The 71,908-nt window shown below is 45.1% G+C and overlaps 1 protein-coding gene and 1 long non-coding RNA gene across 3 annotated transcripts in view; both read left to right on the forward strand.

The window, feature by feature from the left end:
• The first annotated feature begins 1,327 nt into the window (after positions 1-1,327).
• ADRA2B (adrenoceptor alpha 2B) lies at positions 1,328-27,726 on the forward strand. Of its 2 annotated transcripts, XM_079987534.1 has the most exons (3): positions 1,328-3,936; positions 24,796-24,978; positions 26,262-27,726. In XM_079987534.1, exon 1 carries the CDS (start codon positions 2,041-2,043, stop codon positions 3,370-3,372), a length of 1,332 nt encoding a protein of 443 aa, XP_079843660.1. In that variant the 5' UTR covers positions 1,328-2,040; the 3' UTR covers positions 3,373-3,936; positions 24,796-24,978; positions 26,262-27,726. The 2 variants fall into 2 exon arrangements, with proteins under 2 accessions (XP_079843660.1, XP_079843661.1); XM_079987535.1 differs by lacking the exon at positions 24,796-24,978.
• A 23,594-nt stretch (positions 27,727-51,320) lies between these two features.
• Positions 51,321-71,908, forward strand: part of LOC307222426 — a 24,473-nt gene continuing 3,885 nt past the window's right edge. The window contains exons 1-2 of the long non-coding RNA XR_013841754.1: positions 51,321-54,129; positions 70,496-70,590. This is a non-coding gene — a long non-coding RNA (uncharacterized lncRNA). The remainder of the gene's footprint in view (positions 54,130-70,495; positions 70,591-71,908) is intronic.

Genomic DNA, 71,908 nt, shown 5'->3' on the forward strand with positions numbered 1-71,908 from the left:
TCCCCCCCCCCCACCCAAATATTTCCTTTAAAATGCAAAAATCTGCCCGGATGGCCATGTCAGCCCCCCAAAAGAGGGCATGTCCAGGGAAACCTGGATGTATGGCAACCCTAAGGCAAAATAGATTACACAAGTCTGGAGTTTGCTGCTCTTTGTTTTATTTGAATATCTGTCTGGTATCATGTTAACAATTCATAAGAAGGGAGACCTTGGAATTGCTCAGCAGCAGCAGGTCACCCAGTCCCTGGTAACATTAATTTCTATTATTATTTCTAAATCAGCCTCTATACATATAAATTAGCATATGCAACTTTGATTGAAATCCATATCCCCACTGCCCCTGTTTTTGTGATGATGTGTACACTGTTACCCTAGACTCTTCTCTCTGGACTTCTTCTCCCCTTCTTTTCACGGGGCTATTGCCTGTGCTCACCGGGGGGCCAACTTGAACAAAATGGGGGGGGGGGCGGATAAGCCCTGCCCCACATAATCGATCACATGACATGGTGCACACACACCATTTGAATGACAATGCCCATCAACTTTGGGGAGAACATCAAATATTTTTTCGGGGGGGGGGGGAAAGACCCCTGGGCCCCTGTAGTTGGCTCCTATGTTTCCCACTCTTCTTTCCCAAGACTCCTGCTCCCCTTGGCCCTCCCTCCATCCCCCTTGCCATCCCCAATGCCTCCATTCCTAGGGACCTCTTCTTCTCCAAGACAGCTCTGCCTTCCTGGCTCCTTTCCAATATCAGAGCAGGAATAGAGAATGTGCAGAGAGGAGGTGTGAGGTAAGCCAGCAGCTGGGGGTCTGAAGAGCTTGAAACCCCCCCCCCCATTAATCTTAGAAGTCCTTATCATTGGCTGGACTGGGCTCTGTGGTGGTCCACAGGTTACAAGGTCCATTGAAATCTGTATTATAATTGCAAAAGTAGATGCCCATTTACTTGAGAAGCATTGTACTAAATTCTCGCCCTGTTTTGTAAAGAGCATCCTCCCTGCATTCTCTGTTTTTGTTTCTTTAAATAATAATAATAATTATTAAACAACCCAGTGCTGCAGTTCTTCAAAGTCCAGATCTCCCCATATCAAAGTTTCCAGAAGGGTAGATGAAACGCAGCAGGGCTCAGATGGAAAGCCGGCTGGTCTGAGTCATCATATACACAGCAGCTATCAGAGTAATTTAGTTACAGAGCAACCTGCATTGTAAAAAACACACTGGCAGGCCATGGTGGGCTCTCCTGGCAGGAGGCTAGACAAAGACAGAAGAGTCAGCTGAGTAGCTGGAGGGACTCAGTTGAAAGGAGGTGAGTGGCTCTTGGAGAACCCAGGACAGCCCTGGCGGCTGCTAGATTGTGATTGTATGTGTGTATGTTTGCATGTTCTGCACACCCCTCTCTTGATTCCTTTCTCTCCCCTCCTGGAGCCCGACAAAAAGCTGAAAGACTGCATGACATCACATGTCAGAGATTCCTCGTGGAGAGAAAAACCCAACTCCTCCTGCAGCTCGTTTCAAAAGGCACTGGGAGGCTTGGTCTGTCCACGTCAAGCAAAGAGAGAGAGAGAGAGAGAGAGAGAGAGGCAGAGTGCAGTTCAGTCGCCAGGCTGCACAGATCTCTCAACTTTTCCAGCAGCGAAGAGGAAGAGAAGGAATAAAACTTCTTAGGTTATTCCGAGCCAACAGTGCTACAGTGATCAGAAGTGCCTGGGCATTGGAGGAAAGAAGCAAATGACCCGGAGAGGGAGAGAAGGAGAGAGATCGCTATTGTGGACTGGAGGGAGTGGTGCTGTGAATTAGCAAAGAATTAGCATCCAGAGCAGTTTGGGATTACAGCAAGAGAAGCCGATGCTCCGGCTGGAAGAATCCCAGTATGGAAGAAGTACCGGCAACTCTGCCCTGGCAACTCTCTCCCTGAACTGCTGCTTCTCCTCTGACTCAGGTAACAATGGGGGGCTTCTGATCTGCAGACTCTCAGGCACATGTGAAACTGAGAAGGTGGGCCCCACACCCCACCTGGACCTGTAGGGCCACTCCTTCTAAATGATCATGGCTACCATGGGCGGTCATGACGGCTACAATATCCAAGCCACCGCCGCCATTGCAGCTGTCACCACCTTCCTCATCATCTTCACTATCTTTGGCAACATTCTGGTGATCATTGCTGTGCTGACCAGCAGGTCTCTGAAAGCCCCACAGAACCTTTTCCTGGTGTCCCTTGCGGCCGCAGACATCCTAGTGGCCACCCTCATCATCCCCTTCTCTCTTGCCAATGAGTTGATGGGCTACTGGTATTTCAGCAGGACATGGTGTAAAGCCTACCTGGCCTTGGATGTTCTCTTCTGCACAGCCTCCATCGTGCATCTCTGTGCCATCAGTCTGGACCGGTACTGGTCGGTGAGCAGAGCCATTGAGTATAACTCCAAGAGGACGCCAAGGAGAATCAAGTGCACCATCCTTGTGGTGTGGCTGATTGCGGCCGTCATCTCCTTGCCTCCGCTGGTCCTCAATGAAAACCCAAACAATGCCAAAGAGGATGCAAGGAGGTGTGAGCTGAATGAGGAGCCCTGGTACATCCTCTCCTCCAGCACCTGCTCTTTCTTTGCCCCCTGCGTCATTATGATCTTGGTGTATATTAGGATCTACTTCATAGCCAAGCGTCGAAACAAGCAGAGGACTCAAGCTAAGAAGCCCAAGACAAAGGCAGAAGAAGGAGTGCCCCAAATCATCGCCGTTCCATCTGTCGAAACCTCTCCCAAGCAGGATCAATCCAAGCCTCATGGAGAAGGGGAGCCAAATGGACGCCAGGTACCCACTCAGGAAAGTGACCAACCAGAGACCCATTGCCTCTCAACTGAGAAGTTTTCTCTTGTAAGCCAGGAGGAGAAAGACCCAGAGCCAGCAACTGCCACCAGCCCTTCTCAGTCCCTGCCTGAGAAGAAGCCATCTTCAGAGTGCTTTCCCCCCAGCAGCATCAAGCGGGGCAATGGACCCCCCCAGAGCTCCCCTCAGGGCATGGACACCTTGGCCACTGCGAGAGGGGAGGTCCTGCTGGTGAGGAGGGTGAAGACCCTCAGTGCCAACCCCTGGAAGAGGAAGACACACCTCAACCGGGAGAAGAGGTTCACCTTTGTCCTGGCTGTGGTGATCGGGGTCTTTGTCATCTGTTGGTTCCCTTTCTTCTTCCTCTACAGCCTCCGGGCCATCTGTCCCCCAGAGCACTGTCCAATCCCAGATAGCACCTTTAAGTTTTTCTTCTGGATTGGCTACTGCAACAGCTCCTTGAACCCTGTCATATATACCATCTTCAATCAGGACTTTCGTAAGGCTTTTAGGAAGATTCTCTGCAGGCAGTGGACTCAGACTGCCTGGTAAGAGAGGCTGGGTGAGGGCAAGCAAGCAAGCAATTCAGAGTGCATGGGGACCCTTGTGGAAACGGAACTCATCATGCTATTTAAACTAAACAAAGAAAACTATATTTATTTGTTGGCTTTTGTGTTTGTAGAAAGGGGAGTGAGGTGAGTGCTGGATAGAAACTGGCTTTTCAGGCAGTCGATTTTAGTTCAGCTATCTCTGTCTGTGTGTATATAATGCAGACCCACACCCATATGTTCCGCCAACATATTTTTTTTCACCGAGAGATTATGTGCCAATGCCAAATATCTTCTGATTAGTTGGGTCAAAGGAACCTTTTCCCCCTAAATCCTGTGGCTGAATGAGAGTGTGCTCAAGGGTTGCCAGCTTTGCAAACTACCCCTGTTGCTGTGCCTTTAACAGCAGCTTGATCTGCAGGGATTAGTAGGTGATAATATTTTTGTCTCCATGCTGCAAAAAGCTTCCTGTGCGATTCCTGCAGACTAAGATGCTGTCAAGGCAAAGGAACAACCTTGGCAAATTTCCTCACCTCCTGACCACTTGGCAGCCTCCTGTGCCATCCAGGTAAGCCACAAAAAAGTAATCAGTTAAACAGCCTAAAACTAATCCATTTATATCTGTAAATGTTGAACATGCTTCAGTAGAAATCTGCAAAGTGTCTATTTCTCTGCTCAGGAATCTAGGACTGAAAATTCTCTTTCAGGGGCATGTTGGCAGCTATGAAGGCATGATAGTCAGGTTGCCAACTGGCCAAAATAAAATGGATGGGACTGCTCCTGTGCCTTTGACAGAAAATTTGTAAAAAGGTGTCGGCATGGAAATAGTGTTGCTCGCTAACGTCTGCACATTGAAATGTGGCTCTTAAACCCTGCGCAGGCAGGGTTGGAAGCAAAAGTTGGTGGTTAAAATGGTCTGATTATTTTTTTTTAAAGGGTGATTTGAGCCAAATGTTGATGTTTGTTGTATTTGATTGCAACCAGCTATTGGGAAATTCCCTGGACGGTGCTTTTTGACATGGTAGGGTTGTTAACTTCTAAAAATAAGCTCTTCTCCTGTGCCTTTAAAGGCAAAATGATTTGGAGAAATTTAGAAAGGCAAGCTTTTGTAGCTCTTTTGGTTCCACATCAAGAAAAACTTCAGCTGTTACATTTATGCAAGTTAAGCTGCTGTTAAAAGCACAAAATCAGCCCTGTTTAAAAATAGCAGCAGCAAAGTAGCAACCTGGGCTGTTTTTATTGTGTTTCCTATTCCTTTGCTTCTGGAGTCCTCACAATTAACGTCAAATATTTCTGCATTGAAGGTGGTTGAACTAGATCATCCTTGGGGTCTCTTCCAACTCTGATTCCAAATTCTTTCCACGGAACATGTGCACGGAAGGGTAGGCACTGGCTTATAAATCAGGAAAGCAAAGTCCTCTAAGACACCAGATGCTTTTTGCTACTGTTTTGGGTTGGCAACTGACTAAGAAGAAAACTCCAGTCTGGTCTGTGTTTTGACCTTCGAGAGCAGCTTGATCTGTAGAAATCAACAGACAAAGTCCCCTTAAGCTATCGGCTGCCCATTGCACACAGTTTAAAGGGCTATTGAAGGCACAGCTGAAGTGGCCCTTTGAAAATTTGGCAGCTAGGTTACTATGCTTGGAGGAAGGGTTCAGGTGTGCAAAATTGGCCTGAGCTGTGTTAATGTGGAAGGAGGAAACGCATTCACACGTGGAGGTGGGCAGAAGAGGAGGGTTCCCTCTGCAGCATAAAGTCCAGTTTTGTTGGTATGGGTTTGTAGTAGTCCTGTTGAAATTAATTGACATGTCTAACTTAGGTCCATTAATTTCAATGGGTCTACACTGAGTAGAAGTTAGTTGGATGCAGACCTACATCCCCAAGGACTGCAGCATTGAATGGAAGCCTTTGACTGACTACTGCCCCCCAGTTAAAGAAATCATAGTTGATGAATTTATGAGTTTTAGTTGATCGCTTAACAAAAGCTGCTATAGGTATGAGAAAAGAACAAAGTGCTTCTTTTTTTTTTTGGAAAAGAATATATTTTCTTTGAGTTTGGAGCAGGTTTTTGGAAAACTTGTTGTCTTTCAGAGTTTGTTGGCTCTCCATTATCCAGGATCCTGGGAACTGGAGGCCAACAAACTCAGGATGGCCACTGGTTCATCAGCTTTGGTTAGTGGATGCATGTGTGGATCACAGCAGACTCCCTCATAAAGAAGGCCTTCTCCCTCTTCTCTCCCAGGAGCCTATCTAGTCCAGGATTCCATTTTTACAGTAGCTGGCCAGATGCCTATGGGAAGCCTGCAAGCAGAACAAGAGTGTGAGAGCCCTCTCCACACTTGTGAGTCTCAGCTTTAAGTTTTATTCAGAAGCACCTTACCTCTGATAATGGAGGCAGAATATAGCCTTATTCTCATGAAGTTATCTAATCCTCTTTTAAGGCTGCCCCCTATGCCCTGGGTCTAGTCCTGGGAAGTTGATACCAGTTAAAAAGCATATATGTGAAACAATGTTTTTTTGTCCTACCAAGCATCACTTCACGCTGGCCTGCTTTGAAGTGCATTTGCCATTTTGCTTTTTATGTTTTACCTGTGCTGAGCAATTAGTTATCAGCAAACTTTTCTACCTCACTGATCACCCTTAATTCTGGATGGTTTATGAACAACTTAAGAAGCACAACTCCCACTTCCAGCCCTTGGGGCTCTCCTTTCTATATCACTCCATAGGGAGAACTGTCCCTGTATTCCTGCTCAGCTTCCTGTTTTGTTCTGATCCAGAAGAGGTCCTCTCCTCTCCTCCTTTTCTACTATTGCTAAGCTTGCTAAGGAATCTTTGGTGACAGACTTCACAAAGATCCTTGGCAAAACTACACAGTGTTGATGGCTCAAGCACCTCACCTCTAAGCTTACTGACACTCTCAAAGAACTCTGAAAGGTTAGTGAGACTATTGCAGAAATTGTGCTGGTTTTGCTTCAAGCAAGACTTACTCTTCTATATGCTTGCCAATTCTATCTCTAGTAATGCTCTCCAGCAGTTTTCCCGAAACAGATGTTAATTACCCAGATTCCCCCTGGATCCCTTTTGGAAAATTAGTGTTACATTCTGAAATGGTGCTTGACACCTGCAGTATTTTACATTTAAATAATGTTTAAAATGTTAAATCTGCTGATCAGTTACATGGGGGACTCTTTTTAATCAATCAAAATGTTGTAATTAATCAGTCTGATTAATTTATTAGATGCCAAAATCTGTCTTTAAAAAGTGCCGAGATCACTTGGGGAACAAAATGATGATTGCAACGAGATGTGTGTGTCTGTGTATAATGCACACATTTGAAAAAATGAGGATGAAATTTCATTGTCTTTTCCCTCTTCTACTCTGGAGGACAGAATGCCTCTCCTCAGGGTTGACCCAAGACATTTTGCTGCCTGAGACAAAGGAGAAGATGGGGTTGTCCCGCACTTCCACATGCAGAAGCCAAACAGGACTGGTAGCTGAATCTTACTTGAATATTGGCAAGACTATAGCCAGTTGTGTGGCTCACGCAGATCTTGTCTCAAAAGGGGGCTCAGGAGGAATAGCCATGAGGCTGCCCCACTGCCCCCCAGTATCTGCCACCTGGGACAGTTTCCTAACTCTGCCTCATGGTCACTCTCAATCTTGCCTGTCCTCAAGTGCTTTTAGTTGATTAATCAATGTCGTAGTCCTGTGCTGCCAGCCACGGCAGAGCTCAATGGCGGAAAAAGGCAGCCAAACTCGGGGGTACTTGTCTGGAGGCAGAGTCCATATGCAAGGTCTGGTCCAGTCCAAAGGTCTGGAGTATCTCAGTTCACACAGTTCCAGGGGTCAAGAAAGCTGAGGTTCTGAAGTCACGAGAAGCAAGAAGCAGCCCAGTCTGGCCAGGAACAACAAATGTTGTTTCCAGCAACTGACTGAGGCTGGAAACCCTGCTGAAGAAAGCTGGAGCCTGCTGGTTCTCCTCAGGAGCAAGAAGGCTGATCAGCAGCAGGTGGAGTCACTTCACTTTCTGCTCCTTCAGGCTGCTGCTCAGCAGGTGAAGCCAACTCCTGGCCCAGGACAATCAAGCATGGTTGAAAGCATAAGCACACTTTCCAGGGAATATATTCCACTCCAGGCTAGCCCTACCATTAGGCGGAGTGAAGCAGCCACTTGAGGCAGCAGGATTTGGGGTGTCACGAAAAGGCAGCAAATTGTTAGCTAATTAATTTATTATAATTGTAACTATATTTCAGGAAGAGGGGCTTTAGCATTTTCTACCTCATGCGCCAACATTCCAGTGGGGTGGGGTAAACTTTCTGCTGTGCCTCAGGCAGCAAAGTGCCTGGCCTGAACCCATTGAAACCAATGAAATTTACTTTTGAGTAATACTTGCAATTGTACTGGAATATTTATTTCATCAGCTGATAGCCCTAATTTCTAGCTTTCAGTTAACCCTGAACAGGTTGCTGCTGCTGTTTCTTTCAAAATAAGTGTCCTATCTCATTCCTACTAGCTATCCACCATTTTGAATTGGAAACTCTTTTCCACTGGAGACTAACACTTTCCTCTTTCGCCAGCCAGTTCCATGAGGGGAAGAAGTTCAACAGGTGCCCCTTTCCCAAACTGTACTGACACAGAATGGCCCTGCAGAGTTGGGGAGAAGCCCTCTTTCCCCTTAACAGCATTGTCAACTTTCTAATGGTTTTGCTCCTGTGCCTATAAGGGCAACTTGATGTGGAAAAGTGAAGCAGACAACAGCTTTTCCTCAGCTGGAGAGAGTGGAGGAGAAAGCTTTGCCTGCTTCATTTTTGTCCTGAGGTACAGGACAAAAGGTCAGTAAAAACATAAAAGGGTGGAGACCCGGCCCTCCTGATGCAAATGTAGGTTTGCCAACCTTTGACAAGGTTCCTTTGTCTTTAACAGATATATAGCAAACAGAATTCCACCCATCACAACAGGTCAGTCAAAAAGTTTCTCCTTCAGAGTTTGAGGGTGGTGGTGACTGAATGAAGTCACAAGGTCAATATTTTGCAATCTGAATTCTAGAGATTTGTACTTTTGTCCATTTTCAGTAGTCTAAATTAGCCTTCCACAACCTAGTGCATTTCTAGTTTGTTTGGGTTTTTTTGGACAGCACAGCTGATGGCAGTTGTAGTTCAAGGCTTCTGGGGTGGGGCAGGGGGCACCGGGTTGGGGAAGACTGAGCGTGTGAAAGCATAGAAGAAAACTGGAAAGCTCTGCTGATGAAGCCTAGCTTCCCTCTCATAGTTTTGTTCTTTCTATGGGTCATTAAAGAAAACTGAGGAAACCAATTTCCTGAAATACTTCTCTCACATCTGAATTTGCTAACCGTTTCTTTCCAAAATATGTGCCTCATTTGTATCTGCATGGTTATGTTCCACATGGGTCCTATTGATCTTTTTTCTGAGTCCTAAAAGCAAGATTTGTACTATGGATGTGTCCCAAATCTCCTCTCCCTCCACCCCAAAAATAAATGCAACATTATTATTTTTTTCAAAATGCATTTTACATCTCTGATATACATCTCAGAATAATTCTCTGAATTCTGTGTGGGAGGCAAATATGAAACGGATAAAGTGATTTCTATATTCTAAACTGGGACTTTTGTGATTCTGCCCCATATGATAAACTGGCTTACTGAGGCTTCCTCAGTCAGAAGGTGGACAGCTAGTGTTAAAAAAAATAGCTAGCAGGATTTTTTTTACAATCAAGGCCCAGCAGAGTTGGCTACTGTTAGAAGTGGGTCCTGAGACCTACAAAATAAATTCTGAATGAAGCTGGTGAAGCAGCAAAAAGTTTATTGATGAAAAAATGTTCTAATTCAGGGATCAGCAAACTTTTCCAGCAGGGGGCCGGTCCACTGTCCCTCAGACCTTGTGGGGACCGGACTATATTTTGAAAAAATAAATAATGAACGAATTCCTATGCCTCACAAATAACCCAGAGATGCATTTTAAATAAAAGGGCACATTCTACTCATGTAAAAACATGCTGATTCCCGGACCACCTGTGGGCCAGATCTAGAAGGCGATTGGACTGGATCCGGCCCCCGGGCCTTAGTTTGCCTACCCAGGGCCTAATTAGACTACTAAAATCCCCGCCCTTGTTGATATCTCCCATTACTCTGAATTCGATAGCCACCACCCGTTTATCTTTCTCCTTATTTGGTCCATGTCTCTATGTTTTTACACACTGACTCAAACGATAAAGCCACGTCCGGACCGCTAACGAGTTCTATATCTGACGAAGCGTACAAATAAACCGTAATCCAGCTGCAAGCTGTCCTATCTATGAGTACCCGAACCACAAACCGTTATAAAGATAAGTACAGTGGTACCTCGGTTTTCGAATGTAATCCGTTCTGGAAGACGGTTTAAGTTCCAAAACCGAAAACTCAAAGCAGAAAGCTAAAAATGGAAGCTGTGTTTAATGTTTGGCTTCCGAGGTGCGTTCGAAAACAGAGGTACCACTGTATAAGCAGGTCTGTGCTATCTGCGGTCATCTAGCAGTTGCAACATCTGTGAAAAAGCAACATTATTATTCCTCAAAGCTACACACACCTCCACTGTTGGAGGCAGTACAGTAGGCGTCTCTGAATTTCAGTTGATGGGAATCACAAGTGAAGGGAGGGCTGTTATTGTGCCTGGCTTGCAGGCTTCTCACAGGCCTCTGGTTAGGGTCGGGTTGCCACCTTTCTTCTGGCAAAATATAGGGTGGGGCAGGACAGTTGGTGGACAATTCCCCCCCCCCCCATCTGGCGCTGAAGTGACTTCTGGCAATCATTACAATCTATTGCAGCCTAACCGGACAGTCCCTCTGGAATTTGTCACACACGCACACATACACATGAATGTGTGAATCTGTCTGTGCTCTGGCTACCCAGAGCTTAACTACATGACCTTTCACACAGCCTTTCAAACACAGGCATTTGGAAATGATTCCTAACTTGGAAGACCTGAAATACAAGACAAAACTGTTTCAATACAGTTTAAAATCCTCCAAGGAAAGAGAATCCACCACTGACCAGCTCTCACTGGTGTTTAGTCGGAATCTCCCTTCTTGTAACTTGAATCCGTTGGTCCATGTTCTACCCTCCAGAGCAGGAGGAAACAAGCTTGCTTCATCCTCTATGTGAAATAATAATAATAATAATAATAATAATAATAATAATAATAATAATTTATACCCTGCCCATCTGGCTGGGTTTCCCTAGCCGCTCTGGGCAGCTTCCAACAAAATATTAAAAATACAATAAAATATCAAACATTAAAAACTTGCCGAAACAGGTTACCTCAGATGTCTTCTAAAAGTCAGATAGTTGTTTATTTCCTTGACATCTGGTGGGAGGGCATTCCGCAGGGCTGGCGCCACCACCGAAAAGGCCCTCTGCCTGGTTCCCTGTAACTTGGCTTCTCGCAGTGAGGGAACCACCAGAAGGCCCTTGGAGCTGGACCTCCCTTTATATATTTGACAGCCCTTTATATATTTGAAGATGGCTATCATATCTCCACTCAGTCTCTTTTCCAGGTTAAACATACCCAGCGCCCTCAACCGTTTCTAATAAAGTTTGGTTTCCAGACACTTTATCATCTTGGTCACCCTCCCCTGCATACATTCCAGCTTGTCAATATCCATCTTCAATTGTGGTGCCCAGAACTGGACACAATTGTGGTCTAACCAAGGCAGAATAGAGTGGTACTATTACTTCCCTTGATTGAGACACTAGCGCTGTGGTCTAAACCACTGAGTCTCTTGGGCTTGCCGATCGGAAGGTCAGCAGTTCAAATCCCTGCAATAGAGTGAGCTCCCATTGCTCTGTCCCAGCTCCTGCCAACCTAGCAGTTCAACAGCATACCAGTGCAAGTAGATAAATAGGCACTGCTGTAAATGGTGTTTCCATGCGTTCTGGCACACACCACAGTGTCCCATCGCACCAGAAGGAGTTTAGTCATGCTGGACACATGACCTGGAAAGCTGTCTGCAGGCAAATGCCAGCTCCCTCGGACTGAAATCGGAGATGAGTGCCACACCTCATAGTCATTTCAACTGGACTTAACTGTCCAGGGTCCTTTATCTTTTGTTGTTGTTGTTTAGTCATTTAGTGGTGTCCGACTCTTCGTGACCCCATTGACCAGAGCACACCAGGCACTCCTGTCTTCCACTGCCTCCCGCAGTTTGGTCAAACTCATGCTGGTAGCTTCGAGAACACTGTCCAACCATCTCGTCCTCTGTTGTCCCCTTCTCCTTGTGCCCTCCATCTTTCCCAGCATCAGGGTCTTTTCCAGGGAGTCTCCTCTTCTCATGAGGTGGCCAAAGTATTGTTGGAGTCTCAGCTTCAGGATCTGTCCTTCCAGTGAGCACTCAGGGCTGATTTCTTTAAGAATGGATAGGTTTGATATTCTTGCAGTCCATGGGACTCTCAAGAGTCTCCTCCAGCACCATAATTCAAAAGCATCAATTCTTTGGCAATCAGCCTTCTTTATGGTCCAGCTCTCACTTCCATATATCACTACTGGGAAAACCATGGCTTTTACTATACGGACCTTTGTTGGCAAGGTGATGTCTCTGCTTTATCTTTACCTACCACTTTAAACAGTCACGACTCCTTCCAAGCAATTCTGAGACCTATAGTTTGTTAAGGATGCAGAGAGTCGTAAGGTAACTCCTATTCCTCTCCCAGAGCTACAGTTCCCTGAGTGCCTTAGCAACCAATTCTTCTTCACAGGGAACTCTGGCCCAACAGCACCAGAGAGCCAAGTGGTTGTTTTGGGCAACTGCATTTTGGGCAAGACCAGTGAAAGAGAGGAAGCAAGAGACTTGAGTAGCTTATCCCTTGCAGAGCATCCCTTGCTGCTCAGGATGAGTGCGCTTCACCAGTATCCATCTAGGCTGGCAACTTGTGAGCCAGCAAGCTGCATTTTGGCACAGGGATTGGAGAACCTGCAGCTCTCCAACTGTCACTGGACTATTGTTCACATCGTCCCTGGCCATTGGTTGTGCTGGCTGGGGTTGATGGGAGATGGAGTCCTACAGTGCTCCATCCTTGCCTTAGTAGGTCCAGTTTGGCCAAACCCTAACAAAGGAGGCTGTTTGAGCTTGCTCTTAAAATGTGACACAGCCAGTTAATTGTGCTGAGGACGAGATCTGCTGTTAGGAGAGAGCACATTCATTGGGCATACAGAGTAGCTTGGCATATCTGTTTATTTCTCGTTTCCTGCCCTCATCTACTAAGCAAGATGGTGATATAAGATTGTATTGCTATAAACAGCAGGGAATTCATTTCCGTTCTGCATCCTCCATCATACTTGTAGCAAAATCAGAAGTGTTCCGTACAAATAATGGCTTTCAGAGCAGACTATAGTGACTGCAGTGCTGTCCCTTTCCAAATCTGTAGAGTTCAATGCACTTTACAGAGCAACATTCCTTGTATAATAATGAGTGATTGTGGCAGAAGTGTTTTTCCCCATGTCAAGTGTCAAGCTGTATAATCATGGCAGTTCATGCTATGTGCCAAGACATATTCTGAACCAAAGAAGCCTCAAAATTCTCTGCTCAGAGTAAACAAGGCAGGTTTGCTTATTTTCTGCAAACTTTGCTTGGAATTAAGTGGAAAGATTTGCTCTGGAGGTGCCTCGCTCTTGCTCCTTGCTAATGGGATGAGGTTGCCAACTTCTCAAGTGACATCTGTAGCTGTGCCATAAACAGTGGCTTGAGATGCAAGAATTTGCAGGTGGTTTTTTAGGGCCTAGAACCTGCTAATTTCTGCCTTTCAAGCAGTTGTAGGTGGCAAGTGGGGTACCCTTAGGGCAAGTGGGGTACCGCTGCCCCACGAAACACTGTCTGCCCTCAATCAGTCACCACCTGCCTGCCTTCTTACTTGCACCCATTCCAAAGGAATGGCACTGCTTGTCAGCTCTGTCCTCCTTAGTCTATGAGTTGGCTCTGCCTATCATTGGCTCTGGCTCCTCCTACTGTTGGTTCCCCTGTCTTCTACCCCACAAGCCCAAATGGGCAGCACCCAGTTGAGCAAATCTATTTATGTTGAAGACTTTGGACGTAGAAGAGTGAGAGGAAATGAGAGAGGGAAGAGGGAATGTCATCTCTGGCAACAGGACTTCAGCAGCCAGCATCCTTTAGGAAAACGATTTACTAATGAGCGGCCAAGGCTGATTTTTAGGGAATTTGTGGGTATTTGCCTTGATTCTATTAATTTTGCATGCTTTATACATAGAATTCAAGAGGTTTTAGCATTTATTTTTTAATGGCCAGTGTTGTGCGGGTCATGTGACACCTGCAATGGAAATGGAGGTTGCCTGGAGATTGCATCTACCTGTTAACAAGTTGTATGCAGGTGGGGCTGAAAGACAGGAAACGATAGTGAGTGTAATGAGCTACTCTGCCTCCTGCTTTATTTGTGCATTAAAAAGTAAATGCACACTGTCTAGGTTGTCACTTAGCAACCTTACCTACTATGGTAGCAGGGGCAAAAAAACCTTCTCTCTTGCTTTAGCAGACATGGGAAGCTGTCCTTCTGTGGAGGCAGCCCGTGGGTCCATCTGGCTTACTACTGTCCATATCAGCCTTTGCCAACCTGGTGCCCTGCAGGTGTAGCTGGACTGCAACTGCCATCGGGGGGCCATGGGACTGGCAAAGGCTGACCTGTGTTGAGTGGCAGTAGATCCCAAGGAGTTTCAGAAAGGAGGGGGAGTGAGGAAGCAGTGAAGTGGCAGCCATCTCTCTGCTGCATATACTTGGTTAAGGATCACAGTGTAATCCTTTGGTTATCGCCTGGCCAACCCCCAATCCTTTTCCAATCTGGTACCTTTTCAGAGGTTAAGGACTACAACTCCCTTCAGGCCCAGCCAGTGAAGCTACATGATGCTGGAGTTGATGGGAGCATAGCCATGCTGGATGGGAATTATGGGAGTTGTAGTCCAAAGCATCTGGATGGTGCCTGGTTGGCAAGGGCTGTTCTCATGGGTAATGGCCAGCCTGTATTTAGTGTATCTGCACCACAAGCTTAAAATGCAACGACTTCATTCCTCTGCCACTGCATTCAAGGCTGCATTTGCACAGTGTAGCTCACATTGGAAAGGGGGCAGGGGTGTCTTCACCTGATGTGCATGACCTTTCTGGTACCCCCAGGGCCAAAGAAAATCCTATCCATGAAGCTGTTGTCTGCACACATGCACTCATCTGATCATGCACAACGGCTGTCTCAAATGTACACACTATCCTTAAGGAGGAAGTGAAGGGGGCTTAATTTTTCTAGTTGGATTCAAGCTGGTTTGAGGGGGGAGTGCATCAAACAGTGGTACTTGTCGAGAAACTATGGGACTGATATAGATTGTGGCTGATATTGCAATATGTGGCTTCAAAAAGTGGGAGGGCACAGCATGCAGAGTAAGCTGCGGTGTGAAGATGCCCACAGTCATACCCCTTTGTTGATCAGAGGGGACATTTGGTCTCTGAACTAAACACACCTGGAAAAATTATGCTGCCATTCAGATCATCCAGCCAGATCACCAACCAAAAGTCAGATCACTGAAAATAAGAGGAGACTCAAATCACTGCACCAGCTTTTGCCTCCGTCTTCAACTGTGTGCTGGAGAATGTGTAACGGTGGGGTTCTCTTAGCCTTTGTATGTACTCAGTGAATGTGATTTTTCTCCCACCCCCTTGTATGTACAAAAAGAAAACGGGGAAGGGGGAGTCCTACAAGCTATTTTAACAATAAAAGATATTTTGTAATAAGTAAGTGTTGAGTCTCATTATGGGAAGGTGATGATATTTGTCTCCGTGTGGCCGTGAGTGGCTCAGCTGTTTGGTTTAATATGAGGTATAATGCTTTGTGCCCTCTAAAGAGGAGTTAATATGAAGGAAATATTTTTTAAAGCTATCTTTCAAATTTTCTTGCACAAATTAGAGTTTATTTTCTCTGAATGGGAATTGCAGTTGACAGCAAGGATGGATAGTGCAGGATTTAAGGATTCTGGGTAGCAAGTCTGAGAAGGGAGGTACAGAATTTGCTAGGCTACTTCTAAATAATAATGCTTTGCATTTACGCACCACAATTTTTGCCAACGTCATGTTCTCCAGGTGGCTTGGACCACAACTCCTGCCAGCCCCAGCCAGCCTGGCTGAGTGTCTGAAGCTGGTCAGGTTGTGGGTGGCTGCCTTTCTGACTAAGCAGGGCTATGAAGGAAGTGGGAACTAGAACTCCATGAGTGTACTTAGAAAATAGTTCAAAGGGGCAGAGAGAGGACAAAGTTGCAGGCACCTGAGGGTGCAAATTCAGGTTGCGCAAGTATAGGTGATTGGGAATTCTTGCACAACAAACCCGCTTCCCCCCCAAAGATCAGACTTTTTGCAAGACAGAAAATGATGGGGAAAGGCACTGGAAAGTGTGGGATAATAACCCTCGCTTTGACACAACTCTCTGTAAGCAAATTGGAATGAATGCTCAATAAACAGGTCACCAGGGAGCACCCTTGGTCTCTGGGGTTGGGTTTGTTAAGAGGCTGCAAACGATTGCTAACTGGAGTTTCTGAATCCACACCAAATTATAATCCCCAGTTCCTTGGGCGAAATCATGACAGCTAGTGGATTGAAAACCAAGATACGGTGGTAGAACAGCTATGCCTGTTAAATGGGATTGCACCATCATTATTTGTTTTGCTGTCTCTCCTGGGGACACATCTGTCCCTTTAGGACAGGCCAACAGAACATGTGGCTGCTGGCCTGTGCTGATTTCAGTCTGGTGACTGGCAGAAATCCAACAGATGCAACACTCCCTAACAGTGATGGGGAAAGTGTCATTTGTTTTATTTTTGCCTGTCATTAAGCTGCTGAAAGAGCTCCTGTGGATGATGTTGACCACAGTGTGACGTGTGATGACCGGTACATGACCTTGCTTGAAGTCAGCAATTGGCCATAACCTGATTCCTTCATTGACACCCCTCTGATACTTTCTGGAGACCTTTCTGTTTATTTAAAGATAAGCACATACATTTCAGTTTGCTGATAACACAGCTCTGCAGTGTAACATGGGAAGAGAGCCGAGAAGAATGCTTGCAAAAATAATAATTATATATACACATTTTTTTAAAGAACAGAATGTTTCCATGGTCAAGATGAGTTATTTATAGCATTAACTACGAGCACCACATTCAAGGAGCCTCCAAGCCTTGGACAATCTCAGAATCCAAATTGTTCTCAAGGAGCCTTGCATGTCAGCAGCTTGAGACCCAAGTGCTAATTATCTCTATAATCAGCGCTGCTCATTATCAGGGGTGGAGAAGCTTGTGTGGAGTGTCTGATACAGCTTTTCAGCACTTGGCTTCCTTCCTTTCCCTTTAACAGGCAGTGCATCAAGTTTCTAGACCTCAGGATTCCCTGATATATTTGGGCTGCATTCCTACTGATAAATCAGGGGGTTGACTTTTGCTGCCAAACTCCCCAAGCGTCTGAGTCCCCCGAGTCCATGGTCAGTCAGAGATGAATGGATGGAGTCAAGGATCCAGAGAAAGCAAGGCAGATCTTTATTTTTCTGTTGCAACCGAGTTCCCTCCCCTCCTTGCAAGGGGGCATGAGAGGCGAAGAGCAAAGTATGCAGGAACCTTTAAAGACTTTTGAAATTGCCCACCCTTTAGCCCAAGACCACCCAAAAAGCATACAAACATCACAGAAGGAGGTGGTCTCCCACAAAAATTTGAGAGTGTTGCTTCTCTCCTGTCTGCCGGGTACCTGATAATGGTATCTGAATGCATATCCTGGGTAGCTGGGCCATTCTTTTGAGATGGGAAATACTTAAGTTCTTGAATCTCTTATTTACAAATTCATACCTCTTGATAGTCTGCTCAGCCTAACAGAAACTTGCCATTCTGGATTTGCAGGTAAACCCCCTAGATTCCAGGCAGTATTGTTAATGGGATTTGCAAGTGAAAAGACAATTGAAAGCTTTCCCCATTTACTCCTACTGCAGAGGAACATTTTAGGTCACTTTGGGAGAGTAAAAATGGCTTCAGGCAATGGCAATCTTCGCGGAGCTCTGGCCCAATGGTTGCCATTGGTTTGATTTGAATTAATTTTATAATGAATGATTTTAGAGTGTTGTGTTGTGTTGTGTTGTGTTGTACTGTTGTACTGTTTTATTGTTGTTAGCCGCCCTGAGCCCGGCTTTGGCTGGGGAGGGCGGGATATAAATAAAATTTATTTATTTATTTATTTATTATTATTATTATTATTATTATTATTATTATTATTATTATCTCCTGTAATATTTCAGGTGTGTGGTTTATATATTTATGTACGAGTGTTTACCTTGTGCATTTATGAACATTTACCATATTTTTCACTCCATAGGGTGCACCGGGCCATAGGGCGCATCTAGTTTTTCGGGGGGGGGGGAATAAAGAAAGCACCGACCCCTATCGCTCTCCAGGCTTCAGCGAAAGCCTGCATTCGCTCCTTAGGACACACACACACATTTCCCCTTCATTTTTGGAGGGGAAAAGGTGCGTCCTATAGAGCGAAAAATACGGTATTTTATATTTGATACCTTAGAATACTTATAAAACTATATTATCACGGAGCTGCAGGGTGGAAAACAAAATGGTCAGCAGAAATAGCAACACATAGTTCAGGAAAACATGGTCACTTTAAATAGCTTCCAATCCGAGCCATTCAATGCCTGTCCCAAATAGAAACGTATCTGGTGAACTGCCAGGGGAAGCAACTTCCGTAAACACGAAGCAGCAACAGGAAATACCCCCGGGGGGGTGAGTGGGGGGCTCATGCAGCTTGAAGTGTTAATAAAAAATATTTCTTTTCCTTTCAATCTGAAAGATCCTAGTGGGAGGGAGCAGAAGCCATGTAGTGGCTTAAGGCTGTCTTCGGCAACCTGGTGCTCTCCAGATGTTTCTGGACTCCTCCTCCTGTCAGCCCCATCCAGGAAACCTGTTTAACTGTGACTACTACCGAACTGAGGAACTCTGGGATTTGTAGTCCTGTCCTGTGAAAGGGCCTACCAAAAATCCCTGCACTACAATTCCCAGGATTCTTTGGAGAGCATCGTGATCATTAAACTGGTCTGAAACTGTTTTAGATTTGCAGTGCAGTTTTTTCCCATGCATTCTCCCTCCATGCAGAAAGATTGAAGGACTGCTGCAACTGCTATTTTCAAGTTTCTCAAAGCAGAGCATGCATCCCTCTCAGGGGTTAAATCCTGAAGCTTGGGGGCTGGGGCTTTCCAGAATGCAACAACAGGCGCTATGGGAATATGTGCTCTGAGCAAGCAACAACTTCCCACACAGCTTCCCCGTTTTGCAACTCTGAGGGTTCCCACAGATCCTTGAGGAATCCCTTCTCCACCCCAGAGCAAAAGATCAGCTGGCAACACGCACCAGCTCCTCCAAGTCACCTCACTGCCCCAAAGGTGGGTGCCACCACTTGAAACAGGCTAGGGGCTGTTTTCTTGGAAAGACCTGAAAACCTTGATTGTTGTCACTGGCTTTTCCTTGAAATTGGGTGGGGGGAGGACAGAATAAGATACAGATTAGCATTTGCAGATTTATATGTAAACTTGCAAATTTAGAAATAATTACTATACCTCTTCATTCTTATGTCTGTTAATTGTGGGTGGACGAATTCAAGGCCCAGTCCTCTGAACATCTCCCTTCATAGGGTTATCTTCCCATAAAGGTAAAGGGACCCCTGACCATTAGGTCCAGTTGCAGACAACTGTCGGGTTGCGGCGCTCATCTCGCTTTACTGGCTCATCTCGCTTTACAGCTTCCAGGTCATGTGGCCAGCATGACTAAGCCGCTTCTGGTGAACCAGAGCAGCTCACGGAAATGCCGTTTACCTTCCCGCTGGAGCGGTACCTATTTATCTACTTGCACTTTGACGTGCTTTTGAACTGCTAGGTTAGCAGGAGCTGGGACCGAGCAATGGGAACTCACTCCGTTGTGGGAATTTGAACCGCCAACCTTCTGATCGGTAAGCCCTAGGCTCTGTGGTTTAACCTACAGCGCCACCCACGTCCCTTTATCTTCCCACAGAGGACTATTATCTGGTAGCCCCTCTAACAGTGTCCTTTTAAAAGAAGGATCTATAGCCACCCCTACATTGAAGGGTTTTTTAATATATACTTCCAGTGCTCCTTGCTGCTTTGTTTGTTTGTTTGTTACATTTATATCTCAAGTTTTCCCTGAGGAGCACAGGGTAGAGTACATATTCTCTCCCCCCCCCATTTTGTCTTCACAACAACCCTGCGAGTTAAGTCACCCAGTGAGCTTCATGGCTGAGTGGGTGCATTTGAACCCTTGTCTCACAGGTCCTAGTCCAACACTCTAACCACTACACCACACTGCATCTCTTTATTTTTTTTTTTGTTCTGGGCTGGATAAGATCTGTCTGTTTTATCATTGCTGATTTATTAATTTTTGACCTGTGGTTGTATGGAACCCACTTGCAAAAGCTTTGAAATATTGCAAAGCTTATAAATATTTTGAATGAATGAATGAATGAATGAATGAATGAATGAATGATGCTGTCCCTGGAGTTCAAAATCAGGGTTTCCTGCTGTTAAAAGGCAAAGGTTCTCTTAAGTCGAGGACTATCATCACCAGTGCATCCACAGATGATGATGATTTATTAAATTTATATACCACTCTTTGCCTCCAACCACAAGGCAGTTTACAACATGCAGCACAAATATCACTACATAATAATATCTATACAACACTAACATCAAAACAATTATATAAATACAATTATACAGCTCAGAATTATGAAATAAAATACAGATTATCACAGGAGCAACAGCATTAAAAATAAGGGAAGAGAAAGCCAGCAGCAAAATACAAAAAAAACAGTTCATGAATACAGAATATTCTCTCAAAGCTGGCTTTGAATCCTGGCTCCTCGCAGAAAATGACAGGCCCTCTTACTCAGGGTCCTTCCACCAGATATCTACCTGCCACTTTCATGCGAGTGCAGCCTTTGGCCCTCAATGGTGTCCCAGAAGGGCCAACAACAGAGGGGTCATTCTCTAGAGTGTCTTCTCCTAGATTTGACTTCCACAAGCATTGGCCCATCAATGGGCAGGTCTCCACCAGCTGCAGCATGACCAGCCTTTCTCTTCTCATCCTAAAACACACCCTCAGGGTGGGTTGAGTCCAGTTTGCCCCTTTCTGTGCAGGGTGCAGAATACTCTGATGCCCTCCAAGCTCTTGAAACACGTCCAGGCCAGAATGTACACGTGGTTCCAGTGTCTCTGCACTCTGCCCCTGGGGACCTTCCCCTGGATCTGGGCAGCCCTGCCAGTGCGGAGCTGATGCACCCAGTTTCCCTTTAATACTCCAGAGTTGGCATTCCCTTCACACCCCTCCAAAGGACAATACCACAGCATCCTGAGGAACTCCTGACATCCTCTGCCTCCCTGTGTTTTTCCAGCCCCTATAAATAGATGGGCGTGTCTGTAATAATGACACTTCTGAGTCTTCACTTCATTAACTTCAGGAAACAAAAATGATCAAGGGACACAAAAGGACTACAATGCACTTGGCAGCAGAACAAACATGATATGTGTTTTTGTGTGTCTTAACTCATTTTAGCCTCCTGGATTTTGCTTGCTCTTTTTATCTTGGCGATTGAGGAAGCAAACTCTCCAGCACGGATGGGCCTTTGTGTTAGATCTTGGAGGGCAGCCAGCCTGCTTATATAGAGCTCCACTAGAACGCAACAGTAACCATTTTCTGTAACTATCCAATCACTGATCGTCACTTTTGATCCCTTATTTGCATGTGTGGACCTGCACTATCTACAGTATCCCCCTGCTGGCCCAGGGTGAGAACTTCAGTACATAACATTTACTATGGTCAGTCCCTGGTGTATCAGCACCGCACCCCTATTTGCCCTGGAGGGTTGCTGGCTTCTACAGCAGCCTTCTCCATGTGAATGCCCTCCAGCTGTCTACCAGCAGGCTGGAGGGCACCAGATTGGCAAAGAGAAGTTGGCTCTCAGAGTCCAGAGAGGTTGCCATTGTCTCTAGGGGGACAACGCATGAGAACTAAGATACCTCCAGTGAGCAGCCATTTTGCACTTCAGTTGCTGCCAAGGTAGACTGTCAGTATTTCAATTTAACCTGCTTTAGGCCAGTTAACAGACACAGAGCAAACTGTCCTTGGTGCCATAACGTTTAAATCTGTGAGAAATAGGCAACCGCACAGAACAAACGCAGCACATTGAAAATGGGAGAACAGCCTTCTGCAATTTGCAGCAAGTAAGGCCTCAGGACAGTGACTAAGAATTGGCATGCAAAAGTCTCCATCTGACCTCCCCCTGTTTTCTGCATGGCACAGTTTGTAAGGAGGGTCACCATCGCTAGTGGAGACATTTCCCTGCCTTTCCTATGACTCTGTTTTGTCCTCACTGACCCACATTCAGACAGATCGAGTTTGCAAACAGGATAAAAACAATTTTGTACTTGATAAACAATATGTAATTAAATATATGGAGTGTCACAATATACGGTATATGGGGTGTGTGAATGTCTGTGTATGCATGACAGCAACCAATTATGGCAAAGCAGGGTCAGTAATATGCAATGGGAACTCATTTAACCAGGTGGCTGTAAAAGGGATTAATCCATATCAGGACACCTTTTCACATTTTTAGTCTAACAAAAATAAGGTTGAGGTAATTGCAAAAGGTGTTTTATTTAATGTTAAAAAAGCAAAGCTGTTACTATACTGTACTCAAATAGTTTGGATGAAACTTAATTAGTGCTACGGATGCTATTAAGTGAAAAAAAGCCATATGCCCAACACCTGACTTTTACCATTTTTAGCAAAGAAGGAAGCCTGTTGGGTCCCTGTGACCAAGGCAGATGATCCAGGTGAGCTTGGTGAGGTGGAGGGCTGTGGAAAATTCCCTACCTCCTGCATTGCAGTGTTGGCATTTCTACAGTCTGGGGATCCTTCTCCAGCTCATCACGCCCATCTTTCAAGGTGCGCAATCAGAATTTTGGGAAGGTTCCATTCCAGAGGCTGGGGGAGCCAAATAACCAGTGTGCAGGTCAGTACAGGGCTGGCCCACCCATGTGGCGAGGTGAGGTGACCGCCTCAGGTGGCAGGATCCACATGGACAGCAAATCCCAAGGTAGATCTTTATCCCACCCCCTTGTTTCTGATGTAGAGTTTCAATCACCCCTTCTTCCTCTGTGAGTAGGAGGGGAGGTCACCATTTTGTGGTTCATCTCATGTACCAAAATGTATTTGGCCAGTAGCAGCAAAATGCAACAAATCTGTTATGTACTGAAGTTCTCACCCTGGACCAGCAGGAGGATACTGTAGATAGTTATGCAAATAAGGGATCGAAAGTGACGTTCAGTGATTGGATAGTTACAGAAAGTTGTTACAGTTACGTTGTACTGGAGCTCTATATAAGCAGGCTGGCTGAACCCTTCAGTTCAGTTCTGTTCTGGCTTGTGAATAAACAAGAGCTGTTTGAAGAATCACTGTGTCATCTGATATGTTCACCCACAACTTAACAAAATCCATCCTGCCCTGTCATCATAATTCCAAGAGACTGTGCAGTTGCCAGGTTTGACAAGCTAGCAGCGAGGCCTGATGCTGGATCCTATTTCCCTCTTTGTAGGGCAGTTTGGAAGCTGTTTTACAGTGAGCCAGTACACTGCTTAACCTAGCTCCATGCTGACTTGCAGTGTCTCTCCCGGGCTTCACACTGGAGACTTTTGCAGCTGTATAAGCCTTTGGCTTATGCGACCCCTTCAACACCTCCTCCTGCTGTTTCTCCAAGCAGCATATTCTCTTTATTATTATTATTTCAAGTATTTTTTTTTATCTTGCTCTTCAGCATAAAATAGAAATGCTCCCATAGAATCGTATGAATAAATAATGATTAGAAGAAATATCTTTGTATATCTGATAATTTAAATTGTCCTAAGTGTTTATTACACTTATTTTTTATTATATTTTTATTCCTAGTTTTTTGCTTTTGCTTTTTTTTTAATCTTTAGTCGATATGTTTGTATGTTTTGCTTTGTATTTGCATAACAACTCAAAAAACAAAAAACAAAAAAAACCACGCTTCCAGAGAGCTAACAAATGATAAGACAGTTCCGCCTCTCGGGATTACATTCCAAGAGACAGGGCATAAAAGGAAAAGGAACTGGGAGCGAGGAGGAAGGGAAAGAAAACCATTTCTTAGTTACAGTTCTTGTAATGACCACTTGGAATGGAAATATTTTAAGGAGAGGTAGAAAAGCCAAAAGGAGCAGGCTCCAGATTGCCAGTATTTCAACTCAGCACATACTGGAGCTTTAAAGGTAAAGGTAAAGGTACCCCTGCCCGTACGGGCCAGTCTTGACAGACTCTGGGGTTGTGCGCCCATCTCACTTAAGAGGCCAGGGGCCAGCACTGTCCGGAGACACTTCCGGGTCACGTGGAGCTTTAGGTTACTGCAAATAAAGTGGATTAAAGGGCTCTGTCTCCCTGCCATGACAAATCCACTTTATTTAAAAAATGCTTTTATTTAATATTTTCTGGAACCTCAAAAGTACATACAGTGTCTCTGTTTTCTGTTCATAGACTCTTCTACAGATCAGTTATATTTGATGTGTGAGACACTAATGTTATACTGTATAAGGTTGAGGAAGATGAGAGAGAGGGCTGGGGTAGCAAATCCACTTTTTTTTAAAAAAAAAACAGACTTCTTGTGGTTTGTAAAGTGATAGGGAATGCATTGGCAAGTGTAGGGTGCATGAATGACTACCGTATTTTTCGCTCTATAAGACGCACCAGACCACAAGACGCACCTAGTTTTTGGAGGAGGAAAACAAGAAAAAAAATATTCTGAATCTCAGAAGCCAGAACAGCAAGAGGGATCGCTGCGCAGTGAAAGCAGCAATCCCCCTTGCTGTTCTGGCTTCTGGGATAGCTGCACAGCCTGCATTCGCTCCATAAGACGCACACACATTTCCCCTTACCTTTTAGGAGGGAAAAAGTGAGTCTTATAGAGCAAAAAATACGGTAATTGGAATATGTGTATACACCACACCAAGAAAATCAAGACGAATGCTTATTGTCCTATAACCTATAATCTAACCTCTGTGTAAGCTTTGTGCAAGTAAATTAAGAAGTATCTTCATTAATAACTGGTTGTCTGGAGAAGCCCGTGGAGTTTCAGCAGAGCTGATGGAGGAGCCCTCTTTAAAGTCCGCTTCCTAAGCTGTTCCCAAGTTCCTCATCTCCCTTCTTCTCCTGTAGGAGCCGAATGGAGAGGCCCTGCAGTCTTAATTTTATTTTAGCTTTGCTATTAAAAATATTTGTGTTTCCTAGTAGAGTTCATGCTGTGCTGTCCACCCTCCCTTCTTCTCCAGGAATGTTCCTCCTGCCCTATGAGGAAAGTGGTCAACGAACTTTGGAGAAGCACTTCCCTTTCCTGCTGCCCAGTGACTTGCAGCCATCTGTCCATTCTGTCACTGGTTCTCTCTCCTTGACCTTTCTGGAGACACGAACAAGCTGAAGAACTTGGAACTGGTTCCTCATTTTGAGGATTTGAGGTCTGATTATATGGAGAACATCTGCAATTCATTCTGATTGCAACAGCTTAATGAGCTACCATTAACAGGGATGGTTGCGGGGGGGGGGGGGCGCAACTTTCTTCCTCAAACCAAAATACATTTTGACCAGAATGGCAAACCAATATTTCCAAAGAAAAGCACCAACTTTAGTTGCCTCCTTCATTTCTTTGTCAACAGTATCATTTCAGAGGTAATTTGCAGGGCAAGCCTAACCATATGCACTCAGATATTATTTCTACAGCCCTAATCTGCTATAGTAGGCATACTTACCTGGGAGTAAGTGTCACTGAACTCATTGGGGCTTTTACTTCTGAGTAGATATATATGGTAAGATTGTGCTATCAGAGGTAGAATTTAAGAGAGAGAGATAACTTAGAGGTAAACAGAAATTCAAAAGTAACCCACCAAAATAAAGTTTCTGCAATTTATATTTGTTGCAACAAAGAAAAAAAGGTTGCTTGTGGAACCTAGTTAGACTAACTCATCTCCCTCATCATTTCAATTCAAACGTGCCCAGAAAACTGCATCTCTGTGTCCAGCATCGCATTCCTGTTACATCTCCTCTTATTTCCCTTCTCTTCATACTAAAAAGCCTCAAATGCTTTAACCTTTCCTACAGATATTTTCTGGAAATTCAAACTTGTATATTTAGAAAGCCATAGACTCAAAAACACCATAGCAAATCAATTTTCAAATACAGAATTCAAATATGAAATTCAAAAATGGAAGCCCTGGGCAGCTTTGGGAGGAAGAGCAGGAAATAAATTTAAGAAAAGATATATATGTCTGTTAAATGCAGTTATTAAATACTGTATTCTGTGAGAAGCAGATTTTGGCTAAACATCCAAAGACACTATCCTAATAGAATGTTCCTATGGCCAACACCATCAATTTGCTGGGCAGAAGCCAAACCATGCAAATCATCAGACCCTTCTTTTGATGCTGTTAGTTTTTATACCTATTATTGACAACTTGCGTTCCAAGAATTGCTTGCTCAACTGATCCATTCCAGGTGCATGCAAAATAGCCCAGGTCTTCTACAGCTATACAACTCCTTACAGGTTGCATGCAAATGAATCATAATTCCCTTAATACCTTAATGAAGGTTCGTATGCATTGCTATACAATGGTTAAGGCAGTTTTGCATGTCTATGATATAATAGCTAGCAATACTCTCTCTCTTTCCTCCCAACGCAACATTAAATCATTAAGGTTATATAAGCAGTTTAGTATTAATTATCTTTTCCCTATCCTTTTTTCAGCCTAAGGATTCCCGAGCAAGAGAAGAAAAACACCCATTTTTGTTAGCTGGGGAGTACATGGAGTCCTCTTCACAGAGCATCCTTTCTCACTTGGGAAAAGTTCCAGGGTTACTGTGTGTGTAGCAGAGGGCATGTGAAAGGGAGCGGCAATGTTACTAATGACACACATATTTATTAACACGCCTGCCCTTTTGCAATCCCACTGAATCTGGTGCAAGAGACTGTGTGTGCAGGATCAAGTCTCCCGGCCCCATCCTGCCCTCAAGGGTCACAGCTACTGTGCTTGCCAGGGAATTTGAACTCTGTCTAGCAGCCTCATCTGCCTTCTTCTGTGCTCCCCGCTCCCCATTCCTCACCTCACTCTCCAGCCTGTCTCTGCCCTCCCCATATCTCCTCCTTCGCTTATACCTTCCCATATCAGTGCCACAGGTGGACATAGAAACAGATACAAACTACAGGTGAAAAGAAAAACACCCTAAGAAGCAGTAATGAAACTCTTTATATCTCAGCGTTCGCTCATCTTGGTGGGTCTTGGCCTTTGCCAAGTGGCCGGGGGGCAGTGGGGAATCATAACCCGTCCCAAAATAATCCAGGCTCACTGGGTTAATAGCCAGGCATTGGGTGGAGGCCTGGAAAAATAATTGAGTAGGTTCAAATTATTTCTGTCCATAATTGGCAGGGTTCCGCCACTTCTAGAGATGAAGGAGGGGGGAGTCTTTGGGTGGAATGTCATGGTGCCTTGCCAGCATTTGTCTGCTTCAGACTGCTGCACAGGGCTCTTCTACAGTCATTGTCTGGATGTAGCCTTAGGGCCAGTGCTGACACTGCAATCACTGGACTCATGTTTTGTTTTAAGATGCAAATAGAGGGTTGAGTTAGCAAATTGCAAGCCCTACAACTAATAGCTAGCCTCTTCTGCAAACGTGGAATAGTATTCAATGGAGATTTCTCCATTAGTATAAATGGGGCTCTGCCCCACCAGTCTCAGTTTGCCCCCAGCGATCCCCCATCTGTCTGCCTTCTTACTTACCGTACAACCAGTCCAAGGGGATGGCACTACCTATCAGCTTCCTTCTTAGTCTCAGTGTTGCTGTTAAGAATGAAGGAAGAGCCTGCAGAATCAGGCCAATGGCCCGTCTAGTCCAGCATCCTGTACTCACAGTGGCCCACCAGATACCTGTGGGAAACCCACAAGCAGGACCCAAACGCTCTCCCCTTTTGTGGTTAACAGGACTTAACCATCAAATGGCTAGTCGTCATCTACAGCTCTTGTAGAACTCAGCAGAGAAGATGGGGGACTTGAAGACCTTGAACTTTGCAGTCCTGGACTGTTTGCATGGACTTTGTTAATGGACTGTTGTGAATTAGATGGGAATGGATATTTTTCTTGTATGCTGCTTTGAGGATTGTAGAGCTAATTTGTGAAGCCTGGACTTTCTTGATCTGCTTAAATTGTGAAGGCACTAGAACTGGCATGAAAATCAAAAGCTCCAAACTGAGCCTGTAATCCTGGAGGGGCAAAGCATGTGATTGCCTGGTTCCCTGTAACTTCACTTCTTGCAATGTGGGAACCACCAGAAGGCCCTCAGAGCTGGACCCTATGTCTAGGTTGAACCATAGGGGTGGAGACGCTCCTTCAAGTATACAGGGCAGAGGCTGTTTATGGCTTAAAGGTCAGCATCAACAGTTTGAACTGTGCTCAGAAACATACTGGGAGCCAATGTTGGTCTTTCAGGACTGCTGTTATATGGTCCCTTCTGGATTAGTTGTAGTTTCTGAATCGCCTTCAAAGGTAGCCCCATGTAGAATACATTGCAGTAGTCTAAGTGGGAGATAACCAGGGCATGTACCATTCTTGTGAGACAGTGCAGTGTGCAGGCAGGTAGGGTCTCAGCTGGCATACCAGATGGAGCTGGTAGACAGCTGCCCTGGATACTGAATGAAGCCTCTGTGGACAGCTGTGAGTCCAAAATGTCTCACAGGCTATGCACCTGGTCCTTCAGGGGCAGAGTTACTGCATTCAGGACCAGGGAGACCCCCACACCTGCCCGCCTCCATCCCCCAGGGACAGTACTTCTGTCTTGTCAGGATTCAACCTCAATCTGTTAGCTGCCATCCATCCTCCAACCACCTCCAGACACCCACAGAAGACATTCACCGCCTTCAATGGTTCCAATTTAAATGAGAGGTAGAGACGAGTCTCATCCACATACTGGTGAACACTCAGCCCAAACCCCCTGATGATCTCTCCCAGCAGCTTCATATAGATGTTAAAAAGCATAAGGGAATTGACAGAGCCCTGAGGCACCCCACAAGTGAGTGCCAAGGGGTCTGAACACTCATCCCCCAACACTACTTTCTGGACACGGCTCAAGATGAAGGAGCGGAACCACAGCACTACAGTGGCCCCAGCTCCCAGTGCCCTGGATGGTCCAGAAGGATACCATGGTCAATGGTAACAAAGGGCACTGAGAGATCCAGCAGAACTAGGAAATAGCTTCCACCTCTGTCCCTAGCCTGCTGGAGATCATTGACCAGTGTGATCAAGGCAGTTTCATGATGGGGCCTGAATCCCAACTGAAAGGGATCCAAATGGTCTGCATCCTCCAGACATGCTTGGAGGATGCAGGGAGGTGTAGTGACCTCCTGCTCAATCACCTTGCCTAAGAATGGAAGATGCAGGTAGATCCAAGGGCCTACTCGCTGGATCATCACCTTGTCATGGTGAGTGGGCTTGCATGTTCCTATGACTCTTGTGAGTGAAGCTGTCGGGAATCTCGTACTCCCAGCAGGGTCACCCAAGGCGGTAAGGTCAAAGGGAAGGAGCTAGACAAAGAATGATCCAGGAAGTCCTCAACAGCAGAAAAGGCAGATGATAACACGTGGTATGTTACAATGGCTGTGAAGGTGGATGAAGGCTGCAGCAGATAGGAATCTACCGGTTTGTCGTGACTACTTCATGCCATCGGAACAGAGCCCTACTGCGAAGACTGCGCGTTGGCCAGTGTGCACTGATCTACACACATAAAACAAATTCACACACAGGTGTCTTCCAAAAACCCAACCCAAAGTCCCATGGCGATCGACAAATGGTAACGGGAGCAGGTCGTGAAATCTGGAAGCCCCTAGTCATGAATCGGCACATGGGCGGTAGATACAGATTCACTGACTCAAGGAACGAGGCAGTTGAGCAACTCGGTAGCAAATGACGGCCTCAGTCACTGTGTCCCCTGCACGCTGCTTCTCTTCTAACCAGATGAGCAGCAACTTCTCCACCTCCTCTAGAACAGCTGGGCGGTTCTTCACGATTCTGGTGACTCCCTTGGCTGCATCAGTCGCCAAGATCTTCTCCCTCATCTTCAGGATGGTCCCGATGGTCGATGGATTCCTCCCGTACTCCCTGGCAAGGTCTGTCACACGCATTCCACCGTCGTGCTTCCAGATGATCTCCTTCTTCATTTCCAGCGTCACCTTCTCCTTCTTCCTCTCGCCAGTCTCTGCAGCAGCAGTCTTCTTGGGTCCCATGGCAGCACAGCTCCTACCTTCGTAAACTCACACACACAAAAAAAAATCAGTGCTTCACATCCAAAAAATTCAAAAGCACCCAGTCACCCACCACACAGAAATTCAAACCCAGAACCAAGTCCCAACCAACCCCAACCCAAAATCCAAAACCCCCCAAAAAAGTTTTAAAAGTTTAACTTAAGAAGTTTTGGAAAAGCTTCAAAAATCGCCAAAGTCTTCAAAAACCTCAAATGGCTGCAAAAGAAGTTTTGGAAAAGCTTCAGAAATCACCAAAGTCTTCAAAAACATCAACTGTTCCCCCAGCCACCCACCCACCACACAGAAATTGCAAACCCCTCCCCAACTGTTGCAAACCCCTCCCCAACTGTTGCAGACCCCTCCCCAACTGTTCCCCCAGCCCCTCCCCAACTGTTGCAAACCCCTCCCCAGCTGTTCCCCCAGCCACCCACCACACAGAAATTCAAACCCAGAATTTTTTTAAAAAAATAAACAACATGGCCCAATGGTCACAGAAAATCAGAAAAATTAAAAAAAAAACCCCCACAAGCTCCCAGATTCTTGCAAACCCCTCCCCAACTGTTCCCCCAGCCACCCACCACACAGAAATTCAAACCCAGATTTTTTTTTAAAAAAAAAGCAAACTGGCCCAATGGTCACAAAAAATCAGAAAAATGCAGAAAAAAACAACACAAGCTCCCAGATTCTTGCAACCCCCCCCCAACACCAAGTCCTTGAATTCCAAACACCCCAACCCAAAATCCAAAAACCCCAAAAAAGTTTTAAAAGTTTAACTTACCAAATGGATGCAAAAGAAGTTTTGGAAAAGCTTCAAAAATCAGCAAAGTCCTCAAAAACCTGAAAAAAGGCTACCAAACCGCGTGCTATCAGTTGCTCCTCGAAGTCAAGTCGCAACTGCGCCTCTTCAAGCAATGCACCCTTGCATCCAAAGGACTCTTAAAGACCATCTGCTTTCAGAATTCCCTGATAACATTGAGGAACACTGGACCAAGCTAAAAACATCCATTATTGCAGCCTGTGAACAAACTATTGGATACCAAACCAAGAAACACCAGGACTGGTTTGATGAGAATGACAGTGAGATTGATCGCATGATTGACAAGAAAAGAAAGGCCTTTCAGATCTGGCAAAGAGATAGAAACTGTGCCACTAAGAAAGAAACCTATGCCAACGCTAAGGCTGAGGTTCAAAGAAGAACCAGAGAACTAAAAAGCATCTGGTGGATAAAAAAAGCTCAAGAGATCCAGCACTAGCTGGCACTCATGATGCACAGAGTTTCTTTAAAGCCACAAAGACCATCTATGGGCCAGTAAATCATGGCATATGCCCCCTACACTCAGCAGACGGTATCACACTTCTAAAAGATAAAGAAGCTATTGCACTGTGCTGAAAAGAACATTGTCAACATCTCCTTAACTACAACTCCCCCGTAGCTGCTGAGATCCTCTCACAAATTCCCCCAAAACAAGTTAGAGATGAGCTCACAGTATCTCCAAATCTGGGCGAGTTGTATACAGCTATTAACCAAATGGAAAACAACAAAGCCAGTGGACCTGATGGGATACCTGCCAAAATCTTCAAAGTGGGCAGAATTGAACTTACACCACAACTTCACAAGCTCATCAAAAAATTCTGGGAAAGAGAAGAAATCCCAGCAGACTTTAGGGATGCCAAAATTATCAATCTCTTAAAAAAAGGTGACAGAACTGATTGTGGAAACTATTGAGGCATCTCTCTATTAGCTGCGGCCGACAAAATTCTTGCAAGGATCTTAGCAAACCATCTCTTACCAATATCCGAGGTGACCCTTCCTGAATCCCAAAATGGTTTTCGGCCTTCTAGGGGGACAGTGGACATGATTTTCACCGCTCGACAGCTTCAAGAAAAATGCAGAGAGCAAAACCAACTCCTGTATATGGCGTTTATTGACCTGACTAAGGCTTTTGACACTAAATCGTAATGCCCTGTCAACTGTCCTTCTGAAAATTGGCTGCCCAGATAAATTTGTAAACATCATTCGGCTCCTCCATGATAATATGGAAAGCAACAATCACAGATAACAATGGCTCTCAAAGTGAACCATTCACAGTGGGATCAGGTGTTAAACGGGGTTGTGTTATTGCCCCAACTCTATTCATTATTTTCATTGCCATGATCCTACACTTTGTCGAAGGGAAACTCCCCACCGGAGTAGAAATCATATATCGAACAGATGGAGAGTTCTTCAAAGGCTTGACAACCATATGTCAGGAGTGCTCTGATGGTGCTTGGCAGGGGGTTGGACTCGATGGCCCTTGTGGATTCTTCCAACTCTATGATTCTATGATTCTATGATTCTATGATTCTATAATATGAGCAGGCTGAAAGCAAAGAGTAAGGTTACTGTAACTTCTGTCATAGAGCTTCAGTATGCTGATGACAACGTAGTGTGCACACACTCAGAGGATGACCTCCAAACTATCCTAAATATCTTTGCAGAAGCTTATGAAAAGCTTGGCCTATCAATCAACATCCAAAAAACCAAAGTGCTGCACCAACAAGTACAAAATAACCCCTTTGCAGCACCACAAATCCAACTCAGTGGTGTAACGTTGGAAAATGTTGATCACTTCTCCTACCTAGGCAGTCATCTTTCCACAAGGGCCAACATTGATGCCGAAATCCAGCATCGTCTGAGCTCTGCGAGTGCAGCTTTCTCCCGATTGAAGCACAGAATGTTTGAGGACTGGGACATTCACAGGGAAACCAAAATGCTTGTTTACAAAGCTATTGTACTACCAACCTTACTGTATGCTTGTGAAACATGGACCACTTATAAACGCCATCTCCAACTCCTCGAAAGATTCCATCAACGGTGTCTCCGAAAAATTTTACACATCACTAGGGAAGATAGGGGACGCAGGTGGTGCTGTGGGTTAAAGCCTCAGCGCCTAGGGCTTGCCGATCGAAAGGTCGGCGGTTCGAATCCCTGCGGCGGGGTGCGCTCCCGCTGCTCGGTCCCAGCGCCTGCCAACCTAGCAGTTCGAAAGCACCTCCGGGTGCAAGTAGATAAATAGGGACCGCTTACCAGCGGGAAGGTAAACGGCGTTTCCGTGTGCGGCTCTGGCTCTGGCTCTGGCCAGAGCAGCGATGTCACACTGGCCACGTGACCCGGAAGTGTCTCCGGACAGCGCTGGCCCCTGGCCTCTTAAGTGAGATGGGCGCACAACCCCAGAGTCTGTCAAGACTGGCCCGTACGGGCAGGGGTACCTTTACCTTTACCTTTTAGGGAAGATAGGCAAACTAATATCAGTGTACTGGAAGAAGCAAAGATCACCAGTGTTGAAGCAATGATTCTTCAACATCAACTTCCTTGGACTGGTCATGTTGTGCGGATGCCTGATGATCGTCTTCCAAAGCAACTACTGTATTCCGAACTTAAAAATGGAAAGCGTAATGCTGGTGGTCAACAAAAGAGGTTTAAAGACTGACTCAAGGCAAATCTAAAAAAATGTAGTATTAACACTGACAACTGGGAAACACTGGCCTGCGAGTGCTCCAGTTGGAGAACAGCCTCTACCAAAGGTGTCATGGGCTTTGAAGACAGCCAAACTCAGGACGAAGGGAGAAACGTGCTAGGAGGAAGGCACGCTTGGCAAATCCACGCCATGATCAACTCCCACCTGGAAACCAATGTCCCCACTGTGGAAGGATGTGTGGATCCAGAATTGGCCTCCACAGTCACTTACAGACTCACTGCTAAAACCATGTTTATGGAAGACAATCTCACTTGGCTACGAGGGATCGCCAAAGAAGAAAGAAAGAAGAAGAGATCCAAGGGGATCTCAGCATGATAAGAAAAAGCTTTGTGATCCTGGGAAAGAGGCAAAAGAAGAAAGGGCTGCTACTTAAGAGTAAGGTGCTTCTGAGGGTCTTGTTAGAGGAAAGGATGTTTAAGTTCAGGGACAGCATTTCAGTCTATAGTACGGTACTTTATTTTGATACTTTGCTCGATTGGGAAATTTTCTGGCTTTCTGTAACTTTTGAGTAAACTTTTATCTTGTTTCATAAACCTTTGTGGTCTCAGTTTATTGGAAACACTCTCTTGCCTGGAAGTCATAACCTGAGTGGCTTCAGGGAGATTACCTGAAGAGGAATCCTGGTTGAAAGAATTTCCCCCTTTATCTGGTGGCAGGGAGTTTTTTAAAGGGGGAAGAGTGGGCTGAGGGCACTCTGTGTTAGCTGGGAGCACCCTCCCTTCAGAAGGCACAGGATCCGGGGGGCTGGGAGGCAGCCATCACAGGGACAAACTAGATTTAGCTTGCTCTGCCTGTCATTGGTCCTGGCTTTCCCTATGGCTGGTCTCCTGTTCGCCAACCCTGCCAGTTCCAATGGGCGCCAGTCACCACGGATAATACTCCTAGCCTACCTTACAGGACTGTTGTAAGGATCAGTGAGGAAGGGTCTGAAACTCTTCCCACACTTTGAAATCCAAGTGTTATTATTAATAACAAGTGGGAGCTGCAACAAGATGTTGCAGTGTGGAGTGTGGAGTGCTCCTGCTCACAGTCTTCCCGTAAGTCCTGCCCTTTCCATTTCATTTCCATTTCTGGCTTCCATTTTCCTCGTCCCCATCTTAAGGTTCTCCCCCCCCCCCATGCGAGAGACTCTTTTTATGGAAGAGTAGCTCCACTGAGCATGCTAGTGCCTCTGTATTGATTCTTGCTTGGTAGCACTCACCAACTGAGTTAGCTGTTACTATATGTGGTGTCAAATGCAGCCCAATACTTCCAGCTATAATGATGGTGTATGGGCAATCTATCCGGAAGATATTTGTATTTTGAGGAGTTCTGATCTGACTCAGTTGCTCTCTTCCTGCCTCCTGTTCCTTCCGCCTCCCTATCTCTTGTTATGCTCTTTGATGACTGAGAACAGCCTTTAATGTCCTAATCTGTTGGTAGGAAGCGATAGTGATGAGCACCTTTTTTGATGTTGAACATTGTTTTGAGAAAGTGAGGCATTGGGAAGGGGTGGACAGGTTAGCTATCTATAAGTCAGATGGTTGTGGGCAGAGTTTAGAGAGAAGCTTGTGCACAGACTGATGGCCGCAGAGCCGTGTAAACTGAGTCTACCTGGGGGAGTCACTTTGCCACTTCTTGAGGGCTTCCAAGTGGCAGATTGAGGTGCTTGCTTGGTATGTATATATTGCTTGCTGTTTAGAATAAAATCTTTGATCTTCTCACTGACTTGTGTTTTGTATTACTTCTGAGTCTCGTTTTAAAAGAACCACCTTGCATTTGGCAAGACAGATGGTTTTATTGTTTTACCCTACAGGACTGTTATGCTATGGGATAATAGGTTCCAGGTTTTAAGCCGCATTCACACCATACATTCAAGGGGCTATGATTCCATTTCGCCTAAAGAATTCTGGGAGCTGTACAGTAGTTCGTTAAAGGTGCTGAGAGTTGTTAGGAGACCACCTAGTGCCATCTTAGAGCTACATTAGGCTTCAGAGAAGGCTTCTGATGGGTATTTTCTGGCACCCACTCCCCTAACCCTATTCATTCTCTTGATATGCAGAGGCGTCTTGCCTCTGACACTGGATGGAGAACAGAGCCACTGGTATTTACTTCAAAAGGTAAAAACCAGGACACCCCAAAAGTTGTTGAGCTTTTTACAAAAACTCGACAAAGCTCCGCCTTTGAAATCCTGGGGCTAGTGGCCACTGTCCATCTTTGTCTAGTCCCCTTTCAAAGTCATCCAAGTTGGTGGCCATCTGTGCTTCTTGATCATATTGAGGCAGTTATCAGCGATCCCGCTTTCCATACGATTTGCTCCCGTTTCGGCCCAATATAAATCCAGCACTAATGCACCATTACTGTATCCATGACATGTTGCTGAATACAAACACACATGCAAGAACCTCAAGTCTGGGTCAGTGTCCTCACTGCTGCTTGGATATGGAAACATAACATGTTCTTCCCAGGTTTACTTCTGAGGCCTGACAAATCCACATTCTGTGGCGCTAAAAGAGAACCTCACTAAACTCCACAACTTTGAGTCTTATTCAACACTTGAGGGATCCTTCTAGGTCCATTGTTTTCAACCAGCCTCTGTCCCTCTTTCCTTCCCTCCTTCCTTGGATGCCATCTCACGTTTCTGCCTCCCAAAGGCTTGTGCGACTGTTGGTTGCAGCAGCCCTGGCTACAAGCTCCCCAGGCGAATGGTGTCTCTGGGGCTGGCCAGGGAGTGCTGGTTGCCAGGACCTGAGGCAGCCTTGGAGCAAGCAAGCAAGCAAGCAAGCAAGCAAGCAAGTGGGCGAGGGAACCCAGCTAGCCAGTCCTCCAGCTCTTGCTATTGGGAATGGACAGACAAGTGGGAGGCCAGGCAGGCAAGCAGGCTGGCAGGCAGCCAGGGACACACTGCACTAGCCTTTCTTGTGCTTGCTGTGTGCAATGCCTGCCTGGGAGCTGAGTGTCTGGCACCGAAGGAGAGCCTTTCCACCGTGCAGGCCTGGCAGTGCCTGCTGCTGCCATAGCTGCCTCCCACATGGCATCCTCTTTCCAGGCCCCTGTGGGACCACATGAGGAGGCTCCTCGCTGTGGAGCAGAGGGGCAGCTCAGAGACCAGGGGTGGTGGCAACTGCTGCCTGGAGGACTCCCGAGGATAGGGGAGGGGAGAGGAGGCTGAGGGAACACCACAAGGGAGGGGGTTAAAAAGGGGTGAGGGGCTGCCAGTTCTGCAGACAAGGGGGGGGGGGAACATAGCTGGGCTTCTGAGGCTTGAAGTGCATTTCCACACAGGGGAGTCGCAGAAGAAATGTAGTTGGTCAAGGGAGCCACAGTCTCAAAAAGGTTGAAACCTCTGTTCTAGGTGAACTATGATGAGTCAAATGAAGCCATTTACTCACCACCCAAACTCAAGATTATTTTTCCTTTGCTGCCCCTTCTTAGTAATGCTGACTGAAACCGACATGTTTAATTCAAAAAGCGCTTTAGCTGTGAATAACAATGTCTCACTGGCCTTTTATCTCTCATCGCATGTGGTTGTTTTGTTATTCACCAATAATTACTCTAAATGGTACATCTGTTGTCATGACAACATATTAACAAACGTTGTAAAAATTCTGGAACTGGAAGCCCATTTCCCTCATCTGTCTGCTTGTCTGTCTTTCTGTCTGTCTGTCAGCCTGTCTATAGTTCTCTCATTAATGTATTCCCATCAGTGCAGGGCATATTTTTCTCACTGAGCCATGCACCCACTCCCATGGCACAGCAGCGGCCCTATCATTGGGCAAAGGGGAAGTGGCCAGCTCTAGTCATGGGTTATAGGTGCCATTAAAGCTAGCCCAGTGTAAGCCATGGATGTGCAGCACATTCAATCAGGATGTTCTTTTCTGCCACCTCTAATGAAAGGAACAAGAGCTGTGCAAAACACAAATGTTCATTTCGGTGAAGTTTTCACAGGACAACTTCCCAGTTGATTGTGGTCGGTGTTAATAAATTTCAGTGGTTGAAGGTGATGGAATCATTGAGCTTTCATTTGGAAAGAAAACCACGGCTGTCATGTGTTCCTTCCTGCTCACTGGAGATTCCAGTCACAGCATCTGTTATGATTGTTCACTTTCGGTCGTTAGTGAGAGGCAAAAAGAGAGGCTGGTATAAGGATTTTCTTTTCTTTTAACCAACTCACAGAAAAATAAAACAAAGCTATTTTTATTTTTTTTGCAAGATTTGGATCAGAGACTAACTAAGAAACAGTGGAACTGGATTTGGGACAACTTCCATTCCAATATAATTTCAGTAGCCCTAATGGGGAGGTAGTGGGCTCCCTTACAGGTTTTTAAGCAGAGGTTGCATGGCCATTGTCATGTCAGTGGCATGACAACATGGGGCCCACACGTGATAAGAGTTTGGCCTCATTATTGTGGTAGTAGTTCCAAAATTCTCTCCTTCGCACAGCAGTTTGGAGGCAGAGGGCTTGGGCCAAATTAATAGAGAAATTGCTGAAATAAAAGCTATGAAACAGGTGTAGTCATCATGTGAGGAGGAATGAAAGCTTGGTGGGGTTTGTATGTGCTTGACTGCTAACAGCAATACTATATTGGGATAGGAAATGTCAGACTTAATGAGGGGAAATTATCTGACGGTCTGTAAGCCTTCTCCTGGAGAAAAATCACTTTAATCCCTGTGGCTGTTATTGATTGCAACCTACAACAACATTGGCTCCAGAACAGTTTTGATTGCAGCGGGAGGAATATTGTGCCAGAGAACCAGTGTGGTGTAGTGGTTAAAGTGTCAGACCGGGGCCTGGCAGACTAGGCTTCACATCTCCACTTGGCCATGAAGCTCGCTAGGTGATCTTCGGCCAGTCACTCCCTCTCAGCCTAACCTACCTCTCAGGGTTGTTGGGTAGATGAAATGAGAAGATGGGAACTATGTCTGCCATCTGGAGCTCCTTGGAGACCAAGGTGGGATATAAATGAAATAAGTGAAACAAATAAGTTGCTGACCACTGAAGCCTCTCTTTGCTCAGCAACTGTGGCGAGATTTGTAACCTGTTTAGGCCACCCTTGGAAGTGCAGGATAAAAAGTGGGGGTTAAGATGTTGGTAACATGATAAAACAGTGGGTTGGATCCACACTTGGCCATGCTTAAAGCAGACCCATTGATCTACTCAAGGCATGACTGAAGCTGCGTACATCATTCAATAAATAAAATTTAAAGCACATTCCCCACTGCACACCCACACACACCCACACACACAACACAATCTTGAGACCTGCAGTTTGTTAAGGGTTAGATTCTTGTGGCAGAGAGGAAAAGTGCTTTAAATGTATGGTGTGTACACAGCCAAAGTCTGGAGCAAATCCTGAGTGTTTATTATTATTTTGTTAAGCCAGGTTTGCCAAACAAAGCCTTCATTGGTGCCTCCAGACAGTGGGCCCAGACTCTGAGCTGTCATTTAAAAAAAAAAATAAAGAAATAAATTTGTCAAGCAAAATATGCATGTGCCTTTCTAAGCATACAGTGGTACCTCGGGTTAAGAACTTAATATGTTCTGGAGGTCCATTCTTAACCTGAAACTGTTCTTAACCTGAGGTACCGCTTTAGCTAATGGGGCCTCCTGCTGCCGCCACGCTGCCGCTGTGCGGTTTCTGTTCTCATTCTGAAGCAAAGTTCTTAACCCGAGGTACTATTTCTGGGTTAGCAGAGTCTGTAACCTGGAGCGTCTGTAACCCGAGGTACCACTGTATTCTGTGAAATGAAGCAGACTGACTGCTCCTGTCTATCGTGTTTTTTGCCAGTGAGTCAGAGCTGTGATATAAGTGAGTTGTTTGAACACCAGGCAATAGGATCCTAAAGGGCTGCCTCTTCCAGCACACCTTTCTTGCTTTACTCTCACATTCTAGTCCTTGGATCCTCCTGTTTGTTGCTCTGTTTTGTTTTCTGCCTGCCAGGCACATGGAGCAGGAGGCAGACAGCTACTTGAGAGCCATTTTTTTTAAATTAAAAAAAAGGTGTATTGGGGTAGGGAAAGAAGTGTGGGAATTGCTCATTTTGCTGCCTGCTGGCCATGCAGAACAGCCATAAGGAAGCTGCTTGAGAAACATTTTTGAAAATGTGGGATGGGGAAAGAAACACAGGAATCCTCCCATTGCTACTGTTTTTGTTTTGCTGCCTGCCGGCACTTGGAGCAAGCAGCCTCAGTTGAGTACAGGTGGTAGCTAAGGGGTTGCTCTTCCAGAATAGCACAAACATTACGGATGTTGGACTCAAGCTGTTATGGCAACTCACAACTTGAGCAACTAAGGTGGAGTGTGTGTGGTGGGATGGGTGTGTGTACCATTTATATTATGCTGTCTTTCCTTATACAGTGGTAGCTCGGGTTACAGACGCTTCAGGTTACAGACTCTGCTAACCCAGAAATAGTACCTCAGGTTAAGAACTTTGCTTCAGGATGAGAACAGAAATGGTGTGGCGGCGGCAGCGGGAGGCCCCATTAGCTAAAGTGGTACCTCAGGTTAAGAACTGTTTCAGGTTAAGAACAGACTTCCAGAACGAATTAAGTTCTTAACCAGAGGTACCACTGTATTCCATGTTGCGTTGCATCGAGGTTGTATTGAGTTTGCTCTGATGCAAACAATAATGAGGATGAAGCTTGCTTTGACTTGCCTGAGGCCCTTGGAGGTAATATGGTTATCTCTAAGCATGCTACTAAAGTGCCTGGGAAGATGTAAATATCCCCAAGAGTCCTGTTTAATTTCAGGATCAATCTGCAGCACAGCCACTGAGAAAGGAAGTTGGTTGGGGGAGCAGGAAAGAGAACACCATGTTTTCATACTCTTCCTTGCCCTCCATAGAAGACGTTAGAATTTCATTCCCCTAGGATCCATTTACATACAATAGAATGTCCTTAATGTTTAATAACTTTGTCACAGTCTATTTGGTACCCAGTTCCAAAGGTTCATATTTCTTTATCTGACTTTAGCAACATCATTCTGAAGCAGGGATGTTGCCAGACTGCTGTTTCCATCATCTCTTACCATTGGCCAAGCTGGCTGTGGCTGCTACTGATGGCAACATCTGGCGGGTCATGAGTTCCTTATCCCTGTTCTAAACCACAGTTGAGTAACATGTTTGGGCAGTAACCCTTTGCTCCCTTCCCTTCTTCCAATCCAGTCCTTGCGTTGGGATGGCCCCTGCAGCCAATTCAAGAGCTGGGCTTAGAACAGCAGCAGAGCATCTGCCTTGAATACAGAAGGTCCCGGGTTCAGTCCCCAGCATCTGCACCTAGAGCTGGGAGAGACCTCTGCCTGAATCCCTGGAGAGTTGCTGCCAGCCAGTGGCAACAATACTGGGCTAGGTGGACCAGTATAAGGCAAATTCCCATGTAAGCCATGCATGTAGTAGCCAGTGCCAGATGTAGGGCAGCGAGGGCAGTTCCCCCATACAGGGTGCCAAGCAGAGGGGTGCAAAACAATAACAATAAAAGTAACAGCCTATATTTATACGGGTACCTACTGAGAAGATCCATTAAAAACAACTGTAGCAAAAGGAATTTCCGTGAAAATAAGAAAGGGGGGAAGTTGTCCATATTACTAAAGTTTGGTCTTGCTTTGGCTAAGTACGTAGGCAGAGGATTCAGAAGCATTGCTGCCTCTGACCGTGGAAGGAGAACTCAGCCATTGTTGCTAGTAGCCATCAGTAGCCTCCTCCTCCTCCTCCTCCTCCTCCTCCATGAATCTGCCCAGTCCTCTTTTTAACCCTTCCAAGTGGGTCACCATGCAGTGGCGTAGCGTGGGGGGTGCAGGGGGGGCCGGCCGCACCGGGCGCAACATCTGGGGGTTGGGGTTAGGGGGCGCAAATCCATGGGTTAGGGGGCACAAATTACTTGCCTTGCCCCGGGTGCTGACAACCCACGCTACGCCACTGTGGCCATGACTGCCTCCTGTGGAAGTGAGGCCCATAGTGGAAAGATGTGCTGTGTGGAAAAGTACTTTCTTTTATCTGTCTGTGATTTCTAGTGTTATGAGAAAGACAGAAAAAGTGCTCTCTTTCTATTCCCTCCACGCCTTGCATAATTTTATGAACTTCTATCATGTCACCTCTTACTTGTTTTTTCTTGAAACTAAACTGAGGAGACCTGGGAATGGTAAAGCACCATTTCTCACGAGACATCTTGTCCATGCTGCTGATGGGGCCCTCCCTTCTCTCCCGGCGCCCTTTCTTGAGAGCGTTGAAGGAGAGCAACGAAGAGGTCAAGGCGGCTGGGGAGGGGGCAGGAGTTAAGGAGGGGGCTGATCAGGAGCCAGGAAGAAACATGACCCAGGAGCAACACAATTTATCCCTCCTGCCTAGAAAAACACACCCACAGTTCCAGATGTGAGATTTCACAGGCAATTAGCTAGTTCTTTTATTTTTAAAAGAAGTTGGTTGGTTTTCTCCACTGAATGATTATACTGTAATTGCAAGTAGCCACATAGGGTCGCAATTGCAAATTTGAAACATCTTGTGTGTGGATGTCTGAGAGAGATCTGATTAGGGTCAGGGCCTGAATATGCTACCATCCTTTTCTGTTGATTTTTTTAAAATAAAGGTGCTAATTGCCTGCTTTTAATGCCCTCCTTCCAGTTCGACTTAAAGGAAGTTTTAAGAAAGAGTTGCAGATGGAAAGTCAGAAAACCATTAACTTTTTACACAACAGAATTAAACCAGAACTTGAGCTTTTCATCTTCCCCACCCCTCCCCCAGTTTAATTACGATATTTCACATTTATAGAGATCTTGGAGGGGGCTCAAAGTGCTTCCTTACAGAGATTGCCAAGAAATGAATGTCTTTTTTAACCATTTACAGCAGCCCTCTAAGGCAGGTGGATTGCTGCTGTTGCCCTCATATTGCAAATGAGAGGTTGAGCCACAGAGACTCAGCTACGTAGGGTATGTCACAAAGACCACAGAGGCTGTTGTTGAGCAGCCCCTCTGTCTGCCACCACCCCACCCCAATGTAGCTGCTTCCTCCACTCTGTATCATTAGCTGCAAGGGAACTGCAGAACATTGTCAAGTTGGAATACGGACTTTGCTGATAGTTGTTTTGGGCAACTGCAAAGGGCAACTGCAAAACCTACTTCTAATTCTTCCATTTGAAAGCCTGGTGGTCACTGCAGACTAAAGTAAAAACAAAAAGATTGTTTTTAATAGCTTCTTTTATTTGTTATTTCATTTATATCCTGCCTTTCCTCCAAGGGACTCAAGGGGGCATACCTGGTCTCCCCCCCTCCCATATTCTTATCCTCATTTCAACCCTGAGGAATAGGTTAGAACTGTTAGGTTGAGAAACCTTGGACAATTTTTTTTTATTTTCTTATATATTTCAAGGGCACCCAGTGAGCTTCATGGCTGTGTGGGGATTTTAACATATTCCTGTCTACTTCTGGAACATTCTAACAACTATACCACAATTATTTATATCCTGGAAGGAGACCTTTGGCTAGGTTTTTAACAGAATTTACAGTACTTCTTCTTCTTCTTCTTCTTCTTCTTCTTCTTCTTCTTCTTCTTCTTCTTCTTCTTCTCTCTCTCTCTCTCTCTCTCTCTCTCTCTCTCTCTCTCTCATCAGAATCATATCAGACTTTCAAGCAGCCCCTGATCTCTGTGGGGGATTTAGCCTACAATTGATAGACTGTCCATGTGGTTTTTGGCAGAGCCAGCTGGCGTCAGAGAAGATAGACATCAGTTACCTGCTTCCCCAGCCCACTGTCTAGCGTAAACACACAGAGATATTAAACTCTCTTTCAGCCAACCAATAAATATATTGGTTTCATTTGTAGAGCCCCTAGTTCCTTCCTTTATTGTCTGTGCTGTTGCTATAATTAGTTTAATCTTTACTGGAAGGACTGACAATGCAGGAGAAGGAAACTCTTTGTATATTCCCAAGAGAACAGAGCAGGTGATGTTGTTTGCCACTGAGGGAGAAAGGATGAATTGATGGGGCTATGAGGATGGATGGATGATAACAGATCTCCCCAGAATCAGGGCAGGGAAAGTGGGAGGCTGAGCAAGGCGTTTTAGGACTCTGTTGGGAGCTACAGTACATGGGGGGAGGGAGAACCCTGCAAGTCAAAATTAGCACCACTTACTCAGGTAAAATATTATTTCCCCCTCAATTCCTGATAGTATTCTGAAAACTTGGGGAGTATTGTGAAAAGTTGATGGTGCTTTCGTCAAAGCATTTTGCTCAGCCCTGTTTTCAATGCGTTCTTTGCTCACACAACAGCAGCTGCCCTGCAACATTCATGTAAAGTCTGCAGCTGACTTTTCTTCTATGCTTTGAACTAGCCATGATGAGCTAGTAATGATGCTTCCTCATTACTTCCTCTAGGTCACAAATACCTAGAAGATGCTTGCTTGTTGATGGCTGGTGGATCTTTGGAGACACCATCCCAGTCTTTCTTGGTGTGCTGATGATTCTTGGTTCAGGAGTAAAAAGCAATTAACAATACATCATTCCACAATCATTAATTGATGTCTGTTTTTAACTTTTTTATATGGTTTTTTTTACTATATGGTATTATGGATTTTTGTTGTAAGCCACTTTGAGCAGTGTACACATAACAGCATATTTTTATAAGTAAATGAAAAGTTGCAGGAAACCAGCCACGGGACATGCACCCTTTGCAAAGGAAGCAACACAGCCGTCCCCAAAACCTTGCAGGTACAAGTGATGAAAGCCCATTTGTGTATAACCACCCTAATCACATAGTGAGCAAAAATCATTATTCATGCTCAATAAAAAGGACATTTGGAGGGACTGCTAATGCTCTATTCTCTCAAGGAAACTTTAAAATATTGCCCCTCAAATTTCCCTCTCCTCAGGGCAGGACCCCCAAGAAAGACATTTTGCCACCTGAAGCAGCTTGCAAGTGGGGCTTCGCATTCACAAGTATTCATAAGATGCATTCATAAGATGCATTTTAGTCCTCAGGGATGGCCAAGTTATTTTGGCAGCTGAGGCAGAAAATCCCAGAAGCGCTTCTCCCCTTTCCTGGCTTAAAAAAAATATTGTAATAATAAATTACATAAGCAACAACTTGCTGCTGCTCTTTCATGACACCCAGATTACATTGCCTGGTGGGGACTGCCTCACCCTGTCAGCCCTGGCTAAGAGAAGTAGAGAACCTAATTTGGAATAATCCATTTACTGAAGCATTGACTGTATTAGACAAGCAGAAATGAGGAAAACGTAACCAGCTCAGTAGAGCTGGCCTTTGCTCTGAATCCACCCATAACCAAGATGTAATTTCTATCTTGCCTTTCCTCCAAGGAGATCAAGCTGACATGCCTGATTTCTGCCCCAACCCCCGTTTTATCTCCCAATGACCCTCTGGGGTTAGGCTAGGCTTAGAGATGGCGACTGACACAAGGTCACCCATGTGAGTTTATGGCCAAGTGTGGATCCCAGCCCTGGTCTCCTAGGGCCACACTGGCTCTCTGGGGATGTGGCAAAGGCTGAGAGTCAAGGAGGTGGAAATGAAGGCTGGGCGTCGTCAACTTTTGGGTGAAGACTCAGTCATTTTCCTCTGCCTCCCAGTAAAAGAGCTAAGTAGCTACAACAGATCTAATTACATCAACATGTCTTACAAGGAAACAATCATCTGGGGGTGTGAATAAAATGCTGATGTTTTGTTTTCCATGGCAACGCTTTCTGGAATATTTTCCACTTGCTGAGCATCCCCTGAGATTGACTGGAGCACACAGGAAGTGGTGGCTTGAGTCCAGTCCATCATAAGGGACATGCCAGCATCTGGGACACACAGCTGCAGAAGAGAGTGATGGACAGAGGTTGCAGAGTCAGCGTGAGAACTGCCAGGCACACAGTGATATGTATTCAGGAACGGGTGAGCCAGAACTGAAATAAATGTCTCTCTATCAACCCCTCACAGCCCAATTCTCTTTTGTGAATATTTAACATTTAGCACCAGTAGATTTTGCATTCAGTTTTTTATTAGTAGCATCTAATCGGGTGGAATGCAGCAGCAAGCAGTGTTTGACAGCTGACATGCAACGGTGGTCAGTATTCCACAGTATCTGACAGCTGGCTTGCTATAGCATTTAATACATTTTTATATTGATGTAATTCATTCACTTAAAAGCTGAATTTTAACCAATCAGGAAATAATGCCACTGAAAAAGGGATAAACCCCAAGCTGTTATATTTTGAAATCTAATTTCAGTTAGAGCTTCTGAATATTGAATTTTGAAAAGCAAAATCTGATTTGTAAAACTGGTCCATTTTTATTCAAATTCAGTAACATCCTGATTTGGGTAGGGCAAGCATTAAAGGACAGTCTGTGTACTTTGCAACTCCACCATTTATTCTGCTCCAACAGTTTCCTGATTCTTCTACTGCATCAATGCCATTTTCACCTTTGTCTCCTGGGTGGTCTTCCTGGATATAGTTGCAGGGTCAATCTCAGCCAGTTGGGGATCCCATGCTGGATGGATAATAATGTCATGACTCTTGGGTAAACAGAACTCTAAGAAGACACAGTCTCAGCCCAATTTGGACAAACGTGCCTTGTGTTGCATGGAATGAGCACGTTGTCCTGCACAACAGACCACTACTGAACTGAACTAGAAAGCACTTCCCTCATTTTTTTACAATATACAAGGACAAGGACAAGGGGGAAACATCAGGTCACCAAAGAAATGCAAACCAAAGCTTCACATTTAGCAGGCTACATTTTTCTGATGAAATATATTGCCTGCAGTTGGAGTGCTTCCCTCCCTCCTCCCTCAATTGCAAACTGTTCTCTTATAAGTGAATGTCATGGGCCTACTTTCCACAACTTTAATAGAAAGAATTGGCTGTTCAAAACTCTGTGGGATCCCTGCCCCCCAAGGAAAGAACAGTTATTGTGAATTTACCCTAAAATCAACTTTATTGAATTTGGAAATAAAAGAAAAAACCCTCAGATTAAATTGGAACTGTTGATACAGAACAGGTCTGGCTGTTTAAATATATTGGTGCCCCATTTCATAAGCAACATTCTTGGGAAGGGCTACTGTGAGTCCAGAAGGCTCCAGGCTCTCAAAGCCACGAACGTTATTAAGGACTTTGCAATATCTAACGGAGGTAATTATGCAAGTGCTTTCAGCTGTAAAGATTTTTTGAAACTAAACTACTTGCTCAAATGATTTATGGTGGAGACATATGAGGACTGGCAAATGTCAACAGCAACCCATTTATTTATTTTTATTTGAAATAGTTAACTATTTACATACTGCTCTTGAGGAGACTCTCAAAAAACTTTACGGTTTTACCTTTTTTAAACATAGGACTGCGCCACCCTGCTTGCTCTGCAGACACCTAGTCATTCGCTTCTTGCCAGAGGAGTAGTGAAGGGGCACCGGGGGGACTGTGGCCTTGGGCACACAATTTTTGAGGTGCACAAATTAGGTGTCCCCCCTCACAGGCATCCCCAGCGCAGCCCGGCCTGGCGCTCCCCTCTGCCCTCCAAGGACCACGTCAGCCAGCCAGACTCCCCCCTGCGTGGGCAAGCAGGTGGCTTGGCGTGGCCCCGCTTTGCTTTGGTGAGGGTGGGGGTCACTCTGGTGGCATCAGCGATGAGGGCTGGGCTGATGTACCCCTACACGGCGCATGCGTGCATGCACACCCCGGGCACCAGCAACCAATGCTACGCTGCTTCTTCTTGCCGAGTATTGCCTTTGGTGCTTCCTCTGGCCATTCAGGAGCCCAAACAAAGACATGAAGACACAAGGGTGAGCAAACCTCACTAGGCCAGCCCACCCAAAGGAGTGCCCACTCACTCCAGCCGCTTGCTGTACGAAAGCTGTGCCCACCCACCTGCCTGCTCTTAACAAGGAAGGTTCAGGAGGGGGGTGTTGTTTTTTGGATCCAGGTCTTAGCTCACACTTAGCCATGCATTTAATCTGGTGCACCTGCTAATTATTGTAAACTGTAATGTGCTATATGCACCAATCTAATCTGAAAATAAAAATCTTTGGCAGAACCGGAGTTGTGATTTCAAGTTCTACAGTGGATGGGGAGGGTCAGGAGAAAAAAGAGTGTTGTTAGGGTGGCTTAACAACAGTTAAAATTACAGAAATGCTCACAAACTGTTACCAAGCCGTTACAACCCGGGAGACCAGCTTTCAAATTCCCACTTGGCAGTGAAGCTCACTTGGGCCACTGATGGACTCTTAGCCTAACCCACCTCATATTATTGTTGTGGGAATTAAATGATGCTTTTCTTCTTATCTGCGGGACGCAGGTGGCGCTGTGGGTAAAAGCCTCAGTGCCTAGGGCTTGCCGATCGAAAGGTCGGCGGTTCGAATCCCCGCGGCGGGGTGCGCTCCCGCTGCTCGGTCCCAGCGCCTGCCAACCTAGCAGTTTGAAAGCACCCCCGGGTGCAAGTAGATAAATAGGGACCGCTTACCAGCGGGAAGGTAAACGGCGTTTCTGTGTGCGGCTCTGGCTTGCCAGAGCAGCGATGTCACGCTGGCCACGTGACCCGGAAGTGTCTCCGGACAGCGCTGGCCCCCGGCCTCTTGAGTGAGATGGGCGCACAACCCCAGAGTCTGTCAAGACTGGCCCGTACGGGCAGGGGTACCTTTACCTTTACCTTTTCTTCTTATCTATAAGCAGTCCAGGGTGTCATCCTGCCTACCAGCTTCCTCCTACTCCTCCTCCTCCTCCGTCTCCATGTTGTCCCATAGAACACAGCAGAGAGGCGGATGGGCACAAAACTAGCATGAGTTGGCTCTGCCTGTTATTCCCTCTGGTTCCTCCACCTCCTGTTGGGACTCCCTGCTTTCCACCCCTGGAGTCCCAATGGGCCCCAGCCCCCACTGATCCATGTAGCCCCCAGAGCAGCAGATCAGCTTAAAAACAGAGTTAGAGTCAACAACATCTTTAGGGCCCAGGCTAGCCACCCCAGCAGCCCTTAATTATAATAAAATGTAGCTTACCAGAAGAGTGCTATTTGCAGCAGATGATGCATTTGGGCTTCAAGAACTACAATGTATTAATAATGTGCATGGTTTTGCCTGGGTGAGTTGAAGGATGCCAACTGAACTGATACAGAGCCAGTTAAATTCTGGATTACAGAAATCACCATAGCAAAATATGATGGGATTTATCCTATGAACTTGTACTCAAGATAGACCCATTGAAATGAATGGATCTAAGTTATGTTCATTAATGTCAATAGGTCCGCAATGAATATGAATAAAGTTGCTACAATCCTGTATTAATAAGATTCTCTCAAGGATATTGTCTTCTAAAATCAGATTGGGAAGTTGCAATATATCTATTTGAACTGAATTTTCCATTTGAGAAGGGATTGATTGATTGATTGATTGATGATTGATTGATTGATTGATTGATTGATTGATTGATTGATCTAACTAACTAACTAACTAACTAACTAACTAACTGCTCTCTCAAAGGGTGGTGAATCAGTGATTTAAAAAATCTAGAAAAACAATTCCAGTACAGATGCGGTTGTGACTTTCAGGAGGTACAGGAACTTGTCCAGTATCTGTTTCCCTGCTCATTATGCACTACACTTTAACAAAAAAATTGGCAAAATTTCAAGATGGAAAGCCTAAAATAGGAGGGCTATGAAAATGTTTATCATCTTCCTCCTGGGGATAAATATGTGACTCATATGGCATCAAATATTTGCATTTGAAAGTGCAAAAGGTTAGAAACAAGTTTGCTCCACAAAATATGATTATATGGCTTATGAGGACCATATTGACTCAGAGGTTTAAAGGCTAGCTTGTCATTTGATGCTTTTATTGTTCAACTATTCATTTTGCACCATGAATTTTATACCTGGTTTTATGTTTAAATCTGTATAGTGTTTTGTGGTGATATTATCCCTTTAAGATTGGTTTGTGGGAATTTGCTAGAATTCCTGTGAGCTTACACACAGCTGTCTGCCATTAAGGCTTCAAGGCCAATGTCGAAAGGTAATTAGAGAAGACTCCCTGGAAAAGACCCTGATGTTGGGAAAGATGGAGGGCACAAGGAGAAGGGGACGACAGAGGACGAGATGGCTGGACAGTGTTCTTGAAGCTACCAGCATGAGTTTGACCAAACTGCGGGAGGCAGTGGAAGACAGGAGTGCCTGGCATGCTCTGGTCCAGGGGGTCACGAAGAGTCGGACACGACTAAACAACAATATGAAGGGAGCAGACGTTAATTTCGTTGGGTGGAAGGGATAAGCGCCCATGGTCAGTGTTACCTTAAAACCTGGATTGGAGGGAACTCTGGGCAGCCAAGGCCAGCACCTACTCGGACCTTTGAAGATATCTTGCTTCTTTGCTTAGCCTGGTAAGATTTATGTGTAAGTTTTTCTGTTAACTAGCTAGATAAGGCAGTTTTTGTTATTTTTAGCCTCTGAGCAGTTTTAATCTGTGTAATTACTTGAAGTTTCTCTCTCTTGTAGAGTCTTGTTTTAATAAAGTTTGTGTATGGTTTTATAGAAATTGGTCTTGCTTGAGTTTCTAAACCTTCCAGTCTTGACTACACTTTTTGAAGCAGGGTAATCCATCACATGTTTATTATTTGTGACACTGCAAATCTAAACTGTGTTTCCCTGTTTTGCAATTGCCAGTGATCACAAGGAAGTAAATGATAGTGGATACTAATCTCAGGATGGTACATAGCCAGGCAGATTTGACCACACAAATGAAGTAGCCAGGTTTCTGCAACACACAATTCGGGTTCATGAATGTTTTGCAACAATATATTTATTGTTAGATACAGATTTTGCTGAGTTATTTTATTGTACTGAACCTTTCAGAAGTTTGTCTGTATGCCAATAAAGGTTTGAGATTGACTGAAGTAGCTTTTAGGAGTCACTGCCCTCACGTTCAGAAATTCCTGCTCCCACGAAGAACTACACAACACCAAACGAGTGGTGCTGTTTGGTGGCGGCGCTGAGAATGGTTATGAAAACTAAGCACTCCTTTCAAGTCAGCCTGAACAATTCAGCTCTTCCCTTTAAGAGAGCTGCTCTGAAAGTTATTTGGCTCCTGAGCTATACATAACTTTATAGGTCAAAGCCAGCACTTGGAATTGGGCTTGCAAACAGAATTAAGAATGGTTTCATCCTTGCCACCCAAGGTGTGTTGAGCAAATTTCAACACCATTTTAATCCCTCCCAGTGGCTGCTCCAGATCAAAGCTGTGGCATGGGGGCATTGTGTTGGCTTATATTCAGGGCAATACAGTACTGCTTTTTGTGTTTTTATTGTTGCTATGATAATTGCTTTTAATCTAATGTTTTTCATCTGTTGTATATTTGTTTATGGTTCTCCTTTGTAAGCTAACTTGAAAATCTAGATTTAAATTTTCAAATAAAAAATATTTTTAAAAAGGAAAAGAAGAAGAAAGTTTTTCCAAGTTATAGAGCACTTGAAGCAGCTGTAGGCTGATAAAGGAAGAAAGGAAAGTGTGATGTCTATTCCCAATGGAGCACCTCATTTTCCATGTTGTGCATTTTCAACTGACCTATTTTCATATGCTTTTTGTTTATTAGTTTAAGTAGGAGAGTTTACTTCTCTCTCTCTTGCAGCAAAGGCCTTCGGGAAAAGCCCTTCATTGCTGACACCCTGTCTTTGACAACAAAGGCCTTTGGAGGCACTGTCTTGTTCTTCAAGGCCAGTCCCAGTGCATGGGAGGCCAGAGCCAGCAAGAAGGTGTGTTGCCTTTTGAACACTGGCTAAACCCAAAGAAACAATCTTTTCCCATGACTAGATTTTGTATATTTGGGAGAGGGGGTTATTGGGTTGTTTGGGGTTTTATTATGTATTTTGGGTTTTGATGTTGTGATAAAAACAGAGCCCTGTGGGCAGTGCTTTTTTTCTAGAAAAAGAGGTGAGCTTTTCTTTAGGGGCAGCAAATGTTTAAGGAGGAGGAGGTTTAAAAACAATGATTCCGTCTTAGTTTTTCTGCACTTATGGGCTTTGCCTCTTTATTTTTCTGTTGTAATATGGCTGCTGCATTTTGGGCCAGTTGAAGTCATCAAGGGCAGCTCTATCATTGCTAGCTTGTCAATGAGGTGAGGTGAGGCATTTGCCCCAGGGCAGCTGTGAGGTGTGGCAGATCTAGCCTCTGAGAAGCTTAGCTCCTCTGGCCCTGCCCCAGCCTGCTGCTGCCCACTCACCTCCCCCTCGTCTGCTGTGCACCTGCCGTCACCTGCTCCTCTTTGGTCTCCTTTGACCACCAGACCTGCCAGTGGGCAGGTAGTAGCAGCTGCATGGCAATGGGAATGCAGCAGAGGAGCCTCCAGGGGCCCTGAGCCCCATGTGCAGCACATTGCAATAATCCACTCTGGAAGCTACCAGAGCATTGAGTAAAGGGGCCAAATAATTTCTGTCTGAAGCGAGCTGTAGCTGGTGAAGCAGCCAGAGGTGGGAAAAGGCACTCCTAAACTGAGCCTCCAATGACAACGTGGAATCCAGGAGCACCCCCAAACTATAGACTTGCTCCTTCCAAGGGAGAGAAACCGCACCCAGGGCGGGTTGTCTCCCCCAACTGTCGGACCTGAGAACACAGACCACATAACATCTCTGTCTTTTCAGGCCTGACCTGATGCTCTGTTTCACAAAAGCAGCTCCCAGGCTGAGTTGCCTGGAGACAAGAAAAAGCTAATGAAAGCTCAGAGTACAAAGACGAGACAGCTCTGAACTTTCCAGTGTCAACAGGGAGATACACGTGACTCTTTTCACCTTTGCTTCCTCTTTAAGCGCAATCACTATCCATTAAGAGTGTTCAGTGTAAGTCAACTGGCAGCTACACCCTCAAGCGATGCTATAGCTCCACCTGCGTCAAAGGGAGGGGCGCAAAAGGTCTGGGCTAACAGTTCAGTGACTCACGCAGCTGGCTGGAACTGGGACCCAGCAATGAATTGTCCCAGGTTGAGCCCCTGAGCACCCCCATGTTTATTCCCAGATACCCAAAAGTCTTCCACTTGGGCAAGTTCTTAAAGAGGCCCCTTTTGAGGTCTCTCTTCCTGCAGGCTCTGATTCACCACTACAGTAATAGCCCCCAGGGTCTAACTGAAGTAACGTCATCGATGTCTGTAGAAAACAAACTATCATTATCTTGGAAGGTAATTTCCCACATTTTCCCTCACTTAGGCAATACTGCTCTCCCTTACTCCCTCTTTCTGCTACTTTCTGGAAATTGAATTAACCTGCTTCGCATACTCCCCTTGTCTTGGTCATGAGGACCTCAGGGTGGCATCCTGCTCATGCATTTCTATATATTTGACAAGTCCCAGCATGGAGCATATTAGGTAGGAGAAAGCGGGACGACGACTCGTGAGGTTTTTAATTCTTAAGAGCATGTTGTAGAAGAATGGCAGTTAGGAAGGAATGTTGTTGGTGAAAGAAAGTTGGAGCTCAGTTAAAATGGTGCACCACCTTGGGGTGTTGTCACCCAGACGGCTGACCCCTCTGAGAGTGGCTGATCTAGGTCCAGGATCATCGGCCCAGAACACTCACAGCCCCAGAACTAGCCAGGCCAGAGTCGTCAGGTGAATTCTTTGGGGGCCTCTCAGAGAAGGAGGAGGAGGAGGAGGAGGAGGAGGATTTCAAAATCCTAAGCAGTAGAATTGCACCACCCAGCACCCAAGGCTGCCCACTCTCCTAGAGGTCTGTGTTGCAGAAGGCAAAGGGCGCAGTCCGATGCCGTTCAACACCACAGTGCATGACTCCATGATGAAGAGCTTCCTCTTTGAATTCCCCAGTTTTGGACTTTGATGGATCAACGTTTGCTTTCCCTTGGAGCTCTCCCAGATATTGAATAGTCTGCTATTTTTCTGCTCAGACAGGCCTTTGAAAACTAAGGTGTCGATGATGATGCTGGTCACTGGGCTGCTGCCTTGAATCCCAACTTAGGAGAAAGGTGGGATTTAAAAAAAACCCTGTTGGTTTAATTAATTAATATTAATTTTTCAGATTTGTAAATGGCTTCACAACAAGAAGCCTCCAAATCTGTGTGCAATAAAAATATAAAATACAACAATATGATCTCCTTGTCCTGGAACCAATAAAGAAACAGCTGCTGTTTGCCTTCCAGTCAGGCCATGACAAACACAAGCAGAGCTGGCAGATGGTCCTTGTGTTCTAGCCACAGTTCAGCTGTCTGCAGTTGCTTTATGTGTCTTGAGCTCCATGCACATGAAGGCGGTTCTGGAGTTATTAAACTGTGGGTTGATGGAGACAGCTGGATCCTGCGCTTCAGGAGACGTGGACCTCCTGGCAACACGTCTGGGAATGAGGCTGAAAGGTGACAGACCTCCTTTTTCCACTTGCCAATCACACTGGTTACCAGGAAGGTTAATATTCTCCCTCTGTCAAATGGCAGCCGACCAGGACACCAATATTGATCCAGGTAAGGATGGTGATGAAAACTCAATTAACTTTTAAGGTTCGTTGCAATTGGGGTAAACACAGAGATGTGACCTGCTCACTGCAATACAATTAAAATGAAATGCAATTCATCTTAACAAGCCTGAGTGTGATAGACCAAATTCTAGAGGAAATGGCTGTCTTCTTAAATTATGTGCTTTATCTTTTAACAGCCTAGACCTAGTTTGCTTTGGGGGAACCCAAATGTTCTGAATTGTTATTCTTCTCAGGCTGGTTTGTACAATCAGCAGCATCAAGGGCTAAATATCTTCTTAGGACCATACCAATTTGGATTGTAGGTTGAGGGTGACGTGCTTCACTGTTTGAACCATGGATAAAACTCTCTCCAGGAATGAAAAGGAGGCATCAGTGGAAGGGTTCACCTTTCAAGAAATGGTAAGCCCCTCCCCCAATGGTAGGCATTTAGAGCAGCCGCCCCCCCACCACCACACTTTGGCATGTAAGTACCGTAGATCATTGGCCTCCTGCCATCAAAATCCACAATGCTAGATTTCAGCAAGTTTCTTCCACCAATCAATACCCATTGAGAAGACATCTTCAGACAATAGCTAAGGTATCTCCAAATCAGAAGTTCAGTTTGGAGAGATGAGGCGACTGCATCCAGGCCAACACACATGCAATATGGATCCGGGCCCAGGAAAATGCCCCCAGTCAATGTACATTCACTGGCTTTCTTGCATAATTGTAAGTCTCCTCTTAGTCATCTGGACAAAGTTCCCAATGCCTTTGTCTTTCAAAACAATTTCTTAGCAACCCCCTACTCTCCTGTCATCTCACTTGCCGTCTGGAATCTCAATAATAAATGAATGCTGGCAAACTTTTCAGGAGCTGAGACAGTACAGAACAGTGTTCCAAACACACTTTTGTCTTATTTGGACCATGTTTTTAATTGGTAGTTTTACAATGGCTTCCACCTGCTCTCTGACTTGCTTATCTGAAGGCATCCCACAAACTATCGATGGGGCCCTTGCAGGTGCTGGGCCATTTCCCCTGGTTTTTCGCAGTCTCCAGAAAGAAGATGGGAGGTTTATTGAGTGCTCCCCAGAGCGGCTACTTATGCATTGCCAAAAAAGACAGAAAATAAGATGCTGGTCTGCATGCGCTAATTAATATTTATAGATGCAAATTTAGAAACCATAACTATAATTGAAATAGAAATGCAATCCATCTGGCCATCATGGGCAAGACTGTGACCAGGTGACCTCAGTGTGCCTGCTCAGTCTGCTGTCCAGGTGCTGCTAACTTTGGTTGGGAAACATCAGCACACGATACCTGCTCTGCTCCTTTAGGTTATGTTTAAACCAGACTTGGGCCAGATTCACAGCATACATTTGAAACATTTTTACAGTGGTACCTCGGGTTAAGAACTTAATTCGTTCTGGAGGTCCATTCTTAACCTGAAACTGTTCTTAACCTGAAGCACCATTTTAGCTAATGGGGCCTCCCACTGCTGCCGCACGATTTCTGTTCTCATGCTGAAGCACAGTTCTTAACCCGAGGTACTATTTCTGGGTTAGTGGAGTCTGTAACCTGAAGCGTCTGTAACCCGAGGTACCACTGTATACCACTTTAAACAAGCATGGCTTCCTGCAAAGAATGCTGGGAGCTGTAGTTTGTTAAGGGTGCTGAGAGTTGTTAGGAGACCCCCCTATTCCCTTCCTAGGACTACAATTTTCATAGTGGTTTAACAGTCAATCTCTCTTCCCAGGGAACCCTGGCAATTGTAGCTCTGTGAGAGGAAGGGGGCCCAAAAATTGTTGGGAAGAGAAGGCATTTTGTTTGTTTGTTTTTTAAATAATATTTATTAAAGATTTTCAAATATAACAGAAAAAGAAAAACATCCAAATTTAAAACCTAATTTTCATTGGCATCTTTCCAGGACTTCCCCTCCCCTCCCCCTCTTGTATTCCAATTCTTTCAAATAGATTCAACAAATTCTTACCCCAAATTTTAAAATTATTTATCATTGACCCAATTTAAAAAATATTTTCCCATCCCCTAAAATCGACTTGTTCCCTTCCACGAGTTCCCCTCTTTAATATGCAATACAGATTGAAATAAACAGAAAAATAGAAAAAAGAATAAAATGTAATTTAACACCCTTTGGATTCCAAATTTCCCTCCCCCCTTTCCCGGTTGCGTTCCCAATGTCCGTCAATATCTACTGCCATCCTGGAGCTCCCACATCTAAACCACAGTCCTTCACCAGTCCGCTTTGCCATCTTTTTATTAGTCTTTACCGTCTTTTGGTCATCTTTGATTTCACATGTCCAATCTTGGAAGGAGTCTATCTTCCAACTTTGTCCAGTTCTTGTTATTCTTGTTGTTCTTGTTGTTCTCTCTCCTCCTCTTTTTTTTTTTTTCCTGCTCTCCTGCACAAATGTTCTAATTCCAAAAAGCTTCTAATTCCTCTGCAGAGGCTTTGTTATTCAGGAACAAAACATTACGTCAAGTCCCTTCCATTCTTCAATAGATAAATCTATTGTCTCCTTTAGTGTGTAGACCTCTGTAGACAAAATAGTGTTCCATTTCTGCAGTTTCCCAGGAGATAAAAAGTCCTATTCAAATTCGATGCCAACAATACTTGTAGTGTCCCACAGCTCCTCTAGAGGGATTATAGTAACTCAGTTTCCTTCCCGATCACACCCAACAGTCAAAGTAACTTATTATTCCTTGTTTTAAACAATTTATATCCAATTTGTAACAAATGTGACCAGCAAAGTCCTCGTAACAAAGTTCTCTTTTTGTTCTTCCGCTTTGACAGCTCCTTTGACAGCTGTCAAAACCTCTATTTCTCCTCTCCCGGCACTCTTACGGATCGCTCCCGGGGTTTCCGGGGGGGGGGGGTTGCCTTTTAATTCACATTCCACTTTTCTCCTCCAGCCCAGTCTTATAATTTTCCATCGCGAAGTTAATAATTTTATCAAAAAAAGGTTGCACTCGATCTTAGTTGTCAAATCCTTTGCTTTAGCTCCTCTACAACAGGGGGGAGGCTGACTTCCTTTTTGCACCTCCCCCGCTCACTCCGAATTTAAAAAGAATTTTTCCCCTTTTTTAATCCAAGTTCCAATTACTCACGGGTTATTCTTTTAAAGTCCAAATTTTCAATGGAAGAAGTCAGCGCTCCCCGTCGAATGGCATGCGGCTTCGCTCGGCAGGGGAAGCGGAGGACTCACAGCACCACCACCCCCCCCCCGTCACCCGCTCCGCAGCCTTTAAAAAGGCTCCTTCGTGGGTCGGGGGGGACGCAAACGGTGCCCGCCGAGTCACCATGCCCATGGGTTTCAGCGCCCATGGTTTTTGAGGGTCCCCGCGTCGCCGGCACGGTAGAACCCAGCCCCTGCCGAGCAGGCTCCCTCCGGAGCTCGGAGGGAGTCCGCCATTCGGCGATGGCGCCAACCCGGAAGTCCCGGGAAAAGAAGGCATTTTGGATGCTGCTGAAAATGTTCACATAAAAATCACTAAATGGTTTCCATACCCTCCAACATTTCTCGAATGAAAATAGGGACACCCTATTTAATGATTGATTGATTGATTGATTGATTGATTTATACCCCACCCATCTGAATGGGTTAGCCCAGCCACTCTGGGCGGATTTTGACATACAGTATATAAAAACATAATAAAATGTTAAACATTAAAAAAAACCTTCCCTACACAGGGCCTTCTAAAGGTTGTATAGTTACTTATTTCCTTGACTTGGGGATCACATAACTTCAAATAGGGACACCCTGCCATATCCTCCAACATTTCTCTGATAAAATAGGAATGCCCTAAGGAAAAGCGAGACATTCTGGGATCAAATCAGAAACCGGGATGACTTCTGTAAATCCAGGACTGTCTCTCGAAAATAGGGACACTGAGGGTCTGGGTTTCAGGTCAGTTCCACAGCTGATTAAAAAGAATGCATAAGGGTAGACTTAAATGGAAGAGGGGATGGGTGGCAGTCCTCTGCTGCATGCTGGCTTCACGGTTGCTCTGTTCAGATATTCTCCTTGCGTGTCCTAAAGGTGACATCTGCAAAGGGTCACCCACTTCCTTGCAGTTGTGTGTGCCTGGGCTGTTGGTTTCTATTTCCCTCACTGAGTAGCAACTGCAGTCACGGGACATTGTTTTGCATTCCACAGTCAGAGTTACTGTTGGGTTCCCATGGGAATGGGAGACTGGATTTCTGGTTTCCTGTTTTTCACTGTTCTCTCGGTGTTCTTTGTTTCCGAGAGGTGTTGCTTCTCTGCTCTCACAGAGGCAAGATGCATGTTTGTATTCTCTCAGCATAGAAGTGTAAATAAAAATTAAGAATGTAGCACATACTGCTTATCCTTCTGCTGTGTGATGACTCTCTACTTGGGCTCAAGATAAGACAAGCTTGTATCAGCTTCAGCTTCAGATGGGCCGAAGCTGGTCAAAATCTCACATGGGCACCCCTCAGGATCAGGAGCCCTGAGTTCATGAAGCCCCTGTGTGCATCCAGCTACATGAGTAGGTGCCCTTTGAAGGCATTGTGCTGAATGCAGAGATGTTGAGGAGGTGGGGATTGTGGCATGGACAATGCTGAGGGCGGGGCCAGTGGCATGATCACATTTTCATTCTTATCCAGATGTTTATTATATGCATAGAAAAGGTCTGCATAGGGCTCCCCTTTTTCTGTATTCCACTCTGGGGATTTCTCTCTCTCAAAATCACCAGCAAAAAGCACCATTTGGCTAATACAGTACAGTGGTACCTAGGGTTACATACGCTTCAGGTTACATACGCTTCAGGTTACACACTCCGCTAACCCAGAAATAGTGCTTCAGCTTAAGAACTTTGCTTCAGGATAAGAACAGAAATCAGGCTTTGGCAGCGCAGCGGCAGCAGGAGGCCCCATTAGCTAAAGTGGTGCTTCAGGTTAAGAACAGTTTCAGGTTAAGAACAGACCTCCGGAAAGAATTAAGTACTTAACCCGAGGTACCACTGTATGTTGCTTTCTCTTTCTGTTGCTGCTTTTCACTTCTTTAAAAAACCTACACAGGCGCACGTAGGGAATAATTCAATACAGCGAAAATAATCAACAATTAAAGCTGTGCATCAAGATGAGGCTGTTGCTGTGATTAAATGCATCACAATCATCTTTATAAATAAGATTCTATTCTACATTCTATTCTTCATTTATTTATTGCTTTCTCGGTTATTTATTTGCCTATTCAGCCTTTCCCATTGGAGAGAGATTATCCTGTTTGTTGTGCTTTGGGTAGAAGGTGAGCAGAAGGAATTATGTTGTTACTGATTCAGAAAGCTCAGATTAAGAGTTCTTTCTCATGTTCAGAAATGTAAGAACAGGAGAGCTCAGTTCCCAGCTAGTGAGAGGGCCACGCTCCGTTGCCTTCCTGTTGCCTTTCAGGTGTCTGGCAGATCAGCTCACATCAGCTCCAAGCTTGCATTCATTCTAATTTGTTTGTGGGGAGGTTAGATGCTGCTGCTGCATCAAAGCAAGGGTTATTCTACACTTTTCCTGCGCATTTTCTTATCACTGATCTTTGGGAAGCTGGTTTGTTGCACAAGGCCTCCCAATCAACTATAGTTCTGCAATCTGAATTTGCCATTATTTGTCTGAATCCCACTCAAAAACAGTGACCAAAAATGCCCCAAGTCTTCAGGAGTTGCTGATATTTCACACTGCAAGGAGCAATTGCTTCTCCATACAAGGAGCAACCTCTACATAGCCTGCCAGGGAGAACTGTAGCCTAACCATTCCCTTGACGTGCCAGTTTTCTATATATGGGGGCATTTTATTTTGTATGAGCATTTGGTTCATACAGCACTGGCACAGATTTACTCCCTCAATGAGAATTAGGCCACGGCCTGAAAGGCAAAGGAGCAGAGCGAGGAGGGATCCACACAGCAGATGGCTGGCTGTTGGTCAGAGGGAATACAAGGCACTGTTTACAATCCCTGTTTCCAGGAAAATGCCTTCCCTCTAGTTTTGCATTGTTAATATGGAGGAGACTGCACAGTTCTGTTCTGTATCCATCTCACGTCTTTGGATTACCTCCATAACCACAACAACTTTTACTAGAGACACTGTATTATTTTGACCCTCTGGCATCTGTATATTCAAGGCATGGATCTTTGAGAGGAGACTGGAACCAGCACGTTGGAGACATGAAGGCAGATGGCGGGAGGAGCATGACTTTCCTGAACCAGGAGTTCCTAGCCGTGAATGATTTGCTTCTTGGGGAAAAGACAGATGCAGAGCTTTTAGAGGAACAAGATGGTTTGATAGCACCCTCATAACATGCATGCCGTTTATTCTGTCCTGGTACAAGCTCTGGAAATTAAAGACTTGTTAGGGCAACTTTCTCCAACCTGGTGCCAGATAGGATTGCCACGTGTCCTCTTTTTCCAGGACACACCCTCTTTTTCAGGGGTAAAATTCAAGACAAATTGCATTTATTTGCTTTGAGTGCTGTCATAGTGTCCTCTTTTTTGCTCTTCGAAATATGGCAACCCTACTCCAGATGTTTTGAACGATAACTCCCTCAGATAGCATGGCCATTTGCTGCTAGGAATTATGGGAGACCAGCTGTGCTAACTGAAGCTGACGGGTGGCGGCCCAAAACGTATGGAGGACACCAGGATTGCAAAAGCTGCTTTATGGTTTCAGAGACAATTGGCACCGAGGTTCCAAGTTGAACTAGGGAAGACTAAAGGTAAAGGTAAAGGTACCCCTGCCCGTACGGGCCAGTCTTGACAGACTCTGGGGTTGTGCGCCCATCTCACTTAAGAGGCCAGGGGCCAGCGCTGTCCGGAGACACTTCCGGGTCACGTGGCCAGCGTGACATCGCTGCTCTGGCCAGAGCCAGAGCCAGAGCCGCACACGGAAACGCCGTTTACCTTCCCGCTGGTAAGCGGTCCCTATTTATCTACTTGCACCCGGAGGTGCTTTCGAACTGCTAGGTTGGCAGGCGCTGGGACCGAGCAGCGGGAGCGCACCCCGCCGCAGGGATTCGAACCGCCGACCTTTCGATCGGCAAGTCCTAGGCGCTGAGGCTTTAACCCACAGCGCCACCTAGGTCCAGGGAAGACTAGTGCCTGTGATTACACTCAAAACGCTCCTCAGTTTGTGCCCCCTCCCGTCTCTTTTGCAAGGCACTGTGCCCAGGGTCACCCTGACTCAGAGTCCCTTGCTGAAGGCAAGAAGAGGACCCACAAGACATCTCTTACCTGACAGCACTGACAAAGCATTCCCCCGCCCCTTTTCTGTAACAGTTTTCAGAATAAAAACAAGGTTGTCTGTACTGAAGATTTAAAACCAGCAAAGCAGAACAAAGCGAGTGAACTAAAAGAAAGCTCAGCTTGAGGCTTAAACACAGCATGAGAAAGGTATTGCTGACACGTTACAAAGTTCCCCAAATAGTTCTGTGGTGTATCTTTGTTTTAATGATACTGTTTATTGTTGTTATGTTGTACTGTACACCATTTAGATGAACAACGTAAATGATTTATAAATAAATGTTTTTCAATGGTTTTCATCATTTCCAGCCTTAGAAACACAAGGCAGATGCTCTACCACTGAGAAAAATTCATGAGCTCCCTGCTGGGTATCTGGCTTTGCACCCCTGGATCCTTGCCCCGTCTTCAGGTTTCAGGCAGGACATAAAGAGTGGTAACAATTCTCCCTTTTCTTCTTGAAATCTCTCTTTCTATCTTCTTCTAAGTTTGACTGTAAACCCCACTCCTTCTGTCTCCTTTTCCCCCTAAGCCAACGTTCCACTGCAAAACTGCACCATGATTTGCCCTATATTTTTCTTTGTTCCTTCCAGGGAAGCCCTCAATGTTAATCTTTTAAAATATTTTCTCAATAAACATCATTAAGAATAAGCTTTTATTTCCGCTCCTTACCATTGTATCTTACATGAGCACTCCACTAACTTGACTAAGCATTCCCAACTACTCACACTTGGCTCTCTTGTGTGTTGGTTTATACTTGCTAGCAGGGGTACCATCCCTAAGGGGGCCCTGGAGAACCGAGCGCCCACAAAAGCTTTGTTGTGGGTGCTCAGTACCCGCACCACAGGGCCCCCAATGCAATTTCTGGTGCCTTGCGAAGCACCGGAAGTCACATCTGAGGCCTTGCGAGACCTTGGAGATGCTGTCCACGGCCTTACGAGACCTTGGAACCTGACTTCTGGTACTTCTGAGGCTGCAGGGTGCATGATGTCATGATGCAATGTGACATCATGACATCATGTCATGTGCCCTGGGGACCCATAACTTGGGGCCCAAGTCAGTGCCCCTGTTTGCTAGCTATGGGCCATATCTACCTTCAGAAGGCCTTCTTCGCTGAACACATCTGAGAATAATTCAGGAAAAGGTATCTGAAGACCCACAGAGGCCCAACATTGTATGGTCTGGTGAGTGCATCATTAAGAGAAGAGCCTGGTCATGGAAAATTTGTGGGTGTGAAAAGTTCTTCAGCGTTTTTTAATTCTCCATCAGTTAAAGAGGAAAGATAGAGCGTTTGAAAATGATCAAAGCATGGCCATTAGTCAGAAGTGATAGAAGTTGTCATTCACCAATGTCTTGGGGGCCACAGGTGAGCCACCACTTTCTTGAGCTGTGTTTGCCTAAGTGGGTGATACCACCCCCTGGGGGCGCTGGAATGATCCAGGGGGTGGAATTAGCCTCGGGTACAATGGGGGGGGGGCGTTGAGTAAAAATAAGGGGGGGTAGAAGCATAAAGAAAGAAGAAGAAATGGAAAAACTATTTGTACATGTTTCATCTGTTGTGTAATGATGTTTCCCGCCAGTTTGGGTGCCGTTGCGGGATGGCGACAACACCTCCCCTGAATCCAGTGGTTGTCCTGGATGCGAGGGGTATTCCTGGGCTTGGGTAAACCCTTTTCGTTTCACCCAGCCCCAGGAAGTGGATCACAGCTTGCTTGCCTATTTGGCCAATGACAGATGGGCTGCGGTGCTGGCCCCGCCCCTGGGGTGGATTGGACTGAGCTGGCAGGTTTCACTCTGGTCCACCCCATGGGTTTTTAATCCCGGGGCATAGTCCACCTCCACGTCCAGTTTTGAAAAACCATTCGTACATGTTTCATCTGTTGGGTAAATAGCTAATCACACTGATTTAAGAATGCTGCTGACAAAAATAGAGCCAAACATTAATAAATTGATAGCAGCACACCAGGTTCATAGTTTTCATTAGGATTATTTTTAATGTTATTCATGATTTTTATTTTAATATTATCCTTTGTTATCTTAATTTTCTGTGTGTAATGCGAATGTTACTATGGTTGATTCTAATAAATAAATAATAATAAATAATTTTATAATTGCAAGCTTCAACGTGTCTTATTGACAACACCTTTCTTTACTCCGTTGTGGGAGGTAGGGAGAAATATAGATACATAAAAGAACATAAATTTGTCACTGTTGCTCACCTAAAGAAGGCAGATTTCCAGGGGGCACCGAGCATAGCTGTCAACTTACAGATTTGAAAATAAGGGACCAGCAGCCTCGAAAATAAGGGATCAGCAGCCAAAATAAGGGATCAACAATTACTTTGATAAAATACATATTTTGCTGCGTGCAAATGGCTTTAGATAGCTATTAGGTCCATAAATTACCATATAGCATCTATTCAACACACACAAAAAAGCAACCATTTGTTGTTGACAAAGGACAACTGGACATAGAAAGGGCCCCATTACCTTCAGTAGCTTATTTTAGGGACATCATCAATAAGGGACAGCAGTGGGACATGTCGATGGGATAAGGAACTGTCCCGCCAAATAAGGGACGCTTGACAGCTATGGCACCGAGTAATTTTTTTTTCTGAAAAGGGGACGGTAGGTCTAATAAGTTTGGGAACCTTTGCTCCTGAATCCACAAGACAGCTCTTCACATTACAAGGGGCATATATCAATTCTATAGGCCGTCACTTTTCCTTTATAAAGCTAATGCATGTGATGTCAAACTAATTTTATGGGGATTAAGCCCCAATTGAATGGGAGACATGGTGGGTGGAAGAAGGATGAGTAACTTCTGATTCTCTCCTGCCATTCCCCATTCCCTCTCAGGCATTTCAGAGCTTTCCTTGGCTGAGCTCCAAAAACAGGGTTATTTAGCCCAACTTAGGTGGGGGGAACCGGCCTTGATGTTATTTGCAGGAGACTTGGCAAACATGGAAAGTGCCAAGCACTTCTCCCCTTCATCCCCATTAGCTCCCCCCCCCCCAAAAAAAAAAATATGTGTGTGTTACCTCAGCAAATGCAGATTTGGAAAGTTGCAGCTGCTGATATCTAGCAAGAGATAACTGGGAAAGAGGGGGAGTGCATCATTCAGCATATAAGGAAATATATATTTTTATTTAAGCTGATCTGATATCAACAGGAAAGAAATCTCTGGGTTTGTTCAAACAAGGAAAATAAATTAAAATACATGGAATGGTCTGAGTCAGACTTCTACCTCAGTTGCCAACTGATTAAAGTAAAATCAAAACTGGGACATCCAGTGGTGTCAGGCATGATTCCTTACATAAAGCAGTAGCCCAAAGGGAAACAAAAAGCAGAAATGAAGGGCTATTTAAAGAACAATGATAATAGAATCATAGAATCATAGAATCATAGAGTTGGAAGAGACCACAAGGGCCATTGAGTCCAACCCCCTGCCAAGCAGGAAACACCATCAGAGCACTCCTGACATATGGTTGTCAAGCCTCTGCTTAAAGACCTCCAAAGAAGGAGACTCCACCACACTCCTTGGCAGCAAATTCCACTGTCAAACAGCTCTTACTGTCAGGAAGTTCTTCCTAATGTTTAGGTGGAATCTTCTTTCTTGTAGTTTGGAGCCATTGCTCCGTGTCCGCTTCTCTGGAGCAGCAGAAAACAACCTTTCTCCCTCCTCTATGTGACATCCTTTTATATATTTGAACATGGCTATCATATCACCCCTTAACCTCCTCTTCTCCAAGCTAAACATGCCCAGCTCCCTTAGCCGTTCCTCATAAGGCATCATTTCCAGGCCTTTGACCATTTTGGTTGCCCTCCTCTGGACACGTTCCAGTTTGTCAGTGTCCTTCTTGAACTGTAATAATTCATCTCCACCCTGTGGAACTCAGCCAAAAGCAACAGAGAGTCTTGCCTCAGTACCTTAGTGGGAGTTTAAGGCAGGCCAGGGATGGTTATCCTTAGAACAGAGATTTGACCCTTCAGATGGTGCTGGCCTCCAGCTCCCATGAGCACTAGCTAATATGGTCAGTGGTTATGGGAGTTCAACAACATCTTGAGGATCACACTTTCCGCATCCCTGCCTCAGATACCACAGGGCAGGAATGGTTTTCTCATTTCTTACTGCCTCAGATTAATTGCCCCTCTGGAAATTGCATCCATAGGCAGGGGTAGTCAACATGGTGCTCTCAAGATGTTGTTGGGCCATGACTTCCATCCTCCATGACCACTGTACATCTGAAGAGCAGCACGTTGACTACTCCTGGCTCAAAGCTAGTTAATAATTCAGCCCAGTTGCACAATTCAGCTTTCTCCAAGATGGTGTCTACACTTCCCATCAGCCCTAAACAGCACAGTCAGGGATGATGAGAGTTGTAGCCCAAAAAATCTAGAGGGCACCAGGTTGGTGAAGGTGGTGCTAGAGGACACAGAGTCAGAGTGTCACATTAGAAGGGAATCACAGACTTCCTGATAACATCTTTCCTTCATAAGGCTAATACATGGAAGTGGGTAGCACCGTGGTCTAAACCACCGAGCCTCTTGGGCTTGCTGATCAGAAGTTTGGCAGTTTGATGGGGTGAGCTCCTGTTCCTCTGTCCCCGCTCCTGCCAACCTAGCAGTTTGAAAGCACAGCAGTGCAAGTAGATAAATAGGTACTGCTGTGACAGGAAGGTAAATGGCGTTTCCGTGCGTGGTGGTTTCCGTCACGGTGTCCCGTTGTGCCAGAAGCAGTTTAGTCATGCTGGCCATGTGACCTGAAAAGCTGTCTGTGGACAAACGCTGGCTCCTTTGGCCTGAAGCAAGATGAGCGCCACACCCCATAGTCACCTCTGACTGGACTGAACCCAGAACAATGAGGTGCAAGCCCTTATATAGATTTTGGAAATTGCCACCCTGTAGCTCAATACCAACCCCCCCCCCAATACATCATACATACATCACAGAAGAGGCAGTCTACAGCCAAATTCTGTCTGCCAGGATACCTGATAATGATCACTGATTGCTTTTACCTGGGAATCCTGGCCATTCTTTTGTGATGGTAAATGCTCAGTTCCTGAATCCAGGTCACAGGCTCACCTCATTCATACACAGATATGCCCTTAAGACAGCAAAGAGACAATGGGGAGGCTTTCCCATTTCCTTCCTCCTTGCAGAGAAATATTTGAGGTCAATTTGGGAGAGTCAAAATGGCTTCACGGTTGTTCTCCTATACTATTTCAGACATGTGGTTTATATACTTCTGTACGTGTTTGCCTTGTACATTTATGAACATTAATTTATAAATTTGAGACCTTAAATTCTTATAACAATGGCACCAAAAAGCTGTTGCCTCACTTCACAAATTGGGGGGGGGGGGACGACCCTCACCAGGACTGTTTCCGTTTTTCAATGCACGCAACTGACTGAAGGCCTTTGCTGCTTAAATAATTTGTCAAGAATGACGTCCCTCCATCGCTCAGGTTTAGCACAGTCCAAAGTATGGCCTTAAAGCTATTTAAAAATAAAATAATCTCTTCTGGGGTGGGATGATAGTCACTTCCAGTTCAGGAGGCACACCCAGCCTTGGAAGAAAGTGCATGGATCTCTTTGTTTTGTTTTATCTTGCCTGTAATACTATTTCTGGTGCTAACTAAGACTTGTGATTAATCATTGCAAAACTGCCAGGGTTAAGCAGTCACTTATCTGTTGTTAAGTCTCTGACAAATCGCTGGCTGCAGAATTGTCTGTCTTGAGCAACTGCTCTCATTAGCTGGAGAGACAAGTTGAGGATTTTGTTTTCTCTCTGGCCTTGACATAAACAGCCCTGCTGCTAACAGTCCCTGAGACTGAGTTCAGCTGACCTCCAGTTTAAGCAGCCAATATTTTTTTCTGACCTGGGGTTATCTCCTTCCTCTTCTTGTATATTATTTATATCTTGGCATACATAATTGGGGACTGTAAGCGCTTGTGAGAGGTTAATTAAGAGGAAATATTAATCACACATTGTTTGAATCTGGCAGCACAGATCGTCCAAATAACTTCACATCCCCCCTAAATCAGTGGAAGCCCTCTGGTTCATTTTATGATTGCATCAATCAGACCCTCCAAGGATCCCTGTTTTCTACTTACAAACTCTCTCTCTTTTTTAAAAAATTTTTTTTATTGAATTTTCACATTTTATAAAGACAGACATACACACATACAGACAAAGACAACACACATGAAGTTTCATATCCTTACTTTACTAACCCCAGTTCTTGACCTCCCCCCACCCCCCCTTCATACATCCTAATTCAATTAAATTAACTCAGCAAGTACATATCTCTCATCCTTTACATATTATTATTGTATATATATATTTTTAAAGAACCTTTTACTTGGCCAAATTTTACTTATCCAGTTTTCTTATAAATATTAAAACCTTTTCTAAGGTCGACTCGAGTTCCTTCCACGAATTTCCCTTTTATCTTAAAAATAGGTCATAATAATCAAACACAAGGGTCATAAACATTTTTAAAAAATTCTTTTTCTTCCCCCCCCCTCCACCCCGGTTTCTGTCCCTTCCCAATGTCCCCATGTCCACAAAAACAGTTTTTAGCCTGGATTCCTCACATCTGAGGCCTTTAAGTCTCTGTCAGTCTCTCTCTGCCAATTTTGTTGATAGCCCTCTTTGTTGGTCCTCGGGTCTCGAAGGAGTTCTAGCTCAGTCTCATCAGATTTTCTTCCATCCAAAGTACTTGGTACCAGCTGCTGCGGAAGGTCAACTAATCCATACTCAAAGAGGAAGCCCCAATCATATTTCTTGTTTCTTTTAAATTCAAATATTCCAAGTGTTCCAGGGGCTTCCTCCCTCCTCTTTCGCATCTTTCGCAGATTTGTAATCCAAGGGTCTTCTTCTTTGTATTCTGACAATGTAGGCTTGTGGTTGGTACTCTCCATCTGTACTGGCCCTTGTTCACTCTCCCCATGTTCCGAAGTTATCTCTTCTGATTCAGCTGCAGATTTTTTCCCAGTCAAGTCCATTGTGCCTTCAGCAGAGTCACTTATTTTAGTGTTCAAGGTTATAAGTTGTTTACTCATAGCCGTAGTCTGCTCCTGCAGCTTTCCCACAAGAAAGAACATTCTTTCTATCTCTGCCTGTAATTTTCCATCTGCAGCCATTGTAGTGTTTCAATGTTTCCCCTAGGGGGATTCTGGTTACTTATTAGTCTTTTCCCAATAGTACGTTACCTTGTTATTTCCCTACTTTGTTTCCAACCACTTTAGTTCAAATATAACAAATTTAGTCCAGAAAGGTGTTAAATAATAAGGTTTTTAACTTTCACTGCCCGTTTGACAGCTCCTTTGACAGCTGTCAAACTCCTTGTTCCTTTTTCTCCAGCTCACATAGAGGACACTCCCGGGTCTGGGGGGGTTTAAACAAGAGCTTCTAAAATTCCACTCTTACTCTCCAGCACGAATCTTCTTGTGTCAAATTCATGAAAATATTATCTTTTACAAAACACCAAAAAGAAAAAACTCTCCACCTTAGTTCTCCGATCCTTGCTTTAAATTTTCTGTAAGCAGGGGGGTGCGGACTTCCCTTTAGCACATCCCCCGATCGTACCGAATTCAAGGATAGAAATTTTAAAGTCCAAATTCCAATCTACTCACGGATTAATTAAAGTCCGAATTTCAGGGAAGAAAGTCAGCGGTCTCCGGCCATGGCTCGCGGCTTCGCTCCACTGCAGTAGCGGTCCACTCACAGCACCACGCCGCTCCCCGTACCCTCTCTGTAGCCTTTAAAAAGGCTCTTCGTGGGTCGGGGGGCGCTTTAGGTGCCCGCCGAGTCACCAAGTCCGCAGGCTTCAGCGCCTGCGGTTTCTGAGGGTCCCCGCATCGCCGTTGCGGTAAAACCCTTCTCCAGCGGAGCCGATTTCCTCCGGAGCTCGGAGGGAATCCGCCATTAACCGGATCGCGCTAACCCGGAAGTCTCTACTTACAAACTCTCCAAAGGTCAGATTCATATGCTTTCCCACATTGGTCACTAAAGTTGCACAGGTAATAAAACCTAGCTTAGTTACAAAGTGGTTAAAGTTCCTAGAATATTGGTATAGGAACTCAAGAGTAGCTGGTGAGAGCCCTGTGGTTGAGCTCAAACCTCTTCACATGCTGAGTTTCTCAGGTGAACTGGGGTTACAATAATAAGCTTGATTACCCATTTCCTCCCAAAGTAGGGGGAAGTGATACAGCTAAGCCTGTCCAAACAGCTTCCTCTATAGTATTAACCCTCTCTTTTTTATACAATATTTTTTATTAAGTTTTCCATTTTAACAATCCAATCATATCACATTAATTTTTCCAAATTATACCAATACATATCATAAAGTCCAAATATTTTGCCAAATTATAATTTTTTTTTGGGGGGGGGGTTCCCATGCTTCAAGTTCAGTAGGGTCTGATCATCTCATATTTCTGCTGCTTTTAGTAGTCACCAGTCCCATCTTTCAATCTTCTTGTTGTTATCGTTTTTCTTCTTAATATCCTCTGAGTTGTTTTCACAGGCGAGTTAAAGTAAGCAATATTATGCTTCTGTGTGAACTTTGTATGGCTCTCGCTTTTTTAAAAAAGCTGGTAAGTCTTTTGTTTGCAATAAATCCTCACATGCTGTTATTTATGCCGAATCCATCCAAAACTCCTCCTCGGGTGACAGACGCCATCTTTATAGTATTAACCCTCTCATGAACTAATTAGACTTAAGCAAGTTGGTTATATGAGGGGGCTTATCCTACAGACTGTGAGATGGGCCTGTCCCCAGGTGGCAGCTTTCGAATGAGAAGAAGAAGGGCAGGCAGCATGTCTCTCTAGAACCTGTCCCCCTGCTCTTGCTTGTCCTTTATCAGTAACAGTGCGTCCAGTTGCAAGCATCCTTTTTAATGCCAGATATACTGGATGATTAAGGATTTTCCGAACACTTGCCAGTGTGGTGTAATGGTTAGAGTGATGGGCCAGGACCTGGGAGACATCAGGCTTCGCTCCACGTGGCCTTGAAGCTTAATGGGTGTGGCCTTGGGGGCCGTTTGCTGCTTCTCAGCCTTACCTCCCACGCGGGGCTGTTAGGGGGATTGGGGATGGGGAGAACCAGGAATGATACCTTGAGCTCCTTGGAGGAAAAGGTGAGATAATTAATAAGTTAATAAAGTAGGAGCAGCCTCTCTTACCTTTCACCACACACTTCTCTGAGCCTTCCCGTTGTTTCCTTTGGGCATCCTTCCCTCAGCCTCAAAGTCACTTTTGTGCCTTCAAAATGCTCTCTGCTACTTCAAAAACCCCTTTGATCTCGGCTTCTGAAGCAATCTCCACTGGGGCAGGGAGACACTTGAAATTAACTCCCAGGTCTGGCAGGACAGCCCTTTCCATTTCCTGTTGCCTTTGGCTTGTCATGGATAAGTGCCTAAGGCAGGACTTAGACCCCAGCTGGATGCCAGAGCCAATCTTTCAATTGTTAAACGGGAGAGAGAAAGTTAGATGAAAGCACCCTTTGATCTCCTTTCCCCCACCTACAGGTTTTCTTTCTCCTCCTTCCCACCATCTTTGGGCTCTGTCCTGGACGGTGCTGAACACCTTCAATTCCTAATGATTCTTCAGATTCTCTTTCCAGGTATATGAAAATGTGGTATGGGTGAGGCCAAAGAATTTGTTGCAAAGACCTTGGGTGGTTCCAGATGGGTGTTGATTGTGGAATGAGTGCTCTTCAGGCAAGCATTTATTATTATTATTTGTATTATTTATTAATTTGCAGAGTCTACACAACACTGTTAGCATCAAAATGCCAGCCTGTGTCCTCTGCCCCCTGCCATTTAATCTGAACATTCCCTTTCTGGTAACTGTTGTCAACATCCCAATTTGCCATACCTCAATGACCCCATCTGGAAGCACCTCCTATTATGTTCGGGGCTTAAGTGTGTGTGTGTTTTCACAATTTTTATTGTCTTGATATTGAGTATTGTTTTAACAGGTTTTTTAAAAATGGTGTGGTGTATTTCTTCCCATATACATAAAAATGCAAAGTGCTGTTATGTTATGCTCCACAGCCACAGCCACACCAACTGCCATTTAGGAAGGGCAAAGGGGTAGGTATGGATGGCAAGCAAACTATAGATCTGTGTGTGTGTGTGTGTGTGTGTGTATGCTTTGAGACCTTTTCAGCACAAATACATCTTCATATGTCCCCACCCCAACATGGGTCCTGATCCCAAGGATTAACAAACATGTTTCAGTCACTTTCTTCCCAGCTGAGACCCAGAGAGCCCCCTCTCCCAGTGCAAACAACGGTTGAGTTTTTCCTTTGGGCTGTTGTCAAATTACTCAGGTCCACTTTAAGTGGGTTTTGCTTAAGTGAACCAGGTGAGACTGGAAGGGCCTCTGGGCAGGGAAATGATTCAGCAACAGAGAAACTATGCATTTTTTGAGCAGAAACTTCTCATTCTGAAAACAGTTTAAAAGGTTCACCTTAAATTTATGGACATCATGGGAGCCAACTTCTAGGGGTCGTGGGGACTTACCTCCCCCCCCCCCCAATTTTATTCAAGTTGGCACCCCTGATGGATTCTCAAAAGTTATTAATACAAGAACAACACACTTGTGGGCTCCCCACTGAAGCATCTGCTTGGCTGCCTTGAGAGGAGAATCCTGGACTGGATCCAACAGGCTCATCTTATGTTCTTTATGCAGTTGGTCCTTCAGAACTTGCTTAGCTGAAATTTGACTTATGTTAAAAATTAGATGTCAGCTGGCAGCTACAGGCTCTCTGTTTAAATGAGTGTTGCATATTCAGGAAAGGGACTTGGAATATCCAAGAGAGAGCTCCCCCCCCAAGCCCCCTCCCCACCAGCAAATCTGGCCCTGGCTGGCCCCTCAGAGAGTGATGTGAGCAGACTGGATTTGCAGGGCTGTCTTCTGAAAGACCTGGGCTTCCC

Source organism: Podarcis cretensis, assembly GCF_951804945.1.
Source record: "Podarcis cretensis genome assembly, chromosome: 8".
In the NCBI taxonomy this organism is placed as follows: Eukaryota; Metazoa; Chordata; class Lepidosauria; order Squamata; family Lacertidae; genus Podarcis; species Podarcis cretensis.

Excerpts from the sequence above, each read along its gene's own strand:
- ADRA2B (XM_079987534.1), top strand. The coding sequence starts at position 2,041 with ATGATCATGGCTACCATGGGCGGTCATGACGGCTACAATATCCAAGCC.